The sequence below is a fragment of the Jatropha curcas genome, chromosome 2 (assembly GCF_041381405.1).
Source record: "Jatropha curcas cultivar XTBG-Jc1 chromosome 2, XTBG_Jcur_1.0, whole genome shotgun sequence".
Taxonomy (NCBI): Eukaryota; Viridiplantae; Streptophyta; class Magnoliopsida; order Malpighiales; family Euphorbiaceae; genus Jatropha; species Jatropha curcas.
In genome coordinates this window covers 24,554,992-24,627,080 of record NC_143152.1, presented here as the reverse complement: position 1 = coordinate 24,627,080, position 72,089 = coordinate 24,554,992, and the positions used below count along the sequence as shown (strand labels likewise).

The following is a 72,089-nucleotide window of genomic DNA, read 5'->3' as shown; positions in this document are numbered from 1 at the left end:
TAAACAATACAATATATATATATATATATATATATATATATATATATATATATATATATATATATATATCTTATAATTGTTTTCACTCAATAAAATATTAAATTTTTGGCCAATTAATTGATTGCTTTTAAAACCGAAAATCTAGTTTCTGAATTTTGTTTATTTCGACGATTAGTGCATTTTATCCACTTAAATCAATATCTAAAGTCAAAATTTCTTAATTTTGTCCAAAAAAAAAATATAAATAATGACTCATTTTCTTTTTAAACGAAGCAATTAGATTAAGTAGATTTTCACACCAATTCAAAATGAGCTGTCCAATTTCATTTTTAATGGACAGGAGTTGGCGCTTGGATGGAGTTACCATACATCTCAAATATAATATGCATATAAACCCTAGATAAATAATAAAAAAAATCACATAAATCTAATTAGCATGTGCAACTTTAGGCCAACAAATCAATCATTTTTTTTTTTAATTTTTTAAGTTAAAAATGCACTTTGGCAACTGTTACAACCAAATTGAAAAGAATAAAAGAATTCAAAATCCAATGACATCAAGCTACAAACAACTAGGCTTCTATACTGTGCAACCTTTATATTTCAAATTAAATCGTGCTTAAGCAATTTAGTTAAAGCAATCAATATATGTAAATAATGAAATTTAATTTTAATTTTTTTTATTTAAACTGATCATATCAAATAATAATTAAACAGTAATTTTGTTGAAAAGGGCGGGGAATTACTGTAATTTTTATAATTAATTAACGTTGATGAGGGCAGAGAAAGTAATGTGGTTATACAATATTAATAAGGATGTTAGGCCGCGACCATCGTAGGCAATTGAAACATTTCACCCCTACATTTAACTCATAAATGTCCAATTAAATAATATTAGCATCAATTAAGTTTCCATTTTTGGAATTTTTTTTTAATTTTCTGGTTCTTTTTTCTTTGACATGATTTTTTGGTGTATAAATAATAAAGAATGAAATATATGTTGGTGACTGGAATAGTAAGCATAATGGGCAAAGGACTTTTTACTAGTAGTATAGTATCAGAGGTATCGTAGGTATCATGCTTTCCATTTTCCTTTATTCAAATAAATATTTTTACTTATAATATCTTATAAAAATTAAAAAGTAATTGGGATAACAAAATTAATTAAATCATATAAAAAATAGTGGCATCCAACAAAATTAAAAAATAATAAATAATATTCATATGAAAACGCAAAAGAAAATTAAAAATAGTGGCAGTGCATATATAAAAGATAGGGAAGAGGAAAAGATATTAGAAGGCGAAAAGAGGGAGAAATTCTAAAAGATTAGGTGTAAAAAAAAAAAAGTAACGAAAGTTAAAGAAAGTCCACATGTCATCCGGTCTGGAAATCAATTTAATCAGCAAAATATATTTTATTATTACACAAATACATGTTTGAAATATTTCTGAATTACAAATTAAAGTTTAGACACAATAAAACCGATATCCTCTGAGTTGAGGCCCAACAGAGCTAGGCTTGTGTTGCAAAGCAGCCCAAGAAAATTACCATCAAAACTGAAACGCACATGCCTTAGCCCAAAATGGGAACAACTTACTAACGTGGCAATGCTAAGTTAAAAAATGATGGGTGAAATATACCAATTTTTATTTGTTACGATGTTTAGATTAAGATTTACTTTAAGAGTAAAATACTTTTTCATTTCTAAGTTACTGTCAAATTAACATTTACCTCCTTCTACTATCAATAAATAACTTTGGTGTTTCTAAATTAATAGTCCGTTACATTAACGGATCCTTTCATCCAATTTCACTCTAAATTGACGTTAAAGAAATGTTAAATGTCTAAAATAACCTTTGTCCATGTGGAAAGGGTTACTTTGTCGTTAGAGGAAAAACTAAATGACATATTGTGTGACTGTTGAGTTTTTTTGCTTAAGAGCAAAGGATATTGCAGAATCGATTTTCATGGAGAGAGCACAACTGATGAAGTGAAAATCCTAACTTAGTTCATCGATTCTGTGAGAGGAAGGGTCGATTATCGTGTTCTTCTTCATTTTGGCGTTGAGAACTCTTTTTTCTAGGTAAAGTTCTACACTTTTTTTACCGTTCAATATATGGTTGCCGCCTTTGGATAATATTGAGGGTCCATATTTTTTCCTTTGAATTTTAATTGAAATTTTTGTTTATGTTGTAAAGCTTTGATGTTAAAAGAGTAAAAGTTTAGCTTTTTAGGGTTTTTGACAATAAAAATTGGAATGGAAACTAATATAGGGGTTGTTAGTTTGGTTTTAAATGGACTGTTAGTTTCGTTTTTTGCTATAAAAGGTGGTTTGAGGATTATTTGTTTTGGTTTTAAACTCATACATACTTGTTGCTTCGAAACCTTCTACCTCCTGTTTGCTTTGATACACTGTTACTTTTTTTAATTTAGTTTATCGCTAAAACAGTATTGTTTTGGATCATTAAGATGGATGATCGGGTCTGGTATATAATAGAGATGACATACGGGACTCAGGAAGTGGTATTGACAATGTTGACCCAAATAAATACTCACACTTGGAGATGCTAAATAATGCCTACAAGTTGTTTAATATAAAAGTTGATTTTGTTGAACTCATTGCTGGGGATAATATGAAGATTGAGAAGGATGATGATGTACTTTTCATATTTGAGATGTTTAAGGACACTCTTGTTGTCCTAGTTCATGTAATTGCAGTGAATACATCCTTTGCGATGGTGGTTCCTGATAGTGATTCAGATGTTGTTGGGATTGTAGCAAGTAATGTTGGTGGAAATAGGGCTCAAACAAGGGATGAGGGAGAAACACAAGGTGAGGGAATGACACAAAATGAGGGAGAAACACAAGTTGAGGGTGTTACACAAGTAGAGGAAGAGGGTAGACAGGGTACTTTCATTGCTGGAGCAAGTATTTGGGATAACATTGTTGGAGAAAATAGTTCACAAGTTCAGGGTAGTAGTAGGGGAAGGGGTCAGTATGGTGCAAAGGGGAGAAGGGGTCGTGTGAGTATTAGAGGCAGAGGTATAAATGGAATTGGGTTTGGGAGAAGCAGGGGCAGGGGCAGGGGAAATGGGCACGTTAGTCATAATCAATCTAGGCCTGGGATTGGGTTAAGTTCAGGTCCAAGGTATACATGTGAGGTTGAGGTAGATTCATTTGGGCTTAGTGGAAATGGGATTGGTGTAACACAAGAGCAAATGGGAACTCAAATGTGAACAATGGGCAAGGCAGTCCTTTACTCCTGATTCCAAAAGTGAGCATATCACCAATAATCTCACCGAATCTTTCAACAGTTGGATTGGCAAGATTAGAGCATCTACAATAATTAATATTGTAGATAAAGTTAGATAAAAGTGCATGATGAGGATCCATAAACAATATGCAAAAGGTTATATATGGGAAGGAAGAGTCATTCCTAAATGAAAGTATGCTCTTACTAAACTTATTAAATACAGTAGGATGTGTAGAATGTTGCCCAGTAGTAACGATGTAATTGAAATGATGGAGGGCGCATTTAAATTTTCTGTGAATTTGGGTACTAAGACATGTAGTTGTGGTTGGTGGACTATATCTGAACTGCCTCGCAAGCATGCATGTTTATCAATAGGATACAAAAGGGCAAAATATCGAGGAATTTTTTCATGAGTACTTCGCAGTTGAATACTATTTGAAAGCCTATTCAGGGGTAATTCACCTATTGCCTCATTTGGAACTTGAACAATTGGATGTTTCGAACATTATCCATCCACCAGAATCCAAGAGAAAGGCTGGAAGGCCGAAGCAAAGGAGAAGATTGCAAGCGGATAAGGTGGCCCCTAGTGCTCAAGCAACAAAGATAGGAACAATTCGATGTCGGGTGTGCGGAGTACTTGGCCACAATAAATGAACATGTGAAAAGGCACCACCAGTCAATGGAGGTAAAGTTTTGATGTCATTTAATTTATAATTCCAAATGGCTACTAATGTTAACTAATGAAATTGTTATTGCTCTTCTGTCCTTTTATTAATCACAGGCGTACAGGAGCAGGAAAGGAAGACTTGCAGCATCAAATACACAGATTTGCAGTATAGAAGTGGGAAAGGAGCTTCAATGGTTCTTCGATTTTCTTCGTATTCATAAATAATTTATCCCTGTGAACTTTTGTATTGTAATGCTGCAGATTTTTGTGTAAGAATGTCTTACTGCAGACGATTTTTAGAATTTTGGATTTGCATCTTTTGTGAATCTGGCATTTGGTATTATGTAAAGCATACAGTGCCACTTATTATGATTTTGTAATGGAATATTGAAATGCAACTTATGATGATTTTGTAATGGAATTATAAAGATTTGGCAGACTTGAGATTTGAGTTTTATATTATTTTCAAGTCTATATTAGACAATTTCAGTCTAAGATCTACAGCTTCACATTTCAAGCCTCACACATTCCATAATACATCCAAACTCATTAGCTTAAAATGGTTCAAAATATAAACATTTCAGCTATAACAAGAAAAATATGACACATTTGGATTAAATTGAAACATTGCAATTCATTAAAGCGAAACATTGCTTCAAAGCTAATACATAAACTTTTTAAGTAAAAGACCTTCATTCTCTACCTAAGTCATCTTTGACACCAAAATCATAACAAACATGAGAATCAACAACACATAAATCATACAAATGCAAACAAACATCTTCAAATACACAGTACACTTATCTAACGCCTCTATCTTCATCGCAATCCTTCTCACTTTAGTCTGCAAATTTAAAATTTCATCCCTCAAATCTTTCATCTCAATAACCTCTCGCAAATTACTTCTTTGCCTAACCTTAAAGTCGATAGAATCCATTATTGGGTTTGCTTGGTATGATTCAACTGGTTTACACCACCCCAAAAATGATCCACATTGATTGCTCATTCAGTAGTAATACAATCGATTTCGGTTCTTCGAAATCTCTGATATGCGAATTCCAACCTCTTGCCACATTTGCATGTAGCATTGACATACCTTCCTTCCCACAAACTCTCAGCAGCACTGGAGCTCGATATCGACTTTAGGTTTCACTTGAAAATTGGGATTTGAAAAAAATATGTAATTTTCAACTTTATATTTCAGGCGGGTCCCATTAAGGGTTGTATGAGGTTATAAATTTAGTCTCTCTCCTCAGTTACCACTTCAAATTATAACAGCATGGAAGGATTCGTTAATGTAATGAACCATTAATTTAGGGACATCAAAATTATTTGTTGATAGTAGAAGGGTAGTATGGATTATATTCTAAGCGGGTCTCATTAAGGGTAGTATGGGGTTATAAATTTAGTCTCTCTCCTCAATTACCACTTTAGTTCAAATTATAACGACAATTTAGAGTGAAATTGGATGGAAGGATCCGTTAATGTAACGAACCACTAATTTAGGGACGCCAAAATTATTTATTGATAGTAAACGGATGTAAATATTAATTTGACAATAACTTTAGGACGAAAAAATATTTTACTCTTACTTTAATTGTATTAAAGTTTAGCTTAAATATATAATTACCTACTGGCGATACATAAATACAATGAAATAAATAAATAAAAGTAATCAGAAAAAATATGTAGATACAAAGCTTATAAGCTTATTCAACATATCTATATCTATACTATATAAAAAAGTGAAAATGAGAGAATTAGAATTACCCATAATGTCCTTATTGAAATTTTAATTGTTATAAATTAACCTTAACTAATTAAATTTTATTTTAAATATTATGCTTAATAGATAACTAACGTTATCATAATAATCTTGATGAAATTTAAAATGTTGTAAAATAATCTTATTAATGATGAATTAAATTTTATTTTAAATAATATGCTTAATAGATAAATAATGTTAACTATATATTAATAAATATATTTTATTTTTAATTATTTTAATGTTATATAATAAGGTTATACATGAAAATTAAATATTCCTTTATTTACTATATGGTTTTTAATTTAAACAATTTAGGATTTAAATTAAATGTTAGAGCTAAATACATATTATCTGTATTTATTATATATATTATTTTGCTATATGTAACTTAATAGATAATAAAATAAATTTATAATCTATCTATCTATACTATATAAAAGTAGGAATGAGTTGTAATAATGAAATTTTATATATTTTCCTTGTAAAATTTGAGATATTCTAAAATAACTTTAGTCATAAGCCATTAAAAAATTTTAACATAAAAATATACATAATATCTCTATAATTGATTGGATGTTTTCTTAACTTTTTTTTAATAGATAAATACATTTAGATAATTAAGCATTTGAAAATTTAAAATTTTACTAGTATTATCTTATTATGTTTGATTATGTTTTATTTTTATTATATTATTATTAATAATTAAATAATTTTAATAATTTATTATTTTATTAATTAAAAAATATTTTACTGTATATATAAAAATCACTATATTTATTGCAATCTAAATAAGGATGAGCATATAACGAGTATAGTCAATATGCATAGCACGTCTTAAGAGGAACTGATATAAATAAAAATCTAAACTACATAAGTACATAATTACCATTGCAAAGCTTTAATTCAAATACTTATTAATTGCTATATTTATTGGCGAAATTTGTCTAAAGTCTATATTATATATAAATGTGGGAATAGGAGGGAATAATGAAATTTAGAATATCCTAATATAATTTTAGTCATAGCCAATTCAAAAATTACATATTTTACCAATGAGTGTTTGGATGAATGGCTCGGCACTCTTCTCCTTTAAGTAAAGTCGAAGGTCCGATCCATCCATGAGGATACTTGTGGTAGAGACAAAAAAAAAAAGAAAAAGAAAAACTACATTGTATTATTTGATTGGACAATAAAAAAGAAAAAGTGTACTCTTCTTTTTCTATATGATTGTAGGAAAAATTAAGGGTCTGTTGAACATTAAGCGGATCTCACAAGTTCTATTCGTGTTTCCAGCAAACCATGGTTCAGAAACTTAATTGCAAACGTTTTCCGTTAAGACATTGAAATAGAAATTTTGAAGATTTCAAGCACTAAATTTATAATTAAGCATTTTACTTATGATCTAGGCAGTGTGGAAACTAAGATGATAGCATTTCACATTTCTGAAATGGAAAATTTTGGACTTGTTTTTTTCTTAATTTGGTTAAAATGTATGACTAAGTAATTTGCAGGCTTAAAATGTCAACATCCATACCTTCAAAAAAAGTATCCATTATTTTCTCATAAATAGTTCAGTAGGATTAATTCGTAAATCAATTAATTATTCAATATAATAAATACTCTATCAAATCCACAAACGGATCATTAATAAACTATAACAACACAATACAAAAAATTACACCACGAATTATTATAATAACTATGATTTTAAAAATCATTTATCTAAAATTTCAGGTATTATCTATTCCATTACCAAGGACCGCCTAATTAGGCTCGAGACTTAGTTACAATTAAATCTCTTCGCTTCTCTCTGTATATGCGTTTAGTAGGGATCAAATCCTATAGCTCTTCCTATATACTCAATTTGCGTTACCAACTGAGCCACTACCCATAGATTATAATGAGTGCTTTTAGTAACTAAATATCTTACTCCCTTCGTCCCATTTTGTTTGTATAGTTTGACAAAACACGAATGTTAAGAATTTAGTCAATAAAAATTATTTTATTCTTTTTTACCCTTTAATTATTAAGATATTAATAAAAGTCTTTTATTTAATAAATAATCATAAAAGTTATCATGAGAAAAATAATTATTTACGTATATAAATTTATAAATCTTGCAAACATTTTTTGACATGAAAAAAAAATAATAATAAGCAAACAAAATGAGACAAAATGAGTACTTTTTATTTTCCTTGATTAATTATGGACCTCTAAATTGTTAATTAATTATTCATTAAAGTATATTTTAAATAATAATAAAATAATAAAATTATACAGTAATGCTTGGACACACGATCAAACTTAACTTCTATTTAAAGTTGTATGAGTTGATTATTAATTCAAAATTAGATTTTTATTGTGTTTTATTTTCAAATTAAAAATAATTATACATTTTTTAATGTGTGAATAGAACATATCATTACAAACAACACATCATACATTCCAAGTTCCAACAATACATTGAAGTTCAAAAAAAAAAAAAAAAAAAAAAAAAAAAAGCAAAAAGTTATATACTTTGCAGGCCTCAATAATACAACCCAAGCCCGCAATCTAACTCCAAAGGTTTAGCCGAATGGAGCCCAAAACTTAACCATACACAAACCCATATAGAAGTATGTGTCAAATTTTTAAACTTTGATTTTAAAAAATGTCATTTTTACCAAAACTATTAAAATAACCTCACAAGCCTACTCCTCCAAGACCCTAATCCCTATTCATTTTAGTTCTCATTCTCCCATTTGTTATATACTAGTCTTATATATTCATTCTTTATACTCATTTAATTTATTATTTACATAATGTTAAAATATAAAATTTTATTTATTTAGACTATAATAAATACAATGGTTAAATTATATTACACTTTATATATACGGTAAATATTTTTTTTGTTAAATGTTTTACACTTTAATATCTTATTGAAAAAATATATATATATTTATTTCTCCCTTTAAAGCAGTAATTTAAATATAAAATGTGTTATTCATCGTATTGGTTTATACAGTTTTTATTACATGTTAGTTGTTTTCATTTTCTTTTTTAAGGAAAAATAAATCGGTGAAAATCATCATATAGTTTTTATTAAATGTTTTATAATTAACTTATATGTTTTGTTAATAACTTTCACAATAATCTCTTTTAGTAAATAAATATACTTTAACAATAGAATAAGAAACTAATCTAATAAATCAAATAAAATATTTATAAACAATGATATATTTTTATTTTTATTTTTATTTTTTTAGCCAATTAAAATCATGAAAGCAATTTAAAAAATTATTAATAAAATCATTTTCTTTTATTGAATTAGAATTAGAATTCAATAAGATATTAATATAACTAATCAAATTCGAGATGTTCAAAAATAATAATTTTTATCTTATTTTTTGGCCAACCAAATTGGAGTGCAATTTATAAATCATATCCTTTTAAAATTAAAATCTGAATTATCTAGATATATTTATTTAAAATAAATTTAAAAAGAAAAATAAAAAATATTTTCGAATGCCCCATATTTACATATATTATTTAAAATAATAATTTTGAAGCTAAATTATAAATTATAAGAATAATAATAAATTATTCATAATTATTAAATTATTAGTAATAATTTACATAATAATATAATGAAATAAAATATAATTAGACATAATAAGATAATAATTGTAAAAATTTAAAAATAAAAATTTAAAAATTTAAAATGCTTAATTATCTATATATATTTATCTATTAAAAAGTTAAAAAAACATCCAATTAAATTATAAAAATATTATATACATTTTTACGTTAAAATTTTTAATTGGCTAAAACTAAGATTATTTTCAAATATCTTAAATTTCACAAGGACAATATCGGAGATCTCATTATTCTCCCCATCATTCTCACTTATATATATATATATATATATATATATATATATATATATATATATATATATATATATATATATATATATATATTTCACAAGGATAATATCGAAAATCTCATTATTCCTCCCTCATTCTCACATTTATATATAGTATAAATATGCTATTTTTTTCTAATATGCAATGCGCGCTGTTTATACTTGTAATTCTCGCAATAAAATATCAATTTTTTTAATTTACAGTTAAGTTAAAATAATGTTCAATATATTAAATTTTTATAATAGTTTATAAATCTTTGTATAATAAGCATATGAAACCATTATCGATACAATAATACTAATAAATATATAGAGTTTATTCGAATAAAAAGATTTAATAATTTGGTAAATAATAAAAATTAGCAAGAATATTTGTAACCATGCACACCAAAGTATAGCCTAGTGATAAATGTATGTACGACTTGACAATAGATTCAGGTTTAAATTTCCTCTATTGTACTCGAAAAAGAATACTTTTATCCATCCAATTATTTCCCGACAAATCCTTGTATAATAATTATAGAGATAATCCATGCACTTAGTTTCTAATTTAATTATTATACTAGGTGGTCCTGAGCGTGACTGTTTAGTATTTATGTATGAGAAGCAAAATAAAGTTTTAAGCCAAAAAATTAACTAAGAACTAAAAATCATAAATAAATAATCCAAAAACAAAAAAATAATAAAGACAAAGAAATAATAACACTCACTATTTTCTCTTGTTGTTTCCAAGTTATATCAGCCAAAGTTATAAACAAAGTATCATAGAGTTTAATTAACAAAATAGCATAAATAGAGATCTTAGTACATATTACATCTATACACAACAAAATTATTACATATTTGCCTTTATTCTCTAATAAAATTACGTCTCTTTCGCATGTACTTTTTCTATACAGAATAAAATAAAAATAATATTTGAAAAATAACAATATTATCACATACCAACTTAGCTGGATACAAATTAAAACTAGGTATCAAAGAGGAAACAATATTTTTCTTTTAATAGAAAATGTAAATTAATAGGAAAAGACGGATAAATAAATTTTTATTGAAATAAGAGCATGATTTATAAGATCTGGATTACATAAAATATTATAGTCATAGCATTTATAAGCTGAAACTGAGCTATGAGAATTAAAATACACCAGCTTTGAATCTTTGCCACAGAAAAATGAATTCCACTTTTCATCTGACTTCACAGAAGACATAACAACATATCCTTCAATGCATCATCTATTTTGAACATCAATTTTTGCAGAACCCTTCCTGAAATGAATGTCATACAAAAGCAGCAGCATCATCATTTATCACTATTATTACTACTATTATTACTATTACTGCTACTATTACAATTACTGCTATTATTACTACTGTTTACAATTATAACTATTACTACTACTACTACTATTATTATTATATTGAAACTTTTAAGCACCATTATATGTATCGTAAGAATAATTAGAGAGACGAATAGGAAAATTGCATATCTATTTTCTCAGCTATGCAAGAAAGATTATTTGACGAAAAAAGAGAAAGGAAGATTGACAATTACAATTAAAAATGATAAAAAAAATTAGATAAAATTTAATTCAAAAGGGGAGATAATTGGTTGTACGTTCGGAAGTCACAAATTCCCCAACAACAATAAATTTTACCTAATTCATGCATAATTATCATTAAAGAAGAGGAGAGAAATTGGAGAGGAAACCTCATTTTCTATTCAAAAGTAATAAATTTTCTGTAAAAAATAAATACTACCTCTGTTTCTAAATATTTATTACATTTGGAATTTCACGCCTCTTAAGAAAACTATTAAATTTGCATAAGTTATAATATATTATTGAATAAAATTGATTATATTATATTTAATTTAATATATCTAAATACCAAATTTTGAGGAATTAAATTGAAGCAATAATTGCTGGTGATATACAAAGAGTAAATATGGAAAAAAAAATTTATTACTCTTTGAAACCGCAAATGTGACAAATATTTTAAAACACAATACTTTCTCAAATGTGATTAGTATTTAGAAACAGAGATACTACTAAAATGTCAGAGAGTCTCGCTCGCCTAAAAAAGCCCAATGTCAGTGATCAAAGAAATTCAATTATCTCCTTTATATATGTGTAATGATAATGAATATTATTTGATGTAGCATTCAATTATTCTTGAATCAAGTAATAATGAGTTAAAACTAAGTGTTTGTTTAATTTATTTTTGGGGTAATTGTAACCCATCCTAGTTATTGGCAGCATGGGCTATAGTAAACTAGGATAAGGTGCTTTTCAGTTTTGCATCTTTGACATACATCACATTTTTTACCCCAAAAAATTAAAGTTTAATCATACTTAATAAACTTAACTCTTACTGGCAGAACAAAAATCATATTTTTTGTGTTATTTTCTTTTTACTCACTCTCTTTTACGTGGCTTCCTTCTCATAAAATTTCAAAACAAGTGGATTAATTAATTTAGTTAGTTAAATTACAAAGAAAATTTTAGGATATTTGATTGTAGTAATTACTAATTAGAACAATTTGCATTGTTAATCACTATCTAAGTATATAATCAAAATATAATATTTCATACCTTGCAATGGCTGCATTGGGTGTTTTTCTACAGTTTTTTACTGTGCCAAATCTATTACCTTACTTAAACTCTAGGTAAAATTATTGATCAAAAAATTCAGAGATGCAAAGTTGGAAAGCTCTATTAGAGATTGTGATATCATTTTGTAATTGACAAGATATTGATACTCCTGATACGAGTGTATACTTCTCTGATATCATTAGATATTGTCGCTATAAAGACATAGTGATAGTAGAATATTATTATAGAATAGATATATTTACTGTTGCCATAGATCGTCAATCGAAGGAGTTGAATAATAAATTGAACGAGTAAGTAACAAAATGTCCCATTCTAAGTATAGCTTGGGATCCAATATATGCTTTTAAATCATTTAAAATTGATGATATTTGCACTTTAGTCGAAAAGTATTATCCTCAAGATTTTTCAAATCAAGAAAAAATTGCTCTCTAAAGTGTCAGTTGTAGCATTATGAGCTTAATGTGCCTAATCATCTAGAGTTAAAAAATTTATCTGCTATTGGTGGTTTATGCAAAGGATTGATGGAAACATGAAGTTGAAATCATACTCATTGGTTGATAAATTAATTTGAATTATTTTAATTCTTTCAACTTCAACAATAACTACTGAATAAGCTTTTTCCAACTGTGAAAATAATGAAAACAACGCTTCGTAGCAGAATGTAAAATGATTTTCGTAGAAATTCTTTAATTATAAAATTGTAAAATAATTGCTGAAAAATTTACAGTTAATAAGATCATGGATGATTTGTATTCGATGAAAGACTTTTTATGAAATAATTATTTTTGGCCTCTTAAGAAAATTTCTGACTCCGCTCGTGTTCCAAGGCTTCTCTTTCAAATCTAGAAGCAAACAAGGGCCTCTGCTTTCACTCTTTCAAAGAAAGCTTGAAGGAAGCAAAGCCAATTAAGTTCTCGAAGTGCTTATTAAAGGTAATAAATAAAATTATTTAATATTTTTATTAATAAAATTAAAAATCAATCTTTAATTCAAACGCTCCATCAACCAAATTTGAGTATAATAAGGCATTCAATAAAACTCGAATCAAAATTCAAATCTTAAAATATTTTCAATGGATGTCGAGTTCTTGTAGTGTATTGTATCAACCTTACTCCGTTATACCTATTGTTAAATTTTTTTTTTAATAGATATTTATATAACATTGCCAACTAACAAAATATGAACTGTAATTAATTAGATTAACAAAGCACCATATTACACCATTAAAATGAGATAAAATTGAATTTTAAGATTTAAAACTAATATTCCTTCTGTCTCAAAATATAAGTCGTTTAAGGTTGTTGCATAAAGACTAAGGAAACAATTAATTCTCCTAGATTATAACAAATTCAATGGTAATTTGATCAAATTATCATTTATCTCAAAATTAATAGTTATTTACGAAAATAACTCAAAATCAATAGTTATTTATGAAAATATTTATTATAACTAATCTAAATAAAGGTAAAATTGAAAAAACATCATTTATTACTTCTTAAAATACTCAAAACGATTTATATTTTGAGACAAAATAATCACTCAAAAACGACTTATATTTTGGGATAGAGTGAGTATTAAATTATCAAATTGATGAATTTGAAGATTTTAAAAAATGTCGAATAGCAGTATAAAAAAGATATGTCATTTTACTTTTATTTATTTTTCTAAAATTATTTTATATTTAAACATAGTTTATGAAATTTAAAAAATAAATATGTGCTTTCATAATTTTTAAAATATATTACATATAATTATGTAACTAATTAGTGAGTAATTGCCCCTAATCATTCCACTTGGAATTTTAGTAATAATTGCTAACAAAATGCAAAATGACACAAAAAAATATAATCATTTTAATATGTTATTATTAAAGATACAATTTTAGTGATATTACCTAACCGTTGATTAAAAAAAAAAAAAAAATCTAAATGTAGTTGTTTGAATTTGAAATCCACGATTTTTTTTATAGAATTTATCTTAAAAAAAAAAACTCTCAACGTAGTTTTTCTCTCTCAAACCTAAAACCCCTCCTTTCTTATTTCACAGGGAGCCAGCACTGTATCAACCCTTTCTATTCTTTATATTTTTTTTAAATAATCTTCAGATCTGTGTTTTTTGCTATAAATTTAGTTAGTGTTGCCTATATGATGGAATTATTATTGTCCACATCTCGAGATTTTATTCTTAAATTTAGTCATTTTGACAGTTTCTAGTTTATTGTTTATTATCACCGTTATAATGATTTTTATTTATAATATTTTGTTATTTTAGTAATTATGTTGAAAGAGATGGAGATCTTCTAGCTGACAAAAAAAGAACAAAAATGAGATGATTTTATTTCACTCATCAATCCATTACTTTTTTCTTCAAGTCATTAGATGAAGAAAGAATGAGATATTTGAACTTCAGGAGAAAAATGGTATACTTAATGCAATATTAAAGGCAAATTAGGAAAGAAAATATACTTCTTCTTTTTTTTTTTTAAAAGAAAAATAAATAAATAAATAAATATATATATATATTCTTTAATTCTTGTACAAAACCACTTTTGTCCACCACGTAAACATATCATACCCAGTACAAATTAATCAAGTATATCAAAGAGGTGAACCAAACTTTCCAAGTGTCCAAATACTGATTTAATGATATATTGATAAATTTCCAACACTATATTAATGAAGGAAAAAGACTTCAAATAAATATTTAGTCAAACCAACTCAAATGCGACGGGCAAAATAATGCGATAGGCTCTATCCAATCCAGGTGTATATCAATTATCATCTTCTTGTAACTCCACTCACTATGCATAATGCAATAACTATCACATTATGTCTATGAAAACGAACGTAGGGCCTCTCAACTCCATCATTTATGCACCTTTAAATTGCAACCTAAGTTGGTAGCTCTATTCAACCTTTACTCCTTCAGTCCGTGCGCTTCGCGAACCTCTTAATATATCGGAATATTTTGAACTTTATAAGATTTTATGTTTTTCCATTTTAATTGCAATTAAAGTTGTTATTGTTATAAAAAGTCAAAATTTTAGTAAAATTAATAAAAATATCTAAATATGGTGAAAAATTATAAAAGCTTTTAAAATTTTGGTATTATTTTGAATTGCAAAAATATCTACATAACTTTTAAAAATTAATGTTTTGAATTACAAAAATTTCAATTTAATTCCACCTTTTAAAAGTTTATTAACTTTAAATATTAAAATATCAATAAATTAAATTAGTTATTTGAATTTCAATGATAATTCTAAGAATTAAATGTCTAAATGTTATATTTTATTGGTCTGTTTTATATTATTATTATCGCGAGAATTTATATTAGGATTTAACTGCTCTATTAGATATTGATATAGATAATATATCATATAATGGAAAAATTTTAAATTTTATTCTACACTAAAAGAAAATCGTGTCTAAAAAATACAATATACAATTCAATAATAATTCTACCAATTGTAGAAATAAATATCATAAGAGAAAAAAATAAAAAAATCAAGAATAGTGTCTAAAAAATAAAATATATAATTCAACAGTAATTCTACCAATTGTAGAATTAAATAAATATTATAAGAGATAAAAAAATAAAAATCTAATAGTTGTCGATCAATATGGAGTCCCTTCTTCTGTGAGATCTTGGTACAATGATTTCTAAAACAACAGCTGAATTAAACATTCACTTAAAAGCAGAAATTTTCTGTTGAAGCTTTTTGCAGATTTAGTCGATTCATCAATGGCTTCTATTATAATAATAAGATAAATTGAATCCTTAATAAAAATCAAGAAAGAAGCAAGAAAGAAGTAAAAGAGTAACTGAATACAAAAAAAAAACAAGAAAGAAGTAAAAAAGTACGAGCACTTGAATGCAGAGAATTAAACATACATTATCCATAAATTTCCAATAAAATGTCACTCCTCTTATAGGAGAAACAAAAATGAAAAGAAGAATATTTCATTGACAATAAGGGATAAGATTAGATTTCAAAATTCAATTTAACTTAGATTTCAAAATTGAGTTAACTTAGATTTTATTTGCTTACTAAATATTAGGTTAGATTAATTTGTAAAAGAAAAAAGAAAATATTCAAAAATTTATTAAAATAATTAGAAAATTTATAAAAAAAGATAAAAAGGAAAGTTCAAATGATAGAATGCCAAGTCAGTTTTGTAGAGTTTTTTTTACTTCAGAATTTTATATATATATATGAGTCGGATATAAATAACTCGTGCTTTTAAAATTAGATTCCGTTTGTTTCCGTAAAATAACTTGCTGGAAAATAACTTACTGAAAAGTATTTTCATGAAAAACATTTTCATTGAAAAATATTTTCCAAATAACTTATTTTTCAATGTTTGATTATAATATTGAAAATTAGTTAAAAATATTAAAGTCTTTATCTCATAAGACCATAAAAATATTAATATTAATAGAAATTTTATAATTTGAAAATTTATTGTTATATATATATATATATTATGAAAGCCGCCGGTGTCCGGTAGTGGTGGACACCGGCGGCGATGCTTGGTGGTAAATAGTTACTGTTGGTAGTAACTATGATGATTAATAAATTAAAAAATATGAATTTGTAAAGTTTGCCAATATCTGAAAAATATTTTACTCTCTCGAAAATGGGAAGTTATTTTCCTTAAAAAATGACTTAATTTTCCTTTGATCAGGAAAATATTTTTCGTTGACTTGCCCAAACATAGGAAAATTGTAAAAAATAGTTTCGGCAAATTATTTTACGAAAAGAAAAAAAGCCTTAGATACATAGGAGACCTGATGGACTTCATCATTGAATTACAATTCAACTGAGTTAACTTAATTCAATAAGTTTTTTATTTTTATAATTTTTTATAAAAATGGAAAAATATAATCACAAAAGATTTATAACAAAAGAAAAAATAATAATAACAATAATAATAAAATTATTTTTCATACCATTCATTATTAAATATCAGTAAAAATAAAAAAAAAATTATACTTCAACAAAGTAATTATAGTAAGCATCATTAAATTTTGAAAGAAAGTTCAAAATGCCCTCTAAAACTTGGCTTTGATATATATTTTGGGCTAAATCATTTGAAAACTCCCAAACGTTACGGTAGTTTTAATTATACTCTAAATCTAATTTTTTTCTTCTAGTATCCTGAATTTCAATTTTAATTACATAGCACTCAAATTTCAAATCGCACTCAATTTAATGAATAAATTATTATTTGTATGGGACCCAATTTAACCTTTTCTCAAATCAGACTCCTCCCAACCACCAATGCTTATAAATAAATAAAAATTTATATTTATTTATATAAAATATTAAAATAAAAAATAATATATTCATCTTAAAAATAAAATATTTTCATTTATTTATATAATATTGATAAGTAATGATTATCTAAAAATAAAATGACACCGTAATAAATAAAATATATTTTTTTATAAGATCTAACTTAAATATAAACAAATTCCACGCTTAAAACATAGCAAAACAAAAGTCGTATAACTAATTAAAGTTTATTATTATTTTTTAAAGATAATATATTAGGATTTCATTAAAAAATTTCAAATTAATACAAATATTACAAAGAGGACATGACCCCTCTCCTGAAGAGCAGACATTTAACAAAAACTATTATAACTAAAATAATTAATATGCGCTGATCTAACAAGAAATCCTAATCAAAATTAGAATGTGAACTTGAAAAAACACAGATCTTCAAAAGTGGCTAGTTTAATAAACTCCCAAATTTTCTATACATGACTTAATTATTCATGAATTAGTTGTTTATGACGAACACATAGGATTTGAACCACTAAATCTAATAGAAGAATAAGCAGCATAGCCAGGCTCCAAAAGACAAAGATGATCGTGTAGTTGAAAATTCTCCACAAATTGCATAACTGTCCAAATAAAACCAAACAAATGGAAAAAATAAAACAAACACTCCACATAAAATGGAGAGATCATAAACTCCATACAAGATGGAGATAAAATACAAAACAATAACAGAAAATAAATAACATACATCTATGCTAGAATAGACATAGATTTATAATTTATTAACCGAAACACATAAAAACTTGCAATAAAACTAAAAATATGAGGAGGGGCTGTCACAAGAAACAAGAATCAGCATTTCCCTGTATCTACATGCTTAGTTTGAGTTTCAATGGAGAAAATGAAAGAAAATTTTAATGGTGAATGTGAGAAAGAGAGAGGGAGGGGCGGCAACTACCCGCTACTAAGTTTATTATTTTATTTGACTTTTTATGAATTTAAATTCCTAATCAATATTAGTTAGGGTGTTGTTAAACGGTGAGTTTCTGATTAAGAGAGAATATAGGTCCACCCAAAATAATATTATATTCATTAAATTGGGTACAATTTGAAATTAGATTGCTATTGTAACTAAAATTAAAATTTAGGGTATTAAAAAAGGAAGTTGGATTTAGAGTATAATTAAAATTAGCCGTAAAATTTTTTTAATGATTTAGCCATGTTTTGGCCAGATTTCACCTTTTTTGATAAAAATATGAGCACCTTGGACATAAACCTACAAATTGCCCACTTTGTTGCTTGTCCTTGCTGCATATGCCAGACGCAATCAATGTACATTTAAAAAATAATAAGTATTGTTTTTAATTAATAACTTTCTAACGGTAAAAAGGGAGAGAATTTCTCTAAATCCACTAAATTGGCAAGTTGGTCCTTGTTAACCTAAGTCTCTATAGAGCAAAACAAAGGAAGATAGGAGGATGAGTGCAAGCAGTAATTTTTCAAGCTCTTCAACATCTCGGAGAAATCATGGAAGTCGACCGCCTGGCTAGGTTTTGCGACTGCAATCTTAAGGTGCTGCAATAATCCAGAGAAGTCTATTTCAATAAAGGAAAAAAAATGAGAAAAATCCATCAATATAGAAAGACTAGGGTCAAAGTGGTGAACAACAAATCCCAACTTGCAGCTCAAAGGTTTAATGGGAGCAGTAAATGAGAACAAGGCATAATGACAATGGTGTATGTCATGCTTAGAACCTTTCTTCAAATGGATATACATACATGTGGAGTAATAGTGATTATATAACCTATACTTGGAATAGTCAAAGCATCATCTGATTTTATATTAGATGAAATGATTTCATGAGTTCTGGCAGCCACTTGAATTTGTTGTTGGCTCTTTCTAGTAGGTGAAAGCCATTGTAGTACTAAGCACTGAAGCAATTCTTCGTTGAATGGGACCCGACTTGTACGAATAACATGCAAAATAAATAGGGAAATGTCGTGTCATCTCTAGAATGGTAGTTACCTTTTTAAACTAATTGATTGATACTCTGCCTTCTTTAATCTGTCGAACGGTAACAACCCTAATATTTTGGGAGAGTTTTCCCACCAGATTTCAATTGGTAGCTGTATTGGTGGGCCATAGAGTTAAAGAGTACTCCAATTTTTTTTATACAAGCACAACTAATTTTCGTCAAAAGATTAAGAAAGTGGTTTAATTAATTTTTTTTGTCATTTTTTTCGTTATTTATCATAATATATCATTTATTTCTCCTCTGATATCAATGTATGTCTTAAATTATATTTCAATCTTCAATGAGATTTTAAATGTTTTGTTGGAATGAATGAAATACAAACAGTTGCAAAAATGAAGTTTATGCTCTAGAGAGAAATTCATTCTTTGTTCTTTATTTGGGAAAGTTATATGAAAATATGAAAATTTATGCTCATTTAACATTATCATTGCCTTTGATTATTGAAAACGCACTTTAAATATTGCACAATCTTTTAAATTTTCAGCAAAGTCCATAAAAATTCCTTTGTGGCCAACTTGAAAATTTTGTGGCTTTTTTCTATTCAAACTTCATTTTAATTAGTGTTTATATAATCTATATGAGTATATTTTTTTACAATAGAAATCTATGTAAAAAATCCATTCACCAAAATTTTTATTCACATTAAATGCTCATCTATACTTTTGTCTGCCACTATCTTGAGAATCTCTCACACTAAAATCTTCACAAAAGACTAAAATAAAGGTAAGATATACTTTTCACGTTGCCATGGTTCCTAAAGTTACCAAATTAAGTAAAATTTTTTATATAAAAAGAACACAAAATAAAAACTTTTTTATATAAAAAGACCCAAGGAAGTATATTTTATACATTTCCGTCACTTTACCTTATGTATGTATTTACCGCGCGCTGACCACGTTAGAATATGGACAATTCGTAAATTTATGTCCAAGGTGCTAAGATTTTTCGTAAAAAAGAAAAAAGATAAAATCTGGGACAAAATGTATATTGAACCAAGTTTAGGGGTATTTTGAACATGCTTCTTTAAATTTTTATAGTAACTTATCGATAAATTCGTATATAACTTAATTATTCATTTTTATTTTATTTACTATATTATGTGCAAATGTACATCTAAAATGAGTTAAGATGAAAGTGGCTGCACACAGAGATATAACCTTATGACCTGAAAACCTTTTTCCCCGATGCTCAAAAAAAAGATGAAAGTGGGTGGAACAATGCATAAATTTAAATTAATTAAATAAATAATTTTTTTTTGGAATAATAGTCAATTTACCCCTTAAATTTGGATACAATATATAATTTGCTCAAAAATTAATTATATCAATATACTCCTTGAACTTGCACTAAAAGAACAAAATTTCTAAATTTTTAAGTTTTATAGTTTTAACTAATAAAAATTACTTAAAAAACATAAAAGTTAGAAGATAAAAAATTATTTAAAAATATAATAATAATTATAAAGGTACACAGTATTTGATTTAAAGATAATTCATCAAATATTTGATTTAAAAAAATAAAATTAAAAAAAGATTTAATTATTTAAAAATATAATAGTAATTATAAACAGTATTTGATTTAAACTAATTTAACAAGTATTTGATTTAAAAAAATAAAATTGCAAAAAGATTTGATTATATTGAAATATTTGGATAGATTAATATTTTTTGATTATTTTTTAATTATATTTTATTTAGATTAAATATTTAATTACTTTTCAATCATATTTGATTTATATTAAATAATTTATTTTAAAATAAAAATTAGATATTTTATACTTTTAATGCAAATTTAATGAGTAAATTATATAAAAAATTAATTTTAGAATAAACTGTATTTTATACTAAGTTCAGGGGCCTTATTTAATATTTTTTTTTTTTAGGAAAAACAGAAGCAAAGAACCATATTTAGCCACACAAAGCGTTGCGGTCATTTATGCTTTGTTTGGAAAAAGGGGAAGTAAATTAAGGAATGGAAGTAAAATAGAGATTGAAAATTTTATTATTCATTTTCCTCCCAAAATAGATTGAAAATAAGATTAAAAGGGATGTAAAATAAATTTATTTTACATCATTCTCGATATTTTACCTTAAACCAAATAAAGAATTTTGATAATCCCAAGAATTTCTCACTCTTTATTTTACATTTACTTAAACTTTACACCCATCCAAACAAAGGATTAATGTTGAAAGATTCTAAACATATTTTAGCATTATAATAATCTCAAGTAGCATAACAGTATAATTATATTGGCTTCCACTTGCTTTTCCGCCCTCGCGTTAAATTATATAATAATAATGTCCACAATTAGGTTGTACGTACATGTGCATGTTCTCGTGCAGTATGTCTTTAATCCTCGCTGAAGTGGATGTCCTTCTCTTATATTTTATGCTCAATTTTTCTCTTCAACTGCCAAGAAATGAAATCCCCTGCCGGCTACAGAGCATAAGGTTAAATTTGGTACGGTGTATCATAATCAATCGTATGATGGAATGTAAATTATATTACACGATTGATTATATTATTTTGTTAGATTTTTTTAAACATTATAATGTAATTAAAATTACATATGTAATTTTCATTATTTAAATTGATGTAATATTCATTATATTAAATCATCTCAATTAAAACTTTATTACTATCATTTTCAAAAAAGAAAAAAAAAAAACCTCTACTACTATCACAAACGTTCCTCCACCACCACCACTACCTCAACAACTCTACCACCACCATCACCACCACTATCTCTCCACCCCTACTTTATCACTACCACCACCACTTCATTCTCTCACAACCACCACCACCATTACTATATAATAAAAATTACGTTTTAGTGTCTAATATGCAACATGGAATAAAAATTTTATTTTATTCTTTTATTTTATGATAGAAATGGAAGAATAGAATGAAAAAGCAATAAAAATATCAAAATGCCTATAATTTTATACTGTAGTTTAATTTATTCAACAAAAATATATAAAAAAATTAATTTTTAATGACTTTTACTTTTATTTTGTTATATTATATTATTTGGGGTTACCTTCTTTTAATTTTTTAGTTCAAATAAATTTATAAATCTAAATGGTTTTTAATAGCATGATACAGCAAATAGCTTTTGACTTAAATATTTCTTTTTTATCAACAATGATATGGTGGTGGTGGAGTGGTAGTTGTGGTGGTGGTAGTGTACTAATTATACTACATATTTACAAACAAACATAAAAAAGAATGGTAATTACATTTCATAAGTTTTTTCAATTACGTTACTAAACATATGAATGAAATCTTGACTACATTCCATACATTACATTTTTTATCGCATTACATCTTTAAATGCATTATATTACATTATATCAAACCAAATATACCCTAAAGGATTTTAACTCTCTTACATTTATCAAAGATCAAACTTATTTTTATTACCCTTATGAGGATCGATATTGCTTCCAACAAATACATTATTAGTATTTTATCCTCAATTTTGTTATTTTGTTATTAAAAAGGTACTAGTAAAACAAAAGAATGAATCATCAAGAAAAGGCCGATGAATATGATCATCAAGGTGATCCAGTCCGGTAGTCTATTTTTCAGCTTTTTAGAGAAAGGTAAAATGATATTTACGAAGAGTAACTCAAGTGATAAGGCAATCACGACTTATAAAAATAAGTGTGAAAAATACTTATGGTAATAGAAAAATAAAATAAAAATAAATAGCTCACTGTATATGAAAAGAAAAGCATACTAGAGCATCAAAATGAAACAAAATCTCTAACCACAAAGACTTCAACCAACAACTTGAAGAGAGATAGAGACAAGGGACAGGAGAGCTCAAGTATAAAAATACCTTGAATTTAATGGTTGTTGCAATTGCACTCTGGTTTTTTTTTTTTTTTTCGTATCCTAATTTACAAGTTTGATTGTAAATTAAGTTTAGAGTTTAGAATACAAAAGTATAAATGACATGCCCCACAAACTGATCTTAACCCAAGCTCAATTTTTTTAAACTCCAAGTCAATGTGGTATTGCATCAAGAAAAAAAAAAAACAAATTTACTATTACATCCCTATATATTAGTCAAATACATTAGTCAGGATTTTTTTTTTGTAAAATACATGATTGCATTTCTAATTATGGTACCGTCGGACACTTTAATCATTCGGTCATTTTTATGGATTTTACCGTTAAAATACTAAGAAGAGATGAAATGCCGTGATATAAACTTCATCCTCTTTCATACGGTCCAAAACCACAAAATAAATCATTTTAAAACCAAAATACTCTTTTTGCCATTTTAAACCCAAAGTAAACCAATTCATACACCCAAGTAATTTGAACAGAGAGATTGGTATAGAAAAGTGAACATGACAACTATGGTAACAACAAAAGAGCTAGTGTAAAAGAGACAAAGTAAATCAGTAACTCAAAGTCATCCAGCCAAAAATAAATATAAGCATCATCACAACCTTAAATGAACATCCACAGACACAGAAGAGAGAGGCAAATGTATATAAGTAGATATTGGTCTTGGTAAGGAATAACTCTGCAATCAGCCTTAAATAAAATACAAAGTAACGAAGTATGAGGAAGATGACGATAATGGTAGAGAGATATTAGAGCATAGTGAGGGAAAGTTCTCAAGGGTATTTTAGATTTAATGAAATAAAACTAGAATAATAGGATCAATTTAAAATTTAAAGTTTTCTTAAGTTCATTTTCAGATTTAATTGATTTTAAACTAAATAATAATAATAATAATTTATAGAAGTAAAATCTGAAAAGCTCAAAAAATGATAGAATTGTTTTTAAGGTGTAGTGTCCTTTAATGGGATGTGATACAAATATTTATAGTGTGCTTCCTATTGTAACTGAATATGTAAATTTCCAATAAAAAATTATGGTCATAAATGTTGAGCGAGAATCTTCAATATTAATTACATGATTAAATGATTATAATAACTCTTTGACCAAATGCTACCTTTATTTGAATTGATTTGAATAACACTTAATCCATTTAATTGTTTGGTATATTTTATTGATTGCTTGGATCATTCTATTGCGCATCCCATTTTATTAATTGATCGGACCATTCTATTGTTTATCCCATTCTATTAGTTGGTGGATCCATTTTATCAATTTCTCCTAATAATAATAATAATAATAATAGATTTGAAACTAAGATGCAATAATAAAAAGTGGCGAAGTATGGCATAAATAATTGTATTAGGTTCATCAATTTAGGATGGTTAGGTGATGAGAATAAGCAATTAATGAGAATTTATGTTTCCCTCATCAGCATGACCCACTAGTTTAGCATCAACAGATTGACGGCTATCCTTATTCCCCGGAATTCATATTTTAATCCGCTTTAAATTCACCGAAATTTGTAACTTTAACTTACAAAATTCTGAAATTTACGAGTGATTTTGTACATTTAAAATTGTAAATTTTAATAATATTACATACAATTTGACATTAATAACAATGAATTTTAAGATTTTTGGCTTTTATCTGTAAAATATGAACTTGATATGTACTTCTTTTGTCCCTTTTTATTTGTTTGTTGTTCTTTTTTGGAATGTCTCAAAATATTTGTAAGGTTTCTAAATTTGTATATTTAAATAATCATTTTTTCCATAATAACCTTTATAATTGTTGATTAAATGAAGATCTCTTATTAATATCTTAATGAGTTAAGGGTAGAATAGAGTAAAATAATGTTTGTTGACTAAATTCTTAATATGTGTGTTTTGTCAAACCATGCAAATAAAATAGGACGGAGGGAATAGTTAACATGATTTTTAGAATAATAATTTTCATAAATTTTAACTTTTTAATGTGTATTTAATTTATCTAATTTTGCAAGTTGAAATATTCTATAAAATAATTTTGAAAATTGAAGTATTTAACAGAAGTAGTCTTATAAGTTGAAGTGTTTGATGAGTCAAAGTAAAAGTTAAACGTGTCACTCTAAATTAAACTTTTATGTACTCCGCCCGTTTTAATCTATGAACTTTGATTAAAAAAAAAAATTTATAGTATTATGAGCTTTAAAATTAACCTGGGACACTCTAAATTTTAGTCTTTATTATAATTCTCCACATAACAATTTCAAGATTTTAGACTTTTTTTTATATGCAAAAATTGATTTGACATGTATCGATCTAATTTCACAAATTGAGGTACTCAGATGAGTCAAATAAAATATTTAATAAATCTAATTTTATAAGTTGAAATATTAAATAGGTCAAAAAAATTAAAAGTACCATAAAATTAAAAATGAATTTATATATCGAGCTATCCTCATTCTACGAACTAAAATTCAAGTTCATGTGATGTCACTACGCGCTTTTCTTTGGTAGAGTAATGTTCCTTCTATCGATGTATCTATCAATGGCTCAATATGTAAATTCATTTCTGTACATTTTATAAAAAATTCTTATAATCCGCAGTTTATAATTTGACCTATTGAATAGGTCAACTTATAATATTGAACATTTTAAACACTTTATTTGACTCAATGAATGTTTCATTTTATAAAATTAGATCGAATTAAACATTTTATTGAATAATTAAAACAATGTAAAAATTATTGTTTCAAAAGTTATATTAACTATATATTAAATCAATATTTTGCTATGTCTCACTATTTTCAACGTGAGAAGGTATGAGATTATAAAAAGCGAAGTTTAAAGTGTTGTAACGTAGATTCAAAATTTAAGGTAAACAAAATTTTTTTTTTTATCAAAGTTGATATGTTAAATTATATATTCGTCTATCTATCAATCTATCTAGGGGTGTGCATGGGACTGTGGGAATTAATCCTGATCCACTTTCGAAAATTATCCCGAATTTTTCATCCTGAGAAAAAACTGATATTAATTTAATAGTCTCATCTGAATCCTGTCTTAAAAGTATTTATGGATGAGACCAATTCTTTGATTAAAATCAATCTCTATAGATCCAAGTTTTGTCACATCTCGTCCTATTCCCGAAAATTGGATATTTCCTTCCATTTTTTTAAAATTCTAGTTGCCTTTTTTTTATGAATTTTGAATTATGTCCCTAAAATTAATTTTATCTTTTTTTTTTATTTTGGTGTTTTTATGATTCTACTTAACTAATAATAATATGAAAAAATAATATGCATTTGTTAAATATAAAATAAATCAAGTAATTAAACATATTTTTCAATATAGATTTTTCCTCTATTATTTCATAGTATGTGTTAAATAAATTTTTTTGAATAAATTTTTTTCTAATAAATAAAAAATGGAAAGATTAATCAATACAAGAGAAAATATTAATTTCAATTAATCTAATTATTCGATTATTGATTCTACTTAATGTTACCATTATTACGTAAGTATCAATTTAAATCAGCTTAAAAGACAAGAGTGACAAAAACAATGACGAGATAAAAATCATAAAATGCATATAAAGTTAAATGATATATAATTTTGCATATTTTATTTTATTATATTTAACGCTTTTATTATTTGAAAAATAAATACTTAAAAATCTTTTATTATAATTTTAGCAGTAGATCATCAATGATTAAATTAATTATTTGATTTATTTATTTTAACTCAAACTTATATAAATGAATTTTGTTTGATTGTAATTTATAAATATGGTAATTTTTTTATCTTTTTTTGATGAAAAATAATTCAATGAGGATATGGAAAATCCTGATTGATTACCGATCCGACTCATTCCGTCCCGTCCAAGAAATAGTATGGAACGGGACGTGACTATTATATGCTTCTTCAGATCCTTTTATACATCATATATGACATTCATGATTATATTGACATATATTTGCATGGGAATGTACTCATCTACATGGTTTTTTGAAGTATTTTTTAAAATCTCTGTGTTCTCATTCCGTCATAACTTGTAGCCCTTTCGTACAATTTTTCTGTTTATCAAGTAAAAAGTTTATTAATGACTATCAAGCCTCAACAAATAAAAATAAGAACCAAATATATTTTTATAAATTTTTACATTAAACCATTTATTTGGTTTTGTTCCTGGGAAGTGGGTATTTATTTTTTACATTGAATCATTCATTTGATTTTACTATCATTTATTTAATTTATAAAAAAATTATCTTTAAGAAATATCCATCTCAATAAAAAATAGAAGAGAAAAAAAAATATATATAACTAAGTATTTTAAATATTGATAATATTCATTAACAACAATACAAAAATTTATAATATGAAGCATTTTTAACTAATGTCACAGTTATTTACAAATTGCACAACATTAAAAATATTCCCAACATGAATAATAATTATAGCTAGTGATAACCTTTGAAATGTAATATATATCAATATCTATATTTAAAATTTTCAATTTTCCTATATTTCTTTAAATTTGATATATAAATATATATCAATTAAAATAATTACTTTATAGCTTTTAAAGTTCTAATCTTGCTTTCCCTAACAAATGAAATAAATCGACTTATATATTCATCCATGTAAATAGACTAAACCCACTTTTAAAAATTAATACTTAGCAACAAAAATTAAAATTTTTAAAGCATAATTTAATTTTTAATTTTTTAAAACTCTGACAATTTTGAATTATTTATTTATTTTATTAATATTTTTTATTGGATTAAATGTTTTTCTCAAATACAATAAAATAATTCGTGTAGCGTACTAAATTTCACTTGGTTTTTTAATTAACTGAGATATTTTTAGTAAATTATCTATATAAAATTATAATTTTATTTCTATTCTTATGTAGCGTAGTGCAAAATGATCTCACTTTAGTTTTTAGATATTATGGTCAAAATTTTGGATTTTTTAAATTTTAAATTCAAATATTAATTTTAATATTTGACTTAAATTTCAATTTACAAAGAATGAAGCGAAAATTGTAATAGTAATTTTTCTTACTAAAGAATAAAATTGATATATATAAAATTGATATACAAATATATATCATATACATAACTTTATATATTTATTTTGAAGTCATTTATAATTTTATATTTAATCCATATTTTAAAATTTTGAATTTGTTTTTATTGTTAGTCATAATAATCCTGATTTATTATGGTCTCTTTATCATAATTTCAATTGATAGTCTAAAATTGTACACTTGAGTGGACGAATCTGATAAAAAGATAAACTCTTAATTAAAATTTTAATTGGTCATTTTTAAAAGATCCATTTATTTATAAATTTATTTGGTGTTTATAACTTTTTCATCTTTTCTTATGCACTATTTTCATATTCTTTTATGTACTTTCAAGTTTGCTAATACTTATATTTTTTAATTAAATATATTAATAATTTTTAAACAGTATTGAATATAAGTGTAGATATTAATATTTCCTACCTGATAGGACTTCTGATAGGATATAGGCATCAGGGATAAAGATAGGGTTTGGGACGAACATTTGAACAAGATTAAGCAAGCTCAAGAAGACAACGGACAAAATCAGTAAGAAAATGAAGAACGAATGAAAGTAGCAGAGATATTTTGATTCTCTGCTGTATCTGGAAATTGTAATTCTCATTATTATGAAAATATCTATTTACAAGAGAGTATATATGATCTGGTGTACAAGTAACTAACTATGGGTTTGGCTAAGTATAATGGGTTGCGATGATTATTAGATAATGGTGCTGTGATATTTAATATGTGCAGGTTGTGACTTAAATAATATCTCCTATACCCCCTCCTCAAGCTGGTGTTGGGGAGAAGTCAACCAACCCAAGCTTGGAAGAAAATGACTGAAATGTGGTTGTGGACAGGGGTTTAGTGAACACATCTGCAAGTTGTAAGGTTGAAGGTAGGTAAGGTGTGCTAATGAAGCCTAAGAGAAGCTGGGATCGGACAACATGACAATCAATGTCAATGTGTTTTGTTCTTTCATGAAAAACTGGGTTTGCAGCTATGTGAATTGCTGCTTTGTTGTCACAATGAAGTGGTATTGGTTTTGGAATTTCAATGTGGAAATCAGAGAGAAGGGAATGTAGCCATTTTATCTCACAAACTGTTGTAGCCATGGACCTATACTCGGATTCTGCAGAGGACCTGCTTACTGTGTTCTGTTTCTTTGATTTCCATGACACCAAAGCAGTGCCTAGGAAAATACAGTATCCTGTGGTAGATTTTCTAGTATCAGTACATGATGCCCAGTCTGCATCAGAAAAAGCTCTTAGCGTCATGTCATTTTGTGATGGGAGGAAGACTCCTTTATAACTGGTGCCCTTCAAATACTTGACCACTGTCAATGCAGCCTTAAGGTGTTGTTGATTAGGTGTTTGCATGAACTGACTTAGCTGCTGGACAGCAAAGCTAATGTCAGGTCTGGTAAGTGATAAATACAGAAGTCTGCCAACAAGTCTCCTGAAAACATCTGGAGTTTGGAGAGGAGAGCCCATGTCTAAACTGAGCTTTAGTCCCTGAATGAAAGGATTGGAGCTTGTTTTTGCATTCTGCAATCCAGAATCTTTGATGATATCTATGATGAACTTGTGTTGAGTGAGAAGAATTCCTTCATTTGATCTGGCAATTTCAATACCTAGAAAATATTTGGCATATCCCAGGTCTTTTATAGTAAATTTATGATGAAGATAGTCTTTGAGGTCTTGAATTAGCTCCTCGGATGGTCCTGTTATAATACAATCATCAACATAAACCAAAATAGCAAGAAAAGAATCTCCTTTGCCCTTTGTGAACATGCAGTTGTCAAACATGGACTGTTGAAAACCTGCAGAAATTAAGCTTGCAGAAAGTTTCTTATTCCATTGTCTCCCTACCTGCTTCAATCCATAGAGAGATCTCTGTAATTTACATACTTGACCTTTGTGAGCTTTATCATAACCTGGTGGTACTTGCATGTATATAGTTTCATCAATGGACCCATGCAAGTAGGCATTGTTGATGTCCAGTTGATGAACAGGCCAAGCTTTAGCTGCTGCCACAGTTAAAAACACTCTTACAGTTACTAACTTTGCCACAAGAGAGAAGGTCTGGTTGTAATCTAGACCCAGCAACTGGCTGTAACCCTTTGCCACAAGTCTGGCCTTGTATCTATCAATGCTTCCATCTGGTTTATACTTTATCCTGTATATCCACTTACACCCCACAGATTTTACATTAGGGGGTAAATCAGTTAGTATCCATGTATTGTTGTTTTCAAGAGCAGTTAACTCTTCATGCATGGCATCTACCCAATTTTTATCATTTTTAGCTTGATTGTAAGTGCTAGGTTCCTGGACTTTAGACACATGTGCAACAAAGTTTTGGTGTGCGAGTGTGAAATGAATAGAAGCTAGTGTGTGAGTGGAGGAGATATGAGAAACCACAAAGTCTTGTAACCAAGTTGGTGTATGTTTGGTTCTTATTCTTAAAGCAGGAGCCTGTATTTGATCCGCTGATAATGATTCAAGAATGTTTGGTTGTATATTAGCTGGTTTAGTAGAATTGGGTTATGATGTACCTTGTGGAGACAAATTAGGTGTTCTATGAGCTGAAGATGAGGGAGCTGTATCATTTTCTGTGATTGGTGGGGAAGGAAGATGTATTTGTGAAGTATTTCTGGGTGAATCTTGCTGAGAAACATCAAATGTTGTTGTGGGAAATGAAATTCAGGATAGATATGCATCAGAAATGCAAGCTGGTAGTGTAAAATTTGTTATGGTTTCAGGTGTTTTGTGGTGAAAAGGGAAAGTGGTTTCAATAAAGATCACATATCTGGAATGGAATAAAGTTTTGGTACTGAGATTGTACAATTTATACCCTTTATGCTGTTGAGAATAACCAAGGAACACACAAGGATGTCCTCGGGGCTCTAACTTCAGTTTGTGTGGCAGTGTATTAGTTGAGTAACATAAACATCCAATTACTCTGAAGTGAGAATAATCTGGAGGTTTATTATATAATCTTTCATAAGGTGTTTGCCATTTGAGATTTTAAGAAGGAATTCTATTGGATATGTAGGTTGCAGATAACAAGGTTTCAAACCAGAATTGGGTTGGAAATTTGGCTTGGTGAAATATAGCTCTAGCAATATTTATTAAGGTTCTGTGTTTCCTTTCCACTACTCCATTCTGTTGAGGAGTATATACACAAGTTCTTTGATGAATAATGCCTTTTTTAAGGAAAAACTTCTGACATTCAAAATTTATGAATTCTGAGCCATTAGCAGATCTGAAGATCTTGATATTTTGTTGGAATTGGGTAAGAATTAACTGGTAAAAGGATTTCAAGGCAGATGGTACTTGAATCTTGGTTGTTAGCATGTAAGTCCAGCAGTATCTGCTGTAATCATCCACCAAGGTCAACATACACACTGCATTTGTAACAGATTTAACACTATGTATAATCTCAAAAGGTTTTAAGGTAGAAATTTGACTAGTGAAAAAAAGGTAATCTGGTTTGTTTAGCAATAGGGCAAACAGGACATGCCATATCCACAAAATCACTGTCATGTACATCATTCACATGTTTCAATCTCTTATTTGAGATATGACCTAATCTAGCATGCCATAACATTGCTAGATGTTTATTATGACTATTACATTGAGCTGTCATATTGTTTCCCTTATTTTGAATGAAAGAGTGTTTTGTCATGTAGTATAGATCTTCATATACTTTTCCCACTGCCAATAATTCCTTAGTATGTAAATCCTAGAATAAGCAGTATTCAGTAAATGAGTGCACAGACAAATGACATGTTTTGGTGCGTAAGTTTACTGAAATGAGGTTGCATCTGAAGGAAGGCACATACAACACATTCTATAGAGTGATTCTATTGTTCAATTTAACATTTCCAATGTGAGTGACCTATCTGGTAGAGTTGTCAGGTAGTCTAATGGTTTTGGGAGGGTTTAGTTTATGTACAAGGTCCAAGAATGATAGATTAGCAGTGATATGGTCTGTTGCACCTAAGTCTATTATCCAGTTACTTTTGCAGTTAAAATCAATGCTATAAATGACAGAATTGAGTAAGGTACCTGCAAAATGAACACTCCTGATGTCGGCATCAACTTGCTCCATCTGATAATCAATTTGCTGCTACAGAGGTGTGGACTGCTGCTGCAGAGGTGTATCATCCATCTGAACTGCATTCACCGTGTTTGTTCCAGTCATGTTGACTCCTCTCTTCTTTTGTAACTCAATGAACCAGTCTGGATATCCATGGATTTTGAAGCAGTTGTCTATGGTATGGCCATTCATTTTGCATTTGGGGCAATACTTGTCTTTCTTGTCTTCCTTTCTATTGTAATATGGTTTCTTGTTACCAGTTGCACCTGAATTGTTGTAATTGTTGTTGTAGTTACTTCTAGCTAATAATACTGTTGAAGTTTCACTGGATTCCACATTCAATGTATTTACCTCTCTTTGCTTCTCAACACTCAAAATCATGGAATAAGCTTTATTGATTGAAGGAAATGTATCCATTAAAAGGATCTGATTCTTTACATTGTCATATTCATCACCTAGTCCCATTAGAAACTGCATTAACCTTCTATTGTTGTCTATTTTGTAATTGCATTTGTTTGACCACAACATGGAGGCAAAGGTGCCAAACATAGTAATTCATCCCATTTTCTTTTGAGATTTGTATAAAAACTTGTTACAGACTCATTTCCTTACTTGTAACTTGCAATTTCTCTCTCAATCTTATATATCATCGGGCCATACACTCTCCATACCTCTGTTTTAGCTCATCCCAAAGTATTTTTGCAGTTTTGCAAAATACAAAGGCATCTGATATCTCCTTGGATACATGATTAATGATCCACGAAGCTACCATGCTATCTGCTTGTAACCACCTCTCATATTCCTCTGACTGTGAATCAGGTTGAGCTATGGTTCCATTAATAAACCCTAGCTTGTTCTTCGCCCTGAGAGCTACCATTACAGATCTGCTCCATGAGAGATAATTCTCTGGTCCTTTTAATGAAGAATTCACCAACTGAAATCCAAGAGATTTTGAGTTATTCACATGTAAAGGATCATTATCATGATTTTTGCTAGTAACTGCAGCGATAAGCCTTGCCACATCTTCTGGAGTCATCATCTTGATGTTCAACCAGATCTAAAACAAATTTTACTCTTGAATTGCAGAAATCCAAGAAACAGATCAGTTAACCTGCTCTGATACCATGAACAGGATTAAGCAAGCTTAAGAAGACAACGGACAAAATCAGTAAGAAAATGAAGAACGAATGAAAGTAGCAGAGATATTTTGATTCTCTGCTGTATCTGGAAACTGTAATTCTCATTATTATGAAAATATCTATTTCCAAGAGAGTATATATGATCTGGTGTACAAGTAACTAATTATAGGTTTGGCCAAGTATACTGGGCTGTGATGATTATTAGACAATGGTGCTGTGATATTTAATATGTGCAGGCTATGACTTAAATAATATCTCCTATAACATTGCACTATCGGATCCGAACTCAACCATTGTCATTTCTACACAAATGTTTATCGTTTTGAAATATAAAGGAATAATTGAATAATGTTTTTAAAAAAATTTATCCTTATTTGTATTAAATTTTAAAGAAAATTAAATTAATAAATACTTAAAGAAAATTTAAAAATTAATTATTTTCTTTATCATCATAATTAATTTGAAAAAGAAAAGTCAACCACTTGCTTTTATTTATTCTGAAAATGATAAATACAGTGAATGGTTAACCGCCAAAGGACGTAGGATTTGATTATGAATCATAATGGCCATGTGCTATTGTCAACCAACTGTTGGCTATACATTGATTTACACCCAGGTTAGTCTTATTCCGAATGCGTAGTCATCTCATGGATAGGGATGTGCACATCACTAAATGCTTTCCCATGTGCCTTACTTAATGCTCAAACCCTTTAACCATTATATTCACTGGGTTTGTAAACCAAATCAATTGCCAAAATTGAAAATTGAAAATGCTTTCTTTGAAATAAAAGGAGCTTAGAAATCGAATCAAATCAAATCAATTTGTTCAGTTCGATTTTACTAAAAAATTGAGTATTTTGTTATAATTGCTCCAAAGATTAAAAACTAAAGTCAGAATCGAAAATAATTTGGTTTGAATTTCGGTTTCAATTTTTTTTCAAAGTTTGTTTATGTTTTATTACACTACCTCCGTTCCATAATAATTGTCATATTGAAGAAAATATTTTGTTCTATTGACACTTTATGGTTTCAAGGAGTAATAAATATTTTTTTTTTCACGTTTACTCTTTGTGTATGACCAATAATTATTACTTCAATTTAATAGTTTTTTAAAAAATTAGTATTAAATTAAGAGTAATATAGTCAATTTACTTAATAATTTATTGTAATTTAAATAAATTTAATGGCTTTCTTAAAGGACGTGAAATTTCAAATGTGAAAAGTATTATGGAACAGAGGTAGTATATAAATACAATATTAATTGATCCTTAAAAAAATACAATAAATTGAAAAAAAAAATTATTATATGTGTGTATGTGTTTACACTATATTTTTACTTTTAGAGCCCTTTAATCAAATTAATTCTCTATATCTTTTACGGAAGATAAAAAGACCAATCAGACTACACCTGATTGGTCATATTAACTATCTCTTTGTTGTATCTCATTTTAAGTGTCTGTTTAAGAATTTAATAATATCTTAATTCTTTTTAAATTTTTTCATATTTATTAGGTACATTAATGGAGAGTTGTAAATTTTAAGAAAGGGTAAATTAGTCATTTTAGCATGTAATTTTAAAAAATAAAAATTTTCTATCACTTTTTTAATTCTTATGAAAAATAAGATGTGACTCTTAAAGTGAAATAGAGTAACTATTTTAATTGAGGGGCAACTTTTTTTATTCTTTGGGAAGCTTGATAGGCCGAAATAACACTACGAACTCGAGTTCTCTCACTCTTCACATAAGTGAAAAGACTAATTAGACCATACATGATTGACAAATAACAATTTAACAAATGTCAGAAATTAAGAGTTTAATATTAACAAAATGCCAAAAAATTTTAAAATTAAGAGAATGTCATTTTTGGTAAAAAATAAAACAATAAATCCCAAAATAACCTTAATGAATCCATGTCACACCCAAATAAACACACACAAATGATGTCAATCAAGTAACAAAATAAAGAAGTAGAAAAGAAGAAAATCAAAGTAACAAAACAAAAATAAAACGAAAGAAAAACAAAAACAACCAAAGAACAAAGTAACAAAACGAAAAACGAAAAACGAAGTAGCAAAATGAAAAACGAAAAACTAAACAAACAGAAAAACTAGGTATATTTAGAAAATAAATAGTGGTTCCGTCTGCCTAATTGAAGAAATAAACATCTGAAAAGGTTTTTTGATTCAACAGTAAATATGTTATATATACATTTATATATACTGAATATATATATGTGTACACACCAATTAACACATTAACTCAAACAAAGTAAAAACAGTATGTTTATATATGTATCTATTTAAAATTAAAAGAAAAATCACAGAAAATAATCAAACATAATACCTCAAAATGTAGAAAATTCATAAAATAATCAACAAAATAACACATATGAAACCTAAAAATCTACTGAAACTTGGAATCACAACCAACACCAACGAAGAAGAAGGCAAGAATTCGAAAAAAAATGGAGTAAAATAGCTCAAGAAGAACAAAATCAAAAACAGTGAAAAAATGAATCAAAACGAAATCGAGAAGAACAAAAACAAATTTGTAAAATAATAGAAAGAAGAAGAGAAAGAAACTGGCTGTAAATCCAAAAACGAAATCTTAGAAGAGCATAAAGAATAAAAAAAAAAAAAATCGGGATCAAATAAAAAAACAGCGAAGAACAAAATCAAAAACGAAGTCGAGAAGCATATAAAGTGTAGGGAGCAGGGATTTACGTAGCAAAAGTAACCCAGAAGCGAAACCAGCACAAAGGTAAACAAAAAATGCAACAAATAAACTGATCTTCTTTCCTATTAATCTTAAAGTGTTCCTACAGTCTTCTATTCTATGTACTTAGAATGTATTCAGGAACCAAAGTTTTCTGTATGGGCGGTAGGCTAAAATGTGGGGTACTAAGGTTTCTGTGTATACTTATTTTTTAAATCCCCTATTCGATAGGAAGATTATAGCTTAAAATCCATATTCACCTCTTATCCGCATGCGTGGGAAGCGAATGATAAAATTTATCGCTCTATTACCCGAGCGGTTTAGAATTTAAAATTATTAACAAATTATCCTTTCTAATTAAAATAATAATAAATAAAATTTAAATTAAAATAATCTATTAATAGATTTAAAAACCCATGTAACTCTAAACAATCAAGGCATAACAGGACCGTAGAAATAAATTAAATAAGGCTACAAATTATAATAAGAATGTATACAAGACCAGTATATTTTTATTAGAATTAATCATAAATTATTCCACTACAAATATATGATTGAATTCCTTATTAATTTTAAATTTCCACAACATAATAATTTATATCCCCATGTTAAGATTACGAATGCATGTCAAATAAAATAAATTACCGACAATTTATTTAAATGACAATTTTAATATTTAAGATTATCACTTAATTTATTTCATATGTGAGATACAAAATCCACCTGCAGGGTTTACATAATGAAACCTTATAAATTTACTTAAAAGACATCATCATTCTCTATATCGAGACATAAATTCTATCATTAGTTAATATTTCACAAATGCATATTGCCTTTGCCCAATTCACCTGAGTTATATTGTCCCAACAAATGAAACTCACTTTCTAATAAATCAAAGCATAAGATGATGTACATTTCCTCATAATAATTAAATCAAGATTAAGAAAATAAATATTATTTCTAATGTGCTAGAGAATCTGTATTTAATAGTCAGTATAAAATAATCATCTCTACTTTGTCCAGTTTAATACATACAAAATGTATTAACACAATTAGTATTAAATATGCTGAAAAACTATTCATTTAATGCAGATCTCTAATTAAATACCATTAAATAATTGTTTAAAGAAAAGCATCCAGATTCTATACTATCACATTTGCACGGTGAATAGCATATATCCATCAGAAAGAATGGAATCGACTGTAAATCTAAAAATGAAATTGCACAAGAACAGAAAGAAAAGAAACAAGAAACAACACTGAAAAACAAACCATAGGTTAATTAGGTCCAAACAGAAAATAAAGGGTAATTAGATGCATCAATAATAAAATTAATATTATCCCAGAAATAGTTTCAATCGAAGTGACGTTTTTAAACTAAAGTTTAAAAATCTAACGTATACTTTAAACTAAAGTTTAAAAATCTAACGTATACTTCAATTTCTCTTTAATCAAATTTATTGGTTTATTGTTGTGAGCCCATTTATCGAAAAGCTAAATTAAATTAGATAGTTATTAATTATTTATTTATTTTAATTAAACAAAAATAAAAGACATCATCTGAAAAGTAAGTATGACCACGGTTTCAGAACTGTCGGTTTCGATTTCAAAACCGCTGGCTCCGGTTATAAAAAAAATGAAATCAGAACTAAACCGCTTTTAGACGGTTATGAAATTGTCGGTTTTAGTTTTTTTTTCGATTTTAAACCTAAATTAAATAATATATTTTAAACTTTTAAAATATTTTTAAAAGATATGTAGCTTGAATTAATAATAATAATAAATATTACTATTGAAAAAATTAAATCAATTTAATAAAAATTCTTAAAAATTACTTTAAAAAACTATAATAAACTCAAAAAAAATAAGTTGAGAGTTTTTTCACGGTTTCAAACCGGAATCACCGATTTCGGTTTTAAAAAATAAAGAATCAAAACCATATCTTAAGTTCACAATTTCAATTACAGTTTTAAAACCAAAACCGTTGAAATAGTTTAATACCAGTTTTGACCGGTTTGATTTTCGATTTAAAACCAAACCATGATGATCCGTGCGAGAGAGAGAGAGAGAGAGAGAGAGAGTTACAGCCAATGGCTACTTGTTAGATTGACTCAAGAAGGAAGTGTTGCATTCGTCAACCATATTCAGAACGTATAATAATGTAAATTTGGTGTACTTTCAACCGTCTTAAAAAATATGTTGTAATAAAGTAAATGATCCATAACCTTTCATGAAAGCTATAACAGGAAAAGTTGCGGACACAGATAAAAACCTCCTAGCAACCCAAAAATTTTTACAATCAAACAATACTATACCTCAATTCAATTCAATTTGCAATTTATTTTTCAAAGCCCTACTCTTTACATTTCAAGTTATTTACTTTACTGCATTTGTCAATACAAAGCACATTCATGCATTTTTATTTTTTAACTATGTTTAACTGAATATAATGCAACGTAACCTAATAAATGATGTAATGGTATGAATGTATAAAATAAAATATAATTAACATTTTATTACTATGTTTAGTTATGAAATTGAAAATAATTTATGAAATATAATCATCATTCTGTTTTTATTATATTTGTTTGTAAATATATAATGTAATTAGCACACAACTACTATCAACAATAACACCACTATCACCATCGCAACCATAATCACCACTCTACCACCACCACTCCACCACGTCCAAACATCTCAATCAATTATGTGATGTAATCTTCGTTGTATCACATAGTTTTTTACATTGAATATAATATTTCTCTTAATTAATATTACAATAACGATTAATTTAATATTTCTCTTAATTAATATTATGTTATGATAATTAGATTAGGAATTTTATAGAGAAAAATTAATATATGAGTCTATATATTATGCATAAAAATTAATATATGAGTGTCATTCTCATAAGTACGTTTAACGAGTAATAACATGCAACACATGTTCTTAAATGCTAGTATACATAGGGATGAAAATTTTACGCAATCCGATCTGACTCGATTTTAGTAGTTCAGGTAGTGAATAAATGGCTTCAGAATAAATTCGGATAGTATGTTTACTATCCATAATGGATTGAGGTCAGGTTTGGGTTTAATGACACAGGTGCTCACTACCCGTTACTCATTTAATTAATGTTTTAAAATTTTTAAATAATTATTTTTCTCAAAAGAGAAAATATGTATACATCTTTCTAATGATAATTAATTCTATAGTTATATTTAATATTTTATTGAACATTATATTTTTATTATGTCATAATATATTTTTATAATTTTTTGTTATTTTTTATTTTCAAAAAAATAATAATAATTTTAATATTAAACGAGTTCAGATATTTAAAAGGGTAATTACATCAGATTTAAATAATAAAAGAGAATTTCTAAACAGCTTCGGAAAGATTTAAGTACTTAATTTGTAATTGACTTTGGGTTCAAATTTGAGTAGTGAATATTAAGCGGATACCTGATTGTTGTCATCCTTAAATATGTGTGTATATATTATTAACCTAGAAATGCTAGAACTATAAAAATATTTTTATTTATAAAAATACAAAATAAAAGACCCACTTTCAAAAATATATATATACAAAGCACCAATTTTAATAATTTATTTTACCAATTATTTTACAACCATGATTTAAGGTGTATAAAATTTAGAAGTATGAAGGTTAAAGAATAATTATACTTAGACGATTTACAACCTTCTTTTTTTTTTTTTTTTTGCTGATAGCTTAGCAAGGAAAAGTGTGGATTCAGGATCATCGATGCTAGCTTGGATTTAATTTTTTATATGGTGTTTTTTTTTTTTTTTTTTTTTTTTTGAAAAATTTTGGATTTTAGTTTTGCAAGCTGTTACTTCTGCTGCTGCTGTTTCGGTTTTTGGGTTGGTTGAGGTACTGCAGTCTCAAGGTTAGAATGGAAAAGGATAGCTTTTAAGTTCTTGGCTTAGAGAATTTTTTTTCTACTTTTCTGTTTTTGCTTTGTATTGGAAGTATTTCAGTCAAGTTTTTTTCACTTATCAAATCTGGTTAGCCTTTTTAAATTTTTTTTTTTTTTTCTGTAACATTGGGTTGGATTTATGAAAGGGACTATGATGTAAGGGTAGTTATAGATTTGATAAATTTTTTCCTGACATTTAATAATAAAATAAAATTAATATTGCTAATAAAAAAATTCTTTGAGATTATTTTATATTTAACAATTAATTAAACAGTTCTACTTTAATCCACCGTCTAAACAGTTAATCACTAATAATTAATATATAATAACTAAAAGCTAGTAAAACAATTGACAGCTACTGGAACAACTTCTAACTACCATAACAATTAATATTATCACACGATACCTTATTGATTACATTTTACCCTCAAATTATCATTATTATTATTATTTGTGTTTTTCCTACTCCACTCTAAAGATTGTCCAAAAACAATTTTTACCATAGTATGTAACATTTTGACTAGAGTCAAAATAATCTCTCCATTAATTACGCTATTCAGTAACATACTATCTACAACAAAATTTAGAAGTTGAGAAAATATTTTATGAAACATTATTTCTGTTAACATTTAATATTTGACAATAATTAAAATTGAACTTTTTAAAATTATTTTACTTTTAACAGTTAATCAAAAAAAAAATTTTAACAACACTTTTGTTAGAAACTAATATATATAAATAATAACACTAACAGCTACTAAAATAAATTATAACTGCTATAATAATTAACAGTTAATACCTAATTAATATTGTCCATGATCTTAATCAATATATTAAGCATTACGATATGGAGAGGATTTCACATAAAATTAAATTATTTAACTGATTGCATGTTAATAAAAACAATGATATTTCTCAAGCTAAGAACTTTGAAAAATGAGGAACAACACTTAAACATTTAGGGTTTATTTAGAAAAATTAATTATTTTGATAGTTATTAGTTGTTATAGTAGCGTGTAGCTATTTGAATAACAATTAATTATTTAGGTAATTTTCATAAAATGCTAAAAGTTAAAGAATACACGGATTAATATTTTATAAAGCGCAATTATAACATTTAAAATCTAGTTAAAACGCTATATTGTCGAAAGTTATAAAAAATAACATATCGTGTTGTTGCCGGGCTCTAATATTAACATTAATAAATAAAACCTCTTCCAAATATAAATTGAATAATAATATTAATACATATCAAAGTTTTTTTTTTTTAACTCATATGTAATTGATAGTTTTTTTTTTTTTTTACTGGATGCTACTTTTTAATAAAAGGCTAAATAGAAAGAAAAAAAAACATTATGAGTTACATAGATAGAGACAACTTGGATCAGGTACATGTAAGTCACGTAATATTTAATTATTTAATTATTACTCGTCTCAACAAACTCCAACTTGGATCGATTTAATATCGACAGATGATTAAAATTTGCTGGCATATGGACCAGATGACTTTTCTTCATCAGTTTTGTCTATCTCCGTTAGACACTGTCTTGCTGACATTCATGACTCAGACAATTCGAACTGTTGACACCAACTTCAGACAAAGTCATTTGATTTGCAATGTGAGATGGCATATTATTTAATGTAAAGTTCAATGTAAGTTCTCTTTCCTATCAACAGTCTCTTACCAGAATTCCTCTAAAAATTAAAATAAACTTTGAAAGAATTAAAATGTGAAAATTAAATAATAATAATAATAATGATGATGATGAAATTAACACATGAGCTTCTTTATTTCTCTAAAAATTAACTATGTGGTTTGTAAATTAAAATTTTATTAGCTCTTCAGTTTTCCGTCCAAAATTGGATCAAAGTGTTAATAAAAATCATTAAAGAAGGAAAAAAAGTGTTTAAAATTAAGATTTTCATATTTAGTCTGACTATAACTTAGGAACCAATTTCTTAATAAATTGACAATTAAAAGAAACTATTTTGAATGGATCCGAAGATAGAATACCGTTGGAGCCTAAAGCGCCATGGCCACCCCAGCCTCCAACATTTCATTTAATGATTAATTAATTATATTTATTAAATTTTGCTATATTATTTTTTTTTTTTTTTGTTTAATCCTATTATTGGTCATACCAGACCAGAGCCTCTGGCTACGTCCTCGATGGAAGGATCAGGGTATTAACAAAATCATAGCTTAGAACTTTATAGTTATTTTTTAAAAATAAGGATTTTCATGTATTAATTTGACTATAATTTACGAATCAATTTTTTTTCTCTCTAATAATAATAAAAAAAGAAAATACAGTTGAAACCCATAACTCTTCCTCAAGGTATATATGGAATAGGTAAGGGGTCGTTGAAACTATTAACACCTCTTCACCGACGACCATTTATTGCTCTATCTACTGTTTAACCCTTCCGAATCTTTACCTGTCATCGACCTATAAAAGTTTCATGCATTTGCTTCCATTTCTGCATCTGTTCTCTGTGTTCTTCTTTTGTTCTCAACTTATAATTAGCTTGGCAAGATAATAATATAATACTTCTGCATTAATTGTATATATTCTAGAATTTTGAAGAAGGAGAAGTGTGAGATTGTTGAAGAAAATGAGTATTTTTTCATCGGTTACAGGAAGGCCTGGTCCTAGTGGATTTGGATCAGCTTCTACAGCTGAACAGGTTACTCAAGGGATTGATGCTTCCAATCTTACTGCTATTGTTACTGGTATTTTATTTTGTATTTTCTTGAATTATTATTAGTGTACTGGCAATTAATATAATGAATCTTTTAAAGTTTTTTTCTTTTTTTTTTTTTTAGTATTTTTCTTGGGTTTTTGTTTTTCAAAAAAAAAAAAGTTGATGGTGTAATTCTTGTCTTGGCTTTTGGTTTTTGGTTTAATGTATAGTTTTTAGAATTTTAGATCAAATTTTAGTAGTTGTTTGATTAGCTAATCTGCTTTCAAAAATCCAAAAAAAGAGGAAGATGTTGATCTTTTATTTATTACTCTTTTTCATTTCTTGAAAATGAATTTTCCTCTAATGTACTTTTTGTAGTAGTATAATACGTGAAACATCAAATATTACACCAAGTTAAATTATTCCTATGGTCGAGTACGTACTTGTCTTATGAAAATTGGAACAAGAACATTCTTGGTATACACTTATCCTATTCTTGGTCGAGAGAATGTTTGAAATGCTAATAACATGTAACTCTTTTCTCTAATTTAAAAATTTTAAAATAAATATCATTTACATTAAATTTCTTGATTTTCTTCACAGCTAAATCTCCCATTGCTTTTTCCTGTTTTGATTGTTGTCGTAATCTATTCTTTGTCGTTTGGTGTAAGTAGTCATGGATATTCTCAAGACAACTTTAACATGCGGACACAGTTTATTTTTCAGGCGATCTTGAGATTGCACTACCGATCATAACGTTCCAGTGATTAGTAAATGCTATTAATGCTTTTGAAACGAATGGTTAATTGCATTCCAATTAAGGCAATTTTATTGAATGCCATTAATTTTTCCAACAACCAAGAAGGTATTACTGATTAAATTCATTCAAAAGATAAAAATGGAAGTTGGGTTTCAGGTGGGGCTAGTGGTATTGGATTTGAGACAGCAAGAGTGTTAGCTCTACGTAAAGCTCATGTGATAATAGCAGCAAGGAACATGGAAGCTGCAAATGAAGCAAAGCAACTTATTCTTAAAGAAGATGAAGATGCCTGTGTTGATGTTTTGAAATTGGATTTGGCCTCAATTAAGTCTATCAGAGGATTTGCTGATAAGTTCATTGCTCTTAATCTGCCACTCAACATCTTAATGTAACTCTCTCTCTTTCTCTCAATTTTTATTATTCTAACGATTATTTTTTTGGATTAATTACAAATACTCCATAAAAATTTTCTTAGTGTACTTTTTGATCTATATTCTCTAAAAATTAATAGTTTTAATCCTTTCTTGTGCACTTGAAATTTTCATTACCTTTTTGTGTTTTATATTTAGGCTGAATTGAAACCGATGGAACCGAACACATGCCAAACTGAAAGTATTGGTTCGTTTTCATTGATTTAATTTTATGATTCATGGTTTTTCTTGGTCTGTCTTGATTTTTGCTATATAAAAGCCAAAACTTTTAAAATTAAAATTTAAAAACCAAATATTTAAATCCATCTTTGAACTTTTTAGCTTTGACACTGATACTCTAAGCTTTGTGAAATGACCTATCACGTCTTTCAACTTGTAAATTTTAGTAATATTGCACATATTTCTATACTAATAACAACTGTTTTTTAGGTTTTATATGTAAAATATTAATTTAATATGTAATTTTTAGGTTTTATATGTAAAATATTAATTTAATATGTAATCGGTATAATTTTTGGAACAATAATTTTTATATTTTTCAAAATATTTAATAGGTGTAATTGATCTAATTTTGTAAGTTGTAGTATTTAATAAAATGAGTTTTTAACTTGAAGTGTTTAATACGTGTAATTTTTGAAATATTTGATGGATTAAAATAAAAGTTAAAGATTCTACAGGGTTAAAAGTAACAAAATTCCATATTCAGCCAAATTTAAATCAAAACCCTGAAACCATTTTTGTATTTCAAATTAGATTCCAATTTAGTTTCTCATTATTGCATTCTAAAAAAGTTAAGGCCCACATCAAAATATTTCAAAACATTAATACTTGTCATTTCAAATACTAATGTAGAAGAAAACACAAAAAAATCTCAATCGATGCCCATTTTGAAATTTCAGAAACAATGCTGGGATTATGTTCTGCCCCTATCAGCTATCAGAAGATGGAATAGAAATGCAGTTTGCAACAAATCACATCGGTAGGTGAACTTAAACATGTCCAAATGATATTCGACATAATATGTAGTTACTGATCATAATAGTTTCATTTTCAGGTCATTTCCTATTGACAAATCTTGTCTTGGACAAAATGAAAGAAACTGCAAGAACCACAGGTATTGAGGGTAGGATTGTAAATTTGTCATCCATAGCTCATATCCACACCTATAAACGTGGAATTCAATTTGATGACATCAATAATAAGAGAAGGTATTTATTGCTATTTTCAAGTGGGTCTTGATATTATCGTTTGCTTTTTTTTTCTTTTTTTTTTTTTTTTTTTTATAATCATCAAAATCATTAAATAGATTAGTATGGTTCCCTGCCACAGGTATTCTGATAAAAGAGCCTACGGTCAATCCAAGCTTGCAAATATACTACACGCCAAAGAACTTACGCGTCGCTTTCAGGTATATTAAATATTAATTGTATATAGTAACTATATCTTTATTCGGATAATAATTAATTTCGAAATTCTCTTAAAGACAGGATATAAGTTTGATATTTGAAAAGCGAACTTATGGAATCGACTAATTTTTTATAATTCTCAAAGTGGATACATATAATTGTGCCAGTTTTTTTATAAGTTGGCCGAGTTTGTCTAACCATAAAAATACATATTTAGAAAAAGATTAAAGAATTCTCAAGTGGTATTTCATAATATATACTAATTTTGTTGATTTTTATTCCATTTTATGCAGGAAGAGGGTGTGAATATTACAGCAAATGCAGTCCATCCAGGTTTAATCATGACAAACCTCATGAAACATTCTGCACTTTTAATGAGTAAGTGTCCAAAGGGTTAATTTTGGGGAGAGTAGTTTAAAAGAGAGTGTACTCAATTTTATATTTTTTTTTTTTCAGGATTGTTGAAGATCTTTAGCTACCCGCTATGGAAGAATGTACCTCAGGTTAACTTTCAAAGTCAATTATATTTTCTTTTTTCTTTTTGATTCACAGCAAGGCCAAATAAAATATAAGCATCTAACACATAACTTTAATTAACCAAAACACATACTTAGATCTGGTGTATATAATTTTATAATCTCAGATTCATTTAATTTTTAATGGTTTCAGGGAGCAGCCACTACATGTTATGTGGCACTTCACCCAAGTTTGAAAGGAGTGAGTGGAAAATACTATGTGGACTGTAATGAGGCACAACCAAGTGCATTTGCTGGGCATCAATTACTGGCTACACAATTATGGGACTTCAGCGACAAACTCATTAACTCTGTTTCAAAGCCTTGAAAGAGACTCGTACCCATTTTTATATATATTTCTCCTAAAAAAACGTACTAGTACTATATTCTAAATGTTCAAGTCCCTAATTAGGTACCAAATATTTATTTACTGCGAGATATATTTATTCTGTAAGGGGTGCCTTTGTCTGGCAGAGATGAGCCACTAAAATTTAGTGTTGTTGGATATGTCAATATGGCGCGAGCTTAGTAAGGAATGGCATACTGTCTGTCATTCCCAAGTTCCAATTCCCAAAAACACTTTTATATTATACTCTCGCTCCGTACTTTTTATATAAAAAATTTCCATTATTTTTTCTTTTATATAAAATAATCTACCTAATTTAATAATTTTAGAACCATACTAACGTGAAAAGTCTATTTTATCTTTATTTTAATCATTTATTAAGTTTTTAGTGTGAGAGATTTTCAAGATAGTGTGAGATGAGGTATATATGAGAATTTAATGTGAATAAATTTTGGAGAATGAATTTATTTGCATCAATTTCCATTGAAAAAAAAAAAGTGCTCGTATAGGTTATATGAGCACCGATTAAAATGGAGTTTGAATGGAAAATGACCATAAAATTTTCAAGTTGACCACATTGAAAAGAATTCTTACGGACTTCGCCGAATATTTAAAAAATTACGCTATATTTAAAGTATATTTTCAATAACCAAAGGCAGTTGGAAAGTTAAATTAGCACAAATTTTTATATTTTCACATAATTTTTTCCAAAGAGATGACAAAAAACGAATTTCTTTCCACAGGTCAGAGCATATTTTTGCAACTTTTTGTGCTCCCTTCATTCCAACAAAACATTTAAAGCCTCATTGAATATTAGAACATAATTTAAGATATACATTGATATTATAGGAGGAATAAATGAGATATTAGGGATAAATTAAGAAAAAAATGACAAAAAAAAATTGATTAAACTACTTATTTAATCTTAGTGAAAAATTAATTATTTTTATATAAAAAGAACGGATGAAGTAGCATTGTGCCATATATATGGTAATTAACTGAAGGATTTCTTGATTATTCTTCCATCTATAAAAATGATCGCAACTGATAAAATATTCTAATTCAGTTAAATTTAATATTTAAATTGTAATTATTTGATCTAATATTTTAAAAATATCCAAATTTCTTTTATATATATATAAAAAATAAATTAGTCCTTAAGTTATAGTCAAATTAATTCTTAACAATTTCTATTTTTAAAAACTAACTTGAAACCTCTAATATATGATTTCGTAAACTCGCTGGTTCTTCTATCTAAAATAATCTCTTTTAATTGTCAAATAAAAATAATTGATCCCTAAATTGTAATTAAAATGATTACAAAAATACCTAATGATTTCTTTGCTTAGAATCATATAACACTAAAAACTGAAAAAATAAACAAATAAAATATATCAATCATATATCCACAAGTATTTGGATTTTATCTTATTGGAAAAACAATAAGATAGAATATTCACATTGTTAAAACGACATCACATCTCAGCGGGTCTCATGGTCCTCCCACAAGCCCGTGGCCCGAATGGCCCAAGCGGAGCCAGCCACAACAACTGCCGCAAATACTGGAGGGACAATCAAATCGATCTTAGATCTTACGAACAGGTGAGCAGGCAAGCACACAATCTCTCCCGGCATATCCACCGGAACTCTAACCGTTCCTTCTACTTCGCACTCTCGCGAAAACGAAGACGACATAGATATCGCGGAGACAAATGCCATTTCAGGCGAGAAAGAAGCCACGGCCACCGTTGCCGTCAAAAGCGCAGTCCATTTGGCAGCATACAGTAGCAGCGGCCACCGTATTAAAACCCGGTGGCGCAAAGAGGTAAAGAGAGTGGAGAACATTTTTTAAGAAGTTATTATTAGAAGGCTTGTTCGTTAGAATGTAAAAATGGTTTTCTTATATAATTGGAGGAGAAGAGGAACTAACCTAATCTCAACTACTCTAGTTAGGAAAAAACATGGCAATAGAAAAACAATGACGAATTCGGTTGTTGGACAGGAGAACCACTCTCGCGTCAATTGTCTTGTTCTGTACACGTGTCAAAGGAAAAAGCTCTTGTAATTTTTTTAAATAAAATTACGTTCCGTTCGATTAACTTTTTTAACGAAAATTAAGAAAATATTTTTTTGACTTTTCACAAAATTTAAGAAATCGAAGAAATTAGCTCAATATAGAAAAACAAAGGCCTTTTGATTCTTTTAACTAAAGAGAGACAGAGTTTTCACCGAACCACAGACAGTTTTCACCGCACGAGTAAAGTTAGAATAAAATAATTAACACTATTTTAATTTCCTAAAAGTGTTATCCAGGTGAACAAAAAAAAAAGTCAAAAAGTATTAAAATTAATGGAAATGCGTTCGTATATATGTGTGTGTGTCTAGACAAATTTTGAGAAGAACATTTCTTTTTCAATTTAGACAGATTTTACAGGAATCAAACAGTGGTTGCTAAATAATATATCATGAACTTGGAGAGGAGAAAGCTTTTTCTACATGGAGAGTCAAAAACAGAAACCCCACCACTGAAACACACAATGCTGCAAACATAATCAGCACCATTGCATGCAAGGAGATGTAGGGGTTGGCAAAGAACACAAATGCAATGGAAGCACTTTGCCACACCTTGAGTTGCGCAAATGCTCCTTCCTGTTCCAAAATTAATGGGAGAAATTTGAAATTATTAACTGCCTATGATGCAAGAAACAGAATTCAAGTAAAAGAAGCTCTTTATTCTTTGGAACATAAAAATCAAGTCTATCTATAAGTAGAGCCATGAGGTTAATGAGACATGTTCTGTGTAGATGACATAAAAGAGAAGCACGAGGTTACTGATACCAGTGCATGACGATGCAAAATATCATCTGTCGATCCAGTCTCATATATAGAGCCTAATGATATGATCCAGATCCAACAGTCCAGTGCACAAATCAAACCAAAAATGAAATAATAATAGGAAAGATGGATCAATACCGTATCATGCTTAAAAAGTATCCCGAGCAAAGCGCTAAGCTGTGTGTTGAGTACTCCATCACCAATACCCAACAAAGCTGCCATGATAAGTGGGTATATGACGCCTATTATTCCACTGGTTAAACTGGAAAATGTTGCCAGGAAAAACTTTAGAGAAAGCCTTTTGGTTCCAAAAATCGTTAGTGTTAAAAGACTAAAAAAACAAATGCCAAACCTGTATTTCAGAAGAATCCAGAGAAATACAATAGCATGAAGAAAAGCTCCAGCAGATACTATCCAGGTGATTGACTGAAGACCGGAAGTAAGTCGACCAGCAGTAAGTGAACACTAAGACAAGTTGAAAGAACAAGCTCAGATTAAACAACCATATCATTCGATGAAATAAGATGACTAATTGAAATTGATTTGTCTAGGATTCTGAATTCTAGCAAGCATGGAATATTAGAATTTCAATTCCTCTTGACACTGAAAACTGAGCATTTGAACATGTTCCTGGTAACCACTAAGGAAAGCTCTAATTTGATTATCAAAGGCGGGCTCTGATTCTGCCTCAAAATAATATCTGAATTGATGACCAAATAGGGTTAAGAAAGCAGAGAAATTTTTCCTTGCATTCTGGTACAGATTGGTTATCCACATAAAGAAGCTGCGTGACAATATGGTTACAATAAATGCTTCAAACAAGTATAATAATTGCCTAAACAAGAAAAGTGCGATGGAAAGGATGTTTCTCTTTCACATGAGCATACTGGGGAGGAAGTTCTTAGCTTTTTTTACTATTTTCACCGAAATAAGGAGATCTGAAAAGGATATGCTATTTACAAATTCAATGAATAGTAAAGAACCAAGCTACCATTGCAACTTAGTCAACAATGATGGTGAGAAACTATATACATTTCATACTTACAATAGCATCAAAGGCACCATACACTGCCATTGCACCACCTACACCAGATACACCGAGTGCTGGAGTCGCAATATCCTTGGTGAATTCAGCCCTAAAATGGAGAACTTGTTTGGTGATTAGTGGAGAAATAGACAACCAAAAGGGGTAAAAATAAAATAAATAAAAGAGAAAAAAGATATCCTACTCAGCCGTTCTAGAAGAGAAAAATTACACATTTCACGAGTAATTACCATACAAATGCTTGTTGTAACCCTGAATATGCGATCAGGGGAATGATCAATAGCATCCGAATGTCAAGCAAAGCTATGATAATTGACTTTGAGAGTGATTTCAGAGAAGAATATAAACTGAAAGAAGAGTTTTCTAGTCCTTCATCTTCTTTGGAATCCCTTTTACTTAAGAAGCACATTAGTATCATTCCGAAGGTCATAATGCAAAGAAACACAACGAACAATAATGTTGTGCCATTGGTACTGCCCTCCTGAATTAAGCAAAAGAGAATTGTATCAGAAGAATTTATAATCCTCCATATACATTAAGACAGCAACATTGCATAAAGTAAATTATGTAACATAACTTGTTTTGTAACCCCACCAGCAGGTGAACATCTTCCTAGTCGCATCATTTTTTTTTTTAACAGTATCAAAACAAAGATTCACTTAGTCATGTACTTGAATCTTTTGTGATAGCCCCGTCAAGGGGCAGACAAGATAATTCAACCTCAAAAGTCAAAACTAGGTACATATCTATGTGATTCAGGTTTCTTTCTTTAGACTGGTTTTTGTATCTAACTGGAAAAAAAAAGACAAAATAAACAAACAAATCCATTGGAATTATTACATTCAAAGGTAACTGACTGTGTTTCACAAGGTAAATATAACAAATAATGAACATAGAAATATAGATCATCTGAGAAAATGAAAGGATAGTATATCAAAGAGCAGCGCATACCCCTCCATCTCTCAGAATAGCCAGTGAGATGAGATTTCCAACAAACTGAAAAATTAGGCGAGAAAAATAAAATCAGATCTTGAGAACAAATTTTAGCAAATTGAAATATGGTCATTAAATTTAAGCTGTCTAAATAGAAGGCAACTTGATATTTTCATAAAAAATAAGCACCTGGTGGCTTGCAAACATTCCCCAAAATTCTCCATTGAAGCTACCAATAACAGTTGCTTCATGTAAGTTGTAATCTCTTGCGTGTCTGCATGCTGTGGAAGTGAGATATGTACCCTGATATGCCATAATAATGTCAGGAAAAATGGTTTACCTGCAGAAATTATTACATCAACTAGTAAGGGAAAAATAAAATGTCAAGCATGCACTTGCACCTCTCCAACCCATATTATTGAAGCAGCAAACCCCATGTACAAAGAAGCTGGTATCATTGTATACCTGGAGAAGAAAAGTCAATATTAGACCATAAGCAGAAAGATTTTATCATGTATTAAGCTGACTATTTCCATTACCAGAGCATAATTTATTTATCTCTTTTAATGTTTAGTTGTAAACACCCATAAACAGAAAGATTTTATCATGTATTAAGCTGACTATTTCCATTACCAGAGCATAATTTATTTATCTCTTTTAATGTTTAGTTGTAAACACCCATAAACAGATCCCAATTGACACACAAATTTAATGATAAATCAAACTAAACAAATTACTTTAAACCATATTTATCAAACTTTTCCAAAGCAATTGAAAACTATCATCAAAAGATTTAGATTATATTAGGATGTTAAGTATTTGAGCTACTAGCCAATAAGGCTACTTCAGGGAAACTTTTAAGACATGATGTATCAGCTATTTCAGTTTACAAATGGAAAAAGAAATAATTGGGTGCAAAAAGAAAATCGTTGTGATTACCATGTTGGTTTTATATTTGCAGCAATGAACAACCAATAACCAGTCGTCCCAAGAACCACAGCATTCTTTGACCCCAGCAAACGAACTACCAAAGAGGCAAATAAAGAGAAAAATGTGAAAGACAGGTACAATATCCCTAACGAAATTGTGCCCATATCTTGCTCCTGAAACAGAAATCAAATATAACTCAAGTGCTTAATGAATTTTAGTAGGAAAAAAAAGAATCCAAACAATTCAATTCATACAAGTGTAGTCTGCAATTCAACAAACGCCATTAATGCAGCAACTCACAGTATTGACTGTAGTCTCCAGATTCTGAGCAGCTCCATAAGCAAGGAAGATGAGCAAAAACCCAAAGCTAAGAATATGAATGTCTTTAGTATGATTTTTCAGTTTGTGAATCGGCAAACTATCAACAACCAAAGGCGCCTCTTCATCTCTGGCATCCACAGAGTCAGAGGCCATCGTCGCTTCCTCGAGTTCTCAATTCAATCAGTTACAGAATCTTTATCGCTTATAATTAGTTCGTATTTAAAAAAGAAGCCACAGAATCTATGCACAACCCTAGAATTAGAAATGAGTGACAAGAGTACAAGAGAGTGAGGTCAAAGCCGGCTGGAACCTTGAGAACTACAACTACAAGACATACGGAAGAGCTTGGGGTTAGGATTAATTAATTTAGCCGGAAAATTACTGCGTCTGTTTGGTACCCGAGAAAATATAAGAAAAGGGGGGGAATCTTGAGTTCCTGATTCCTTATTTTTCGTACGTTAAATCGGGAATCAAACGAAGAGCAAAAAGTCGTCGGATATATCGAAGAAAAGTGAGAATGAGACAAACGACGATTGGAGCAGAAGACGACAGAGACAATTTGTTTAATCAATTTAATTGAATTTGCTTATTGCCTGATGATAGTGCAAGAAGGAGAGATATGTCCGTCTAAGCTTGACTGCTTGCTGCAGATGTTTCGGTTAATAAGTTAATTTCCATAGGTAGAACGAGATTTCTGTGCTACCACTCACTTAAATGTCCAAAAGTTAATAATTTTACAATAAAAATGTTTAATTTTGATGCCAAATTAATTTTAGAAAAAATAAGAATGATTAAATTAATTAATTTTTATTCTTTTTTTGAGAATGATTCATTTTTATTCGTTGTGTAATTAAAAGAGAGAATATTTTTAGATAAGGATAAAGTTAAAATATTTCTAAAAGTGTTATCTAACTATAATAAGAAAGTAAAAAAAAAATCTTAAAACTAACTAAAAAGTAGTATTATCTAAGTTAAAAAAAAGTCAAAAAGTGTCACGTCAATAATAAAATATTAGATGTTTTATTCTAAAAATAATTGTAAGTAAATTGCCAAGAATAGAAAATTCACCTTTCAATTCTCTGTTTTGAGTTAAAATCTGAAAATTATGAAGTAAAATCTATCAGGAATAACCAAAAAAAAAAAATTGCTACTTCATTACTCCATCCTAATTTTGTGACTTTGAAACAATTAATTATTTTGGTATATCACTGTTTTGCAATCACGGACACTAGAACAGTAGAACTAGACAAGATGGTTCAATATGTTATAGGATGATAGGAATCAGGAAAGATGTTGGGACAAAATTTAATATCAGGTGCGCAATAGAACAGAAGATTCACCATAATAAATTGTTCCAGTAATCAGAGCAATTCCTACGCTCTTGAGCTTCCAGTGCATCAGCTCAGTCCAGAGATTAATTCCATCATGGTAAATATTCAATTTAGAAATATAATACACACTTGTTTACAATTAACAGTACACACTTGTTTACAATGGCTCTACGAGGTATTCATCAAAAACTAGCAACCCATTCAGGTTCCAACTTCTTATAAGTAGGTAGGTCATCTATCTTTATAACCATCTTAAACAGTAGCATATCAAAATTCTCTTCATCTGTAAGACTTCTTGGGCTTTCGTCTGTCGAGGATACCTCCAAGTGTGGCCAATGCATCCTGGAACTTCCGAATTTTGACAAAACCTCTTATCATGGTAACTTCATTTTCTGAAAAGTTTGCTTGCTCCATGACCAAGTTAAGAAGCTTAATTAGCGTATCCTCCATGGCCAAAGCTGAGAGTCCCTCAGCGAGCATATAAAATGAAGAAAATTCTGGTAAAAATCCTTTTCCAGTCATCTCTATCACAAAATTAACAGCTTCAGAGATTGGTCCTCCAGATTTAGACAGTCCACGGAAAACAACCTTGTATGTGATAGCATCTGGAGAAGCACCTTTCTCCTCCATTTCTCTAAAAAGTCTCATTGCTTCCTTTGTTCTTTTCCTTCTAAATAGTGCTTGAATTACAGGATTGTAAGCATGGGGAGTCAAAGTCATACCTTTCATTTGAATTGATCTAAGGAGCCTATTTGCTACTTCAAGTCTACCTGCCTTGCATAGCCCGCTGATCAGGGTCCCATATGTGACAATGTCAGGTTCACATCCATTGGTAGTCATAGTTTGGACAATATCAGCTGCTTTTTTTATATCTCCTGCCCTGCAGAAGTATGTAAGCATAGAATTGTAAGTGAATTTGTCAGGCTTCAATCCTTCCATTATCATCTGGTCCATTAGTTGAGCAGCCTCCTCCACCCTCCTGCTCTTACAAAGGCCATCTATAAGGGTATTGTAGGTAACAGAGTTTCTCGAAACTCCTTGAAGTTCCATCTGGTCAAAGATCTCCTCCGCTTCGTCGATTCTATTGTTTTTAGAAAACCCATCAATCAATGTGTTATATGTTATCACATTTCGTGCACATCCACTTGATTCCATTTCCTTAAGCAAGCTCAAAGCTTCCTGTAGTTTCCCTCTACAACAGAGGCTGTCAATCAACATATTGTAGGTAAACTCATCAGGCTGGCATCCTTTACTCTTCATCTCCTCATACAGCTCCATAGCAACAGTTTGATTTCGAGACAAACAAAGACCTTGTATGAGAGAATTAAATGTACAAACATCAGGTAAAATCCCCTTACTAGTCAAAACACGAGCAAGTTTAGTAGCCTCTTCTACTTGATTTTCTTTACACAATGTACTAATCATTGTGTTGTAAGTGACTGTATTCGGCGAACAATCCCTCAAAATCATTTGATCGAGAATCTCCACTGCCTCTTCAACTTCACCCAATTTACACAACCCAGAAATCAAAGTATTATATGTATATACATCTGGATCAAATCCCTCTTGAAGCATCATGTCCATGACTTCTAAAGCATGCTTAGCATGTCCAGCCTTACACAACCCATTTACCACTGTATTAAAAGTGAACTTATCAGGAAAGAAACCTTCATTAGACATCTCATCTATAAACTTTAATGCTTCCTCAATTTTTCCTTCTTTACAAAACCCATGAACCAAAACATTCACTGTCACATTGGTTGCAGGACACCCATTTTCCACCATTTGCTCTCTTACTCTAATTGCACCATCTAAATTTCCTTCCTCAATATAACCCTGCATTAGAGTAGTGAAAGTTTTCTCATCTGGGGCCAAACCATAGCTTGGCATTTCCTCCATCATTAAAATGGCAGGCCTAATTTGATGTGCTCTACACAAAGCCTTTATCAATATATTAAAAGTAGAAACGTCTGGCTCAATTCCTCTACTAACCATGTTAGAATGCGCAATTTCAACTAATTTTAGCTTTTCACCATCAACAAGAACATTTAACAAGTAATTGAAAAGAAGCGTATCTGGTTCTAACCCTAATTCTACTTCCATCATATCAACAACGCCAAGAATTTCATCGAATAATTCAAATTTAGCGTAACTCTCAATAAAAATCAAACAAATACCTCTATCAATCTCGCAACCAGAAACCTTCATCTCTTGCAAGATTTCCTTCATCGAATTAATTGAACCAACTTTGCCAAGTTTACGAAGGATTTCCTCGTAAACTGATACATCAGGCTTAAAATGAGGCTGCTTGGATGCCCAATCGAACAAGCGAAGAGCTGCGGTTTCGTCATTCTGGCGACGGAGAGAGTCGAGGAGCTGAGAAGAAGTGAAATTGGGAGAGAGAGGTACTGAATTGGACTGAGTGGCGAGTGGCGCGTGGTTTTGTGCGGACGCGAAGGAGAGAGTGGAATTGGAGATGGGTTTGTAAGAGAAAGAGAAAGGTTGGTGTGGGTGAGAAGGAAAGCATGGGTAGCATTTGAGACATGAAGAGAAAGCCATTGAGGCTATTTAACAAACATGTGATATGCAAAATTAGGAGAAGGTGAGATGAGAAAATTTGTTTTCCTTTTCCCTGGAACTTGTGAGTACAAAGTGAGTATAGAGAAGAAAATGGGAAGAGACGGGTTTGAGAGGAGAAAGAGGTAGATACTTCTATGTTGAAGATCGTTACAAGCTTGCCGCTGCGACAATAATGGCCGTACGAAACTCACAACGACACCGCACGGTATGTCGCTTTGGGGAGTACTTGAGTTCGGTATTGCGGTTCTCTAACCAATTCTAATTTTTCTACATTGTCCAACAACCACACGACATTTAGAATGAATAAATTACTGTTTGATCCCTCGATTATAATTAATGCATAAATTAAAATTTCAATTTTCAAACGTTACTTACATACTCTATATCTTTATATATATTCTTTTTTTTTTTCTATTTCACCACGAATTATTTGGATTTGAGTCTCTGAATTTCTAAAAAATTGTTTTTGAAACTGACATTAGACACCATCAGGTTTATTTATTCCAGCAAAGGGAAGAAACTTGGGTTTACTCAAGTTTTAAATCCAATAATAGATACAATAATGGAGTAAAAAAAATATTAGCGAAAGCAAATATAACTGTGTTAGATCAAGTTTAGGATGAGCAATACTTGATTTTTAATCGAAAATTGAACTAAACCAACTCATTTTGGTCAGATTCAAATAGTTGATTTAGAAATTTAGTTGCCGACCGGTCTAGATACTAAAATTGTTAGGTTTCGATTTTAGCTTGATTATTATATATAGCTAACTGAATTAATTTAAGCCTAAAAAAATAAGATTTACTTTAGAATAATCGAATTTAAATTGAGCCAATTTAGTTTGAATTCATTTTTATCTCTCTTAATATCACTCCATCAAATCTCTCTCCCAGTAGCTATAATATTTGCCTATAAAAAGCCCTTCCCTCCGATAGGAGGGTTAGTGTCATTCTTGCAATCATCTCAATGTCATCAACAATTAATTCTCTAATCTCTTGTTTATTGTCTGTCATTTTTGAAAATGAAGACATTCTCAATAACTATGACTCGCGTTCTATTACTAATAAACTAGCTTTTCTCTACCACCGAATAACAATAAACATATACTAACTTCAATTCACCATTTTATTAGTTAAATAGTGAGATTTGCTATTTTAAACACAATTGGAAACAAAAGTCATTTTATAGTGAAATTGAAATAATTTAAAAAGTTCAGAATGAAAAATATCGTTTGGCCTTTTTAATATGCAAGTAAATTGAAAAAGTATGGTGGTGAAATTTTTTTTGAAGTTTGGACAAAATTATCCCTTTTTTGTACTTTTTATCTTCTTTATTCATTTCACAATAAAATTCATCTTTTCTCAATCCACAATTTATATCGCATTTTGATTATTTCACCAACTCACTCAACAATAGTAAAGTTCACACCAATATTTTGATTTCGATCTTTAAATGAAAGAAAATGGTCAAAAAAAGTTTGGTTTCAACCTTTAAATGAATGAAAATGGTCATAGGCAACAAAGAAAAAGGTTTTATTAAATTGGAGTCCAATGGAATTGGACGTGTGGGAAAGTTGAGAAGGGCTGTGGTGACTTCAGTGCTAGTAGTAATGATATTTTGGAAGAATTGGTTGAATACGAGGTTCTTATCTGCTTGATATGCTCCCTAAATATCTATATGAAAGTCTCGTCTTTTTGTATGGTCGATCATGTGAGAGTTTCTGCTGATGCATCATTTGTTCTGAGTTTTGCTTTTGCTCAGACTTGGATGGGTATTGACGTATTCAACAGAAGAAAAAGGAAATGGTTTGTTTTTTGGGGGAAGATAATAACACAAGTAACAATTTTAGTTATTTGCCATAACTCTATTAGAGGACGATACTATTTGTTTGTCCTTGTGTGGGGGATAAACAAATGAGTATAGTCTTTAGTATAAATAAGAGTAAATGTACTAGTGTTCCTACACAAGTAGATAACCCTTTACTGTAACACAAAAAGGAAACCTAACAAAAAATCAGAACAAATCATGAACAATCTGCCAGAAAACTGTATTGGTTCTCTTGCTATATCATTATCAGTCATGCAAAAACAAAAGACAAGACAATAAAACTAATAAAAGCATGCCAATTAGCATTCCAAAAGTAAACGACTAGAGGCAGAGGGTCAACTTGAAAATGAACTAACTGTGCCGTCTAGCCTCTTGCAAACAGTTACATATTAGCTTGTAGTAGACATAAGACTACAAGATGACACACATAAGTTCTATAAATAACAAATCACAAGATATACCAGAAACCATAGATTCATGCTCCAGATGAATAAAATGACTTTATGGAAAAACTCAGAAACCGATATCACAATTGTCCACGTTCACCATCCCACAAACTATAAACATTTCACTCCAGTAAAGAAGAGTCTGAATGGAGGAACTCCTTGCTCAAAGGCATACGGTTCACATTCAGTTGGCACGACTTCTAAAGACATCGAGCCCCATCTCAGTAGGGTCGGTTGCCTGCAATTCTACCTGAATTCCATCAAGCTCTCTCTTAAATCTGTCTTTCGAGCTAGCATAAATCATCTTGCTTCTGACTCTTGATGCATCAGGAGACCTTAATATAATGGTAGTGGAATACCATGAGTAACAATCAAACAGAAGTACCAGTAATATAACACAAGATTATCCAGTTTATAATTACCATGCAATGAAGAAAATCCTGCTCTTCTGGCAATTCTCTGCCGTGACAAAATCAAAATCATAAACAGCATATCGGCACTCATCAGCAGGAAGGCTTGCAGTAAAATCCTCATAGCTTTGGTTAGGCTCACCAACCTTCTCCACAATGACTTGCTTTTGCTTCTCCTCAATTTTAAAAACTATGAAGCGGTAAGTTCTTTTCGCCTTGAGCTCCAAGAACTTCAATTTGCAGTCATCATGGACTGCCATGCCAGATGCAGCGTTGGCCTGAAATACATAAAATCATCATCAAGATCAAGTAATCAATGCAATTCCAGAAATCAACAAGATGTGCGTAGACTAAAGATATTGAAGTATTAACATTAAGAATTGGAAAGCCATTATGCTTATAAAATGCTCCAAGAAGAGAAAACAAGCAATCACAAAAAATGAGCAAAATCAAACATAAACTTAACTCCAATATTGCAATTGCATTAACCTGAACACAACTTCAATACATTATTTGCATAGATTTGCTTGTTCTATTTAGCATCACAACTGGATGATCTAGGATGGGATGAATGAATGATTTTTCATGAGTTTATATTTGATGTTTAAAAATAAAGTGGCTGGGATCTTCTTCGGGATTAGGCTCATCATGGATAGTTCACATAGTGAATTTTTACAGCTTACTAAAGCTCACATAGTTTTGTAAGAATTAGCTAATGCTTAGGCAGTTTGGCCTATAAGATAGTTAAGTGTTCACCTACAGTTTAGCATTTTCTAAATTTTTTAAAGTATAACAGGAATACCATTAAGATGCCTTCTCCTGATTAAACTAAGCATGCCCATGGTTTAAAGCTTGGAGTCAACTTCTCTCAAAATTCTTCATCATTCGGTTCAGCTTATTAATAATTGTAAGATCTAAATGCCTTTGAGTGCTTTCTAGTTTAATGCTTTAGGCCTCTTTCAATGCAGGAAAATAATCTTAAAATTCATCAAACCATATATTTACCCTTCATTTGATTACAAAATGATAGAAAAATACAGAATCAAAACAAGTTGACTAAAATTCACGACTTCTCAAGTTGACCATACTATTTTATCTCGATTGTGATCCACATAATATTTTCCATTGCCTTCCATTTCTTTGGATTCCTAATCAGCCAAACACAATCCATGAATGCTTTGCAAGCCGACACCGAAACAAACAAATATCAGGAAATATATATATATATATATATATATATAACATAATCCAAAATAAAGATACTACCAAAAAGCACTATCACAATCACATTTCCCATGAATTCCAAAAGCCAACCAACCACACTAAATGGCTAATCGGCAAAAATAGATACAACTAAAAAACAATTACCTAACCTAAGATCCATTGCACTCCTCGGATTATAACAAACCACTCACGCCTTATAGATTTAATATCACAACAAGATCAAATCAGATCTGCAAACAGTTGATGAACTATAAATGCACAAAGATTTCACAAACCAAGCCAGATTTAAACATCTAGAACCAGATCGATCACGGATCAAACTCTGATTCTTTATGATCAAGCTCTATCAAATAACCGAAGTAAATAGTCCGTGATGAAACTAGGAAATACGAACCAACAAAATAACAAAACTATTGGAATAATATCAAAACCCTAAATAAAGAAAAATTGAGAGCTTAAAGACTCACCATTTTCTCCTTTTACGCGATAGTTTTAAGAGAACAGGAATAGAAGAAAGAGGACGAGAAAGGAGGAGAGAATATAGAGAAGTGTGTCTCCTCCAATAACGAGGGGCTGTGTGCGGGTATGTTCAGTTCCTTCTTTCTTATTAGGTGGCTCTCTCTTTGGGGAGGTTTTGATAGCGTGGGTTTCTTGTACTTGGAAATTTGGGTGTGAAGGATACGTGGTCCAATTAAATAGTCCCACGTCGTGTACGGATAAGTCAGAGTAAGAGGAGAATGTAGTATTTGACTGGTATTCTTCTCATTCTCTGAGCCTGAGCGTTTGTGGTGAGACTCGGCTTCGCTTAAGCCAAGCGGGATGTCTTGTGTAACGACTTATTTTTTGTTCCCCGTTTCGACTTGCGCCTTAATAGAAAGTTCTCACACGCTGAAAAATATATTTCTAAAAGTTCTTTTTTTTACCCCCCTAAATTCTAAAACTGATCGTTTGGGTGGGGTTTGGGTCGAATTCGGATCAGACTTCATCAAATTGTAATTTTTTAATTTGATCCAAGTCCGGCTTGGCTTGACCATAACAAATTCAAAAATATTCAGGGGCAATTTAACAAATGTGATATATAAGGTTTTAATTTTAATAAAATGCCAGAAAAGAATACAAATTAAAATAATAATAATTTTGGTCAAAAGAATTTAAATAGTATCAAAAATAATCTTACAAAAGAGAAACGGCAAAAAAGAAACACTGTAAAAAAAAAGAAATGCTGAAAAAAAAGAAAACACCGAAATATTATGTTTTGTTATCGCTTAAAAAATTAAAAGGGTACAAGAGAAACAGCAACGCCAACAGCGACAATAACGGTAAATACGATATATATATAGAGTGTATACAACATACGAAATATATACGGTATATATAAAATATATATATAATATATACAAGATATACACAGTATATATACATAAGTAAAACCAATTAAATACAGTATATATATATACACAGTATCAATATCAATCTAAACAGAATCGAAGTCTTATCTTGTCTCTTCAAAGCATAAATTACATTTATGGTGGTAACAGTTTTTAATGAGTATTAAGTCATTGGTATGCTTATGCAAAAACTAAATCGCAAAAGAGAAACGGTACAATAAAAAATGAAAATAATTATTTACAATAAAAAAATGATAATTGAAACACATAATCAAAAAAACGAAATCAACAAACCTTGTGAATCGAAAAACGCAACGAAATTAACAAACTTTGTGAATCGAAAAACGCAATTATGGAAGAGCATAAATAATTAAAAAAATATAATGACGGGTGAATAAATTTCAAAGACTGAAAAATCATTCTATTATTGGCAACACGAAAAGAGAGAAAATGAAAAAAAGAAAAAAAGAAAAAACGATAAAAAAGAAAACACAAAAAAAAGGAAACACCAAAACATTTTGTTTTGTAGCACCTAACAAAAAAAAAGGAGCACAACATGCTACAAAACGGAAAAAAAAAAAAAAAAAAAAAAAAAAAAAAAAAGAAGCGCAATATACTGTAAATGACGATAATTCAAATTTTTTAAAGTAAATGTATATAGTAAATGAGAATAAGTTTAAAAACTGGCATTTAATACAATATCTATTTTTTATATATATATGGAGTTCAATGTCAAAATAATATTATGGATTATACAACATGGATAATTCTCTTTTTTTTTTTTTAATATTTGCCAAATCGGTGTAACTATTGTTTTAGATAAAATAAAGTTAGAAAAAATAATTATTACTCCATCAATTATGTTAAATTTGACGGTTTTGGATTTTTTTCTACTTTGATGAGACTCTTAGAAAATCAAAGTAGCATCAATTGTTTTTACTACAACTTTATCTTTGCCTAGATCTCTGCAATAACCTTTGTTTCAATTGAATAAACATTAATTAAATGGTGATTTAGTCAATTATCTTTATTTTTTTAGAATTGATGTGATTTAATCATTCTCTTAATTTTAGTGGAAAGTCAAAAACTTTTGAAAAAATGGAACATCGAAAATTTTTTAAAAACATCATCTAATAAAAATGAAATTAAAAACTATCAAATTGAATGGAGGATATCTTAGTTTATATATCTCAACTAAACTTTATTTCAGTATTTCTTTAGTTGATTATTTTTATTTTTTAGAATTAATGTATTTAATTATATTTAAATTCTTATGTAAAATTAAAAATGGTAAATTTAATGATTTTTTTTTTTGAAAATATTAAATTTAATGAAATGAATGGAGTGTATGAAATATTTTATTAATTTTTTTTTTTTTTAAGAAAGGACGAGTTTAGAAAAATCAAATCAAAAAGAGGTAGCGTTGTATTGACGCAAGGAAGAAGGAAAGAATCTGATGGGCCCAAACCAAGTGTTTATGACATTTCCATTTAAACTGCACCTAATGATTTTCAAGTGAAAACAATCCATAACTTGACGCTATTAATTCAATTCAATTGTCAACGACCAACAAATATCTGCATTCTACACCAACTCTAGCTAACCGAGCTTAAGCTTAGCACTAACCCTAGCTGAAACGTGGGATAAAAGGAAACTCTGGACCTTTTTATCAAACTTGAAAATTGAAATATCTCGTTTCTCTTTTTTGACATTTTGTTAAAATTGAAATCTTGTATATGACATTTTTTAAATTGCACCTATTAAAAATTTTTATTAAACTTTACTTGAGCATTAATTAAAAAATAATCTAGTCTATTACTTTTATTTTTTTTCTAGAATTAAATTGATTCAATTTTTTTTTTGCGTGAAGTAAAAAACTGTCAAATTTAACGGAATGACCGTAGTAATTATACTATTTTGATTTTCTAAAAATATAATATAAATAAAATAAGAAAAATAAAAAATTATCTAACTTAATGGAATAGTGAGTAATTATTTATATTTAAAAATCAAATCAATTTACTAGTTAAATTAATTTTTCTAATTAATACTATATATTAAATATTAAAATATATTCATATTAATTTTTTTTTGAAAAACTTAAATCTAAAATCTCTCGCTATCCTTGAAAAAATAAAATAAAATAAAATGTTGAATGTTGTAATAATTTTTTTTTTGAAAGAGGTAATAAATTTTTTTTAATTGTCTTCAAAGATGAAATAATTTCTATATTGACCTTTCATAAAAAAAAAAAAAAGTATATATATTTGTGTGTATACAATTCAAGACCATCTTCTTTGAGAATTTTCAATATGAGGGAAAAAAAATAATAAAGTGTGAATTTTTATGTTGTACAAAAACGCTCTGCATAAAGACTAGAGAAAATTTAAAATCGAGCTCTTTTTTTTTTTTTTCTTTAGTTATCCTCTCCATCAATATAGAGATAAGGAGAAACCTTTGAAAGTGACCAATGCGACCAAAAAAGCAATAATAAAATAATAAAAAGGAAGAAATATAGAGATAAGGAGACACCTTTAAGTGGCCGTTGAGGTGGCGGTGATGCGGCATTTGTGACGGTGGTGGTGGTGAATAGTAGAATTTGAGGTTAATTTGATTAGAATTAAACTTTTGAGAGATATTTAGTGGCAATTACTTAGGTTTTGGATGGAATTACTGTTATATTATTTTAAATAATGGTAATCCAATTGTAATATCCATTACATTACAGAGTAAAAAAAAAAAAAAAAACATCCAAACATCACAATCAAAAAATCTATTAAAATATCCAATCAACTGTATAATGCAATTTTTATTCCATTATATAGTTTATTACATTAAACCAAACGTGACCTGATAAATGAGTTGGCATAAAACAAATTGTTATTGTTACTAACAGAAGCCATAGTTTAAAATCAAACATGGCCTAACGAATGAGCTAATTAAGCATAAAACAAATTGTTATTGTTATTGATAGAAGCAAAAGTTTAAAGATATAATGAATAAAAAAATTTGGAAGTTTTCATTTTTTTTTTTTTTAATATTGATAGAGAATTCAAACTTAAATATATTATCGGATTATATATGTATTTACTATTAAACTGTGCCTTAGCATGTATGATAAAAATGTTGTTCTTGAGACATTTATATATTAGGAAGTAGAAAACCAAAAAAAAAATTAAAATTAGCACTTTAATTGTTTTTAATTATATTTAATTTGATTCAATTTTAATTTTAAAGTCATATTATCGTGATACATAAAATTTATTATATTTTTTAATAATAAAATTAATATAAATAATAGTTTTTTTATTTAAAGTTGATCTCCGTAAAAGATATTTTATTTTTTTAAACATTATTAGTTGAAATATATAAAAAGTTATTTTTTTTGTGTCATAATCGTTGTTATCGTGATTTGACTCTTAAATTAAAATTGAAATAATAATGAAATGCAATTTAAAAAGTGATGGGCTGAATCAACTTTTATCCAAAAACAAATTCAATTGACACGTGGAGTACACTTTCGGTTTGGGTCTACCCCACCAGATGAGATATTAGAAATTATATGCAAAAATTTCAAACTTCAGTCCAATAAGACTCGCTGGTGAAATAGAGCCCACAAAAATTCATTTCGCAATTTTTGATTTGGGAATTATATATATGTCAAAATTAATGAAATTATCAAATTAAAACTTCAACTCATCGATTTGTCAAATTTTATTTTATTTGATATAAATATGAAATTTATAAATTTTAATATTTTTAAGAACCTTTCATTGATTAAAATAAAATTTTTTATAAAATTACAACTCTCGCATGAGATTTTAAAAATCAACAAAATGAGGATTTGTAGTCAATGAAAAATTATAAATATTATATATATATATATTTATTGTAATAAATGAGAGATTTAAATTAAATTGCGAATATTTAAAATCTCGGTTCAATATCTATATGATAAACATAACTCATTAGCCATAGTCCGTTCGGTAATACTAAGCTATTGTAGTAGTTGTTATAACAACTGTTAACTATTGTTAGTTGTTACATGTTAGCTATTTATGTAGTGATTAAAACAAAAGTGTTTGATAAAAATAGATGCTTGATTATCTTTTAAAATTAAAATGATAAAAAATTACATTGGAATATTGACTTAAAATTTTAAATTATAGTCATAGAATTGAAGTGGACTAATTAATAAAAGAGAAGATATATATGGTGACAAGTGGTTTTTTTCTTTTCTAAAATTATTATCATATTTTTTTATTTCAAAATTTTTTCTATAAAAATTAAAATGACAAGACGATAATTTTTTTTTTAATTTTGACAATGTGCTCTTATTCTTATTTTAAGATAATAAAAATAAAATAATTAAATAATTAAAATGACATATATTCCTTTAAAATTTAAAAAAGAAAAATCAAATAAACAACAAGAGTACCAAACTCAAAGGAGTGTTATAGCAAATAGAATACCTAAATCTTAAGCCAAGCATAGGAAAAAAATGATAAGAGTGTAAACAAATAAAATTTAAGACACTAAATATTAGAGATTTAACATTTGATGAAACGCTTTCTGTCACGACCCGATTCCATGGGCCGGACCGGCACTAGAGCCCAGGTAAGCTTAAGGCTCCCGAGGCCCGTAGTAAGCCTGAAACACTAAAAATTTACTATCTCAATATAATTTTGTTAATATTCAGCCCATACTGATAGGAAAATAAACTTCAAGATTCTATTAAATCTCGGCCCAAATTTAAAACATCTTAAACATTTACAAATTACCCTGCTTACAATACACTATATTTATAATATAGACTCACCAAATTTTTGTCCCTATAATAATATACGACTATAAATATACAAATTCTATAACTGCGGAGTTCACTAACAAATGAATACAGATAAGTCGTCGGACATTTATCTATTTAATAGATCAATACTAAAATTAGAGAACTCTTTTCTAACAGTGAAAGAGCAGAGTTATAGCTGGGACTTAGAAAGAGCTACTTCCTGAAAGATTTAAACAAAAGAGATGTGAGTCTATTAATGAATAATAATTATTGCACAACACACGCATTCACACAAATGTATAAATATATCAATCTAGTCATCCGACTAGTTATATGCTCACACAGCCAGTCACACAAATGGCATATCACCAGCACTCACAATTATTAACATCTTCATATAATCACATCACGTGGAAATTAGTCAGTGGCACCACCTGAAACCCCAACGAGCCGTCCTCACACATGGCTCGCCCTCTCATACATGTGCACCAGGGAGCCGATCCCCCATACGGCCAACTGGTCTAATCCTCACTGACCAGTCCTCTCATTGTTTTTCCCATTCTCTCTTTTCTTTTCCATACCAACAGGAGGCAACCCGGTGGTCTCCATCCAATCTAGATCATCAAGTGCTCACAACAGGAGGCCACCCTGCGGGCTACAATCAAATCTAGATTATCAGGTGCGCAACAACAAGAAGCCATCCTGTGAATTCCCATATAATCTATATCATCAGGTGCACAAGGGGGCGCCGATCTCCCATTTTCCCGGCCGACGGTCAAGTATCATATCATAACCGGATCCATATCACAGACCGTCCTCACAAACCCATGGTGGTCCACTTCATCCCAATTCCACACAAACAAAGCATAGCATTTTCACAACACAATTAATCAAACATTGCAATCAAATGCAGACATATTGATCAGTTGAACATCATAATGCAATGCACAATTAGACATCCATTCTCAAATGTAATTAAATAATTAAATAAATACCATTAACAATAAACAACAATAAAATAAATGATAATAATAAACAATAACAATGAAAATAATTAAATACTTAGATAATTAAATGAATAATAAAGATAATAAATAAATAATTAGAGCACTCTATTTATTATGCATTAAGTTATAGAATTAATCTAAATAAACCTATTAATTATGTTATGAATTAAAACTAGTCTAGGTTCTATCGAAATTTCGGCAGCACCTCCCCTAAAAATTGGACTATCTACCTGCTCAATATCACAATATTATTGTATATTTATCAAATCAATGCACACAGCCCATCCGTCGGGCAATCAATCAATTTAAAATCCCATCCTCCTTAACATCAGTGTCAACACCCAACTATCTCAACCATAAGTTCATAATTATAACGACTTTCAACCTGTTCCAACAATACTCATATAAGATTATTCGTTAAATCATAAACTGACCAAATTAATAGCTTTATGGTAATTAATCTGTTAAGTTGTTAAAAATCATTTTTAACAATAACTATTTATAACTACTATTTATTCAGATTCGATTCTTATATCAATGCCGGAAGTGGTTAGGCTTTAGAAACCTTAGGTCCTCAAAATTTCGCATCTAACCGTCAACCTACTAAAACTATCTTACTTTGTCTTATGCGCAACCAACTAGTTTTAGACTAATGATCATCTAATTAACTAATTAATTAATTCTAATTTATCTCCTCCTCAAGTCGCCTAATTATAATATTAATTCATGTAGTTTATTTAACAATATTAAAAATTAATTTGTAACTACATTATGCCAATTATCCAATTTCTAACAAGGATTATATTTGATCGGTTATTTATTTGAATTCAATTTAATTAAGTGATGGTTCTAAATTCGCAAGTTACAACACGAATCGGGAAATGGAACTTAGAGCGTACCGATCGAAATTCAAGTGACGATTCCACGATCCTCACAAAGAGAGGGAGATTCTGTCCCTTAGTGCCTCGCCGGAGGCTCGCCGGCCGGTCACCGTACCGCCATCGCCGCCGCCGTCCACGGTGGCCGGAAGTTCGCGAATGCCCAGAAACGTGCAAGGTTACCACCACCCGACTCCAATTTTTGTGAGGAGTCCAAATCTACAATCATTTGTTGAGCTAGTGGCTCGCTTGGCCGGAACAAGCTCGACAGTTCCTTCCTTGCCGTCGGCCATGGCGTTTTCACTTCCTTCCACCAAAGCTGTCGTTTCTTGGATGGAAAACGTTCACACAGGATGGAGGAATCGATTGGAGCTCACCTAGAAGCTTCTCGTCGCCGGAATCATTCGATCTTCGCCGGAGTTGCTGCTGCGTCACTGGAAAGAAGAGGCTCGCGTCGTCGCCGCTGAAGGCCTGATCGACGTGAAGAAGGACTGGCCACGTGACCGGCGGCATGAGAGGGATCGATCGTCACCCGCCATCGTCAGTCTGGTGGCCGGAGACAGAAGGAGGGGGAAGGAGGAGGGAGTCGCGCGCGAGAGAGAAGAAGAAGAGGAGGGAAGAAAGAAAGAAAGAAAGGTATGTCGGTTTCTAGATGATTCCGGTTCGATTCGAACCGGTTCGATCTATTTCACTGATTGGCTTGATTCTTGCTCGGTTTACAGGTTTTCCACTAGGTTTTTGGATTATTCGTGTGGTTTTTCGAAAAATCAATTTGATTTTAAGGCCCGGTTCGATTTATTTTATTTATTTAGCTCGGTTCCATAATATTTTCTCCATTTTCTCAATATTAATAAAATATGAACGATTATCATATTCGATTGATAACTAGAGTTTCTTTTGATTTGTCAAAAATTTTAAGTATTCTCGGATCGAAAATTTCCGAATAATTTGCTCTTGGGCTTGGACCAAATTCTAAAATTTGGGCTCGAATTGAGACTGTATTACATTTACAGCCCACACGGTCAAAATTCTCGATTTTTAATTAAATAAAAATTTAAAAGTTTCAAAAATAAAAATTCGGGGTGTTTCAATCTCCCCCCCTTAAGACAATTCGTCCTCGAATTGGAATCTAGTAGGAGAGAGTAAGAATGGACACACACAGAGAATTTCAAAGTCATAAGAAATTCCTTCCAACACCAAGGACACAGCTCAAGAGTGGATAATATGAACCTAGGAAAGAAAAGAGTCAAGTATCCTAATTGTATTTCTATTGCCAACCATCCTATTTAGTGCCAATTGGTTGAAGTTTACAAGAAACTTAAGCTTATTGTCTAAATCTCCAATTACTATCTTCAGACAGCTACTGAAATCTTTAGGAAATCTTTCTTTGAATAATATTTTATCTTAAAACCGGTTTAGCAATAAGTTGCACATTTATAGGTGTATATATATATATATATATATATATATTCAAGATTATATGATTCATTTGAAAATTTAAACATTCCTTCATGAAAACCAAGCATATAATTTTACAAAAAGCGATTAATTGAACTTTGATTTTATTTATAGTGATAAGAATTATCTCATTTAATTTACATATACACTTACTAAAACTCTTATTGATTAAAAATTCAAAAACTTATTACTTTAATTCAAAACTTTAAGAAAAATCGTCTGCGACTTCCGTTGTCTATTATATCATAGGGCACTTCGAAATAACTGTCTTTGTTTCTCATCTATACAAATTCAATTGTCCCTATAATATCTTTACCATAGACTAGTTCATATGTTATATAGCTCCTAGATCACTGCAGCCCTTAGCTATCTCACTATTATAAAAAATTTTCTTAAGTCCTGACCTAATGCTATCTTAACACCCAAATATCGCATCAAATCAATCTCATTAGCTTCTTATCGCCTAATGCATATATACTAACAACTTCTCTCTCTCATGGACTAGAATTTTCTAAACTATAGTCTTAAACATTTATTTAAAAGTCTTAATTAGCCATACGTCTACCTATCACTAACTTGAGTCGACTTTATATTTAACTTTCCTATCTCATTTGTCCTTAATCAATCAATATTCTCTTATTCAAGTCGAGTAAGATATTTATAAATTACTCTAATTTGTCTACCACTTGCTCCTAACATATATTACACTTTGTTATATATACCATTTCTATTCCCTTAAACCATTCAAGTCCATTCCTAATGTTATTCTTTCCATTTATTTTGCAACCTAGCTTCTAAACTAAAGTTGTCTCTTCAAACTTTTCCAACGTTTGTGTCCTTAATTCAACTACTAATTATCTACTTACTTATTATTTACACCACCATTTCTTATTACTACCTTTTATCTTGTTCTTCTCAAAACATTCTTTTTAAGTTCTAACCACACTCATGATCAACTCACCTTGTTATTTCACCTAACTGGCCCCGTGATATAAATAGATAACTTACGAAAATAGCTTTTTACATAATTAATCAATTTCAGATTATTTGTCATAACATAATTTAAATTCAAAATCAAAATGGGGTTTTAAATTTAAATATCAAATATCAAGTAAAACAATTAAAAGATTTTTATTTATTTATTTATTTATTTTTTTTTTTTTATTTTTTTTTTTGAATAAATTTTAAAGAAATTTAGTAGCTGAGCTGAATGCTAAAATACCGATTCCTAACCACCCAAAGTTCATCAATCCACCATACAAATGAAAAACCTATTTATTCTCTACACCATCCTATTCACTGATAGGAATAGAGCTCACATGAAAAGTAGTGCACTGGGTGATCAGGCCAATCCACTACCATCCAGGCATTACTCTATTCCCTAACCTAAAGATTGATATTAGCTCAGGCCCCTGTAAGTATTGTGATAGACTTATCTTATTGTTCCCAACTTTCACTTCAAACCTCTATAGTCTATTAATCTACATAATAAGTGAGATATTTTCCCACCTCATAGGGTCTAGTGCGTCCACCATCCCTAGGGAGGAAAATCACAAGGTTTCTTTCCCTATGTTGGTTACGGCCGATCCCAACATAAAGAAATTCCCTATACTCCGCAGTTGTGTCCTAAAATTTCTAACCTACGCTCTGATACCAACTTTGTCACGACCCGATTCCATGGGCCGGACCGGCACTAGAGCCCAGGTAAGCTTAAGGCTCCCGAGGCCCGTAGTAAGCCTGAAACACTAAAAATTTACTATCTCAATATAATTTTGTTAATATTCAGCCCATACTGATAGGAAAATAAACTTCAAGATTCTATTAAATCTCGGCCCAAATTTAAAACATCTTAAACATTTACAAATTACCCTGCTTACAATACACTATATTTATAATATAGACTCACCAAATTTTTGTCCCTATAATAATATACGACTATAAATATACAAATTCTATAACTGCGGAGTTCACTAACAAATGAATACAGATAAGTCGTCGGACATTTATCTATTTAATAGATCAATACTAAAATTAGAGAACTCTTTTCTAACAGTGAAAGAGCAGAGTTATAGCTGGGACTTAGAAAGAGCTACTTCCTGAAAGATTTAAACAAAAGAGATGTGAGTCTATTAATGAATAATAATTATTGCACAACACACGCATTCACACAAATGTATAAATATATCAATCTAGTC

General features: G+C 29.1%; 6 protein-coding genes across 7 annotated transcripts; 1 reads left to right on the top strand and 5 right to left on the bottom strand.

Annotated features, from left to right (window-relative positions):
- Positions 1-32,580: 32,580 nt before the first annotated feature.
- LOC149498455 (uncharacterized) lies at positions 32,581-33,586 on the bottom strand. The gene is made up of 2 exons (XM_089717327.1): positions 33,211-33,586; positions 32,581-33,005 (listed from the first exon to the last, which is right to left on the bottom strand). The coding sequence occupies exons 1-2, from the start codon at positions 33,584-33,586 to the stop codon at positions 32,581-32,583; spliced, it is 801 nt and encodes a 266-aa protein (XP_089573453.1).
- A 9,216-nt stretch (positions 33,587-42,802) lies between these two features.
- LOC105636270 (NAD(P)-binding Rossmann-fold superfamily protein) lies at positions 42,803-46,736 on the top strand. 2 transcript variants are annotated; one of them, XM_012219509.3, is made up of 8 exons: positions 42,803-43,083; positions 43,927-44,182; positions 45,125-45,204; positions 45,280-45,433; positions 45,555-45,633; positions 45,925-46,009; positions 46,088-46,134; positions 46,301-46,736. In XM_012219509.3, exons 1-8 carry the CDS (start codon positions 42,966-42,968, stop codon positions 46,472-46,474), a joined length of 993 nt encoding a protein of 330 aa, XP_012074899.1. In that variant the 5' UTR covers positions 42,803-42,965; the 3' UTR covers positions 46,475-46,736. The 2 variants fall into 2 exon arrangements, with proteins under 2 accessions (XP_012074899.1, XP_012074901.1); XM_012219511.3 differs by having other exon boundaries at positions 42,812-43,083; positions 43,951-44,182.
- Positions 46,737-47,861: 1,125 nt separating this feature from the next.
- LOC105636269 (forkhead box protein G1) lies at positions 47,862-48,519 on the bottom strand. Its single transcript, XM_012219508.4, has one exon. It carries the CDS (start codon positions 48,335-48,337, stop codon positions 47,975-47,977), a length of 363 nt encoding a protein of 120 aa, XP_012074898.1. The 5' UTR covers positions 48,338-48,519; the 3' UTR covers positions 47,862-47,974.
- A 287-nt stretch (positions 48,520-48,806) lies between these two features.
- On the bottom strand, positions 48,807-53,158 carry LOC105636268 (Major facilitator superfamily protein). The gene is made up of 10 exons (XM_089718497.1): positions 52,536-53,158; positions 52,245-52,408; positions 51,707-51,770; positions 51,495-51,608; positions 51,324-51,368; positions 50,603-50,853; positions 50,373-50,463; positions 49,680-49,792; positions 49,466-49,589; positions 48,807-49,141 (listed from the first exon to the last, which is right to left on the bottom strand). Exons 1-10 carry the CDS (start codon positions 52,707-52,709, stop codon positions 48,956-48,958), a joined length of 1,326 nt encoding a protein of 441 aa, XP_089574623.1. The 5' UTR covers positions 52,710-53,158; the 3' UTR covers positions 48,807-48,955.
- A 679-nt stretch (positions 53,159-53,837) lies between these two features.
- Positions 53,838-56,734, bottom strand: MEE40 (Pentatricopeptide repeat (PPR) superfamily protein). Its single transcript, XM_012219504.4, has one exon. The coding sequence runs from the start codon at positions 56,444-56,446 to the stop codon at positions 54,167-54,169; it is 2,280 nt and encodes a 759-aa protein (XP_012074894.1). The 5' UTR covers positions 56,447-56,734; the 3' UTR covers positions 53,838-54,166.
- Positions 56,735-58,502: 1,768 nt separating this feature from the next.
- Positions 58,503-60,984, bottom strand: LOC105636266 (actin-depolymerizing factor 2). Its single transcript, XM_012219503.4, has 3 exons — positions 60,842-60,984; positions 59,163-59,428; positions 58,503-59,075 (listed from the first exon to the last, which is right to left on the bottom strand). Exons 1-3 carry the CDS (start codon positions 60,842-60,844, stop codon positions 58,925-58,927), a joined length of 420 nt encoding a protein of 139 aa, XP_012074893.1. The 5' UTR covers positions 60,845-60,984; the 3' UTR covers positions 58,503-58,924.
- Between the last annotated feature and the right edge of the window lie 11,105 nt (positions 60,985-72,089).

Excerpts from the sequence above, each read along its gene's own strand:
- MEE40 (XM_012219504.4), bottom strand. The coding sequence starts at position 56,446 with ATGGCTTTCTCTTCATGTCTCAAATGCTACCCATGCTTTCCTTCTCAC.
- LOC105636270 (XM_012219509.3), top strand. The coding sequence starts at position 42,966 with ATGAGTATTTTTTCATCGGTTACAGGAAGGCCTGGTCCTAGTGGATTT. Across the intron at positions 45,434-45,554 it reads GACATCAATAATAAGAGAAG|GTATTCTGATAAAAGAGCCT; the intron begins GTATTTATTGCT and ends TCCCTGCCACAG. Across the intron at positions 46,135-46,300 it reads TATGGAAGAATGTACCTCAG|GGAGCAGCCACTACATGTTA; the intron begins GTTAACTTTCAA and ends TAATGGTTTCAG.
- LOC105636266 (XM_012219503.4), bottom strand. Across the intron at positions 59,076-59,162 it reads AGGATTTTCTTCATTGCATG|GTCTCCTGATGCATCAAGAG; the intron begins GTAATTATAAAC and ends CATTATATTAAG.
- LOC149498455 (XM_089717327.1), bottom strand. The coding sequence starts at position 33,586 with ATGACTCCAGAAGATGTGGCAAGGCTTATCGCTGCAGTTACTAGCAAA. Across the intron at positions 33,006-33,210 it reads AAAACAGAGGTATGGAGAGT|GTGATGAATATGACAATGTA; the intron begins GTATGGCCCGAT and ends TAATGGGACTAG.
- LOC105636268 (XM_089718497.1), bottom strand. The coding sequence starts at position 52,709 with ATGGCCTCTGACTCTGTGGATGCCAGAGATGAAGAGGCGCCTTTGGTT. Across the intron at positions 51,771-52,244 it reads GCAAATATAAAACCAACATG|GTATACAATGATACCAGCTT; the intron begins GTAATCACAACG and ends TTTCTTCTCCAG. Across the intron at positions 51,609-51,706 it reads CAATAATATGGGTTGGAGAG|GGTACATATCTCACTTCCAC; the intron begins GTGCAAGTGCAT and ends ATGGCATATCAG.
- LOC105636269 (XM_012219508.4), bottom strand. The coding sequence starts at position 48,337 with ATGTTCTCCACTCTCTTTACCTCTTTGCGCCACCGGGTTTTAATACGG.